At 44.8% G+C, this 72089-nt stretch overlaps 1 protein-coding gene and 1 pseudogene across 2 annotated transcripts in view; one reads left to right on the forward strand and one right to left on the reverse strand.

Moving 5' to 3' along the window:
- Positions 1 to 14074: 14074 nt before the first annotated feature.
- Positions 14075 to 47088, forward strand: RAB5IF (RAB5 interacting factor). The gene is made up of 4 exons (XM_082271690.1): positions 14075 to 14283; positions 21632 to 21735; positions 29506 to 29635; positions 46321 to 47088. Exons 1-4 carry the CDS (start codon positions 14173 to 14175, stop codon positions 46360 to 46362), a joined length of 387 nt encoding a protein of 128 aa, XP_082127816.1. The 5' UTR covers positions 14075 to 14172; the 3' UTR covers positions 46363 to 47088.
- Positions 47089 to 69851: 22763 nt separating this feature from the next.
- LOC309566715 (ubiquitin carboxyl-terminal hydrolase CYLD-like) overlaps positions 69852 to 72089 on the reverse strand; it is a 51183-nt pseudogene continuing 48945 nt past the window's right edge. Inside the window, exon 12 of the transcript XR_014226115.1 lies at positions 69852 to 70381. The product of XR_014226115.1 is annotated as a ubiquitin carboxyl-terminal hydrolase CYLD-like (transcript). The remainder of the gene's footprint in view (positions 70382 to 72089) is intronic.

Raw genomic sequence — 72089 nt, forward strand, 5'->3', positions numbered from 1 at the left:
CTAATTTCAGGGAGGTGGCAAAGTCATTTCAGGGAGGTGAGCCCCCCCCCCACACGCCGACGCCCCCCCCCACGCACGCCTGCGCCGCACCCCCCCCCCCCCCTTTCCAATTTAACACTACCAGAGAATAATGAAATGAAATGTAATCAGTATACCTGGTCACTGGTGCTGGTCACTGATGCTGGTACTGGACACTGATGCTGGTACTGGACACTGATGCTAGTACTGGTCACTGGTGCTGGTACCGGTCACTGGTGCTGGTACCGGTCACTGGTGCTGGTACCGGTCACTGGTGCTGGTACTGGCCTGGTCACTGGTGCTGGTACTGCTCTCTGGTACTGCCCTGGTCACTGATGCTGGTATTGGCCTGGTCACTGGTGCTGGTCACTGGTGCTGGTACTGGCCTGGTCACTGGTGCTTGTCACTGGTGCTGGTACTGGCCTGGTCACTGGTGCTGGTACTGGCCTGGTCACTGGTGCTGGTACTGGCCTGGTCACTGGTGCTTGTCACTGGTGCTGGTACTGGCCTGGTCACTGGTGCTGGTACTGGCCTGGTCACTGGTGCTGGTACTGGCCTGGTCACTGGTGCTGGTACTGGCCTGGTCACTGGTGCTGGCCTGGTCACTGGTGCTGGTACTGGCCTGGTCACTGGTGCTGGCCTGGTCATGGGGGTGGTACTGGCCTGGTCATTGGTGCTGGTGCTGGCCTGGTCACTGGTGCTGGTACTGGCCTGGTCACTGGTGCTGGCCTGGTCACTGGTGCTGGCCTGGTAACTGGTGCTGGTACTGGCCTGGTCACTGGTACTGGCCTGGTCACTGGTGCTGGTACTGGCCTGGTCACTGGTGCTGGTGCTGGCCTGGTCACTGGTGCTGGTACTGGCCTGGTCACTGGTGCTGGTACTGGCCTTGTCACTTGCTGGTACTGGCCTGGTCACTTGCTGGTACTGGCCTGGTCACTGGTGCTGGTACTGGCCTGGTCACTTGCTGGTACTGGCCTGGTCACTTGCTGGTACTGGCCTGGTCACTGGTGCTGGTACTGGCCTGGTCACTGGTGCTGGCCTGGTCACTGGTGCTGGTGCTGGCCTGGTCACTGGTGCTGGTGCTGGCCTGGTCACTGGTGCTGGTACTGGCCTGGTCACTGGTGCTGGCCTGGTCACTGGAGCTGGTGCTGGCCTGGTCACTGGTGCTGGCCTGGTCACTGGTGCTGGTACTGGCCTGGTCACTTGCTGGTACTGGCCTGGTCACTTGCTGGTACTGGCCTGGTCACTTGCTGGTACTGGCCTGGTCACTTGCTGGTACTACTACTGGCACAGAGTGGGGTGTCACAGTGTCACGGTCCCGCGCGCGCCAAAATGCCTCCTGGAGTAGAATGTGGCTGTAGTAGAGAGCAAAGCCGCTGCTTGCTCTCTGCAGCTCCTCCCACAGGCGGAGTGCATGACTCATATCACTCCGCCTGTGAGCCGGATCTACTTCGGCTCCGACGTGATTTCTCTGAGTGTGCAGGCTCAGCTTGCTGACAGCTGACACACTCCTGCCTGCATCGATGAGTCATCTCATCTGAGTGACTCACTCTGTGACTGACTCACAGCCGGGATATTGCCCTGAGCTCGCGGGTGTCCGTGAGCTCAGGGCGGATAGCGGGAGTCTCCCGCGACTTGCGGGAGACTTGAGATGTCTGCAGTGCAGAAATAAATGCAACATGTTCTACTTTTTTTTCTGGAACTGGAATGCACTGGAACTGACCACACTGCCGTGAACTATGCCATTAAAAATTATATAGCCTACTATCCATGTGTTTTTGATGCAGAAAAAAAACACACTGGACTGCATGTGATGTGAACTGTGAATAAGGACATGTGTGTTCCAGTGCATTTTGGTGCATTCCAGTGCGTTTTTGATGCGTTTTTCTACGTTCTTGTACAGTTCAGTGCAGAAAAAAATGCAGCATGTTCTACTTTTTTTAAGTAGCAGAGGAGGTTGTTAATCAGTTTCAGCTGCTTTGGTGTTAATGAAATTAACAACAGGTGCACTAGATGGGCAACAATGAGACTAACTCCCAAACATGAATGGTTTTACAGGTGGAGGCCACTGACATTTTATTCTCTACTATTCTTTTCTGACTGTTTTTCACTAGTTTTGCATTTGGCTAGGGTCAGTGTCACTACTGGTAGCATGAGGCAATACCTGGACCCTATAGGGCAGGGATCATCAAACTATGGCCCTTCAGCGGTTGCAGAACTACACATCCCATGAGGCATTGTAAAACTCAGACATTCACAGACATGACTAGGCATGATGGGAATTGTAGTTCCTGAACAACTGGAGGGCCATAGTTTGAAGACCCCTGCTATAGAGGTTGCACAGGCAGTTCAACTCCTCCAGGATGGCACATCAATACGTGTCATTGCCAGAAGGTTCCCTGTGTCTCCCAGCAGTCTCAAGAGCATGGAGGAGATTCCAGGAGACAGGCAGTTACTCTAGGAGAGCTGGACAGGGGCGTAGAAAGCCCTTAACTCATCAGCAGGACCGGTATCTGTTTCTTTGTGCAAGGAGGAACAAGATGGGCACTGCCAGAGCCCTACAAAATTACCTTCAGCAGGCCACTGGTGTGAATGTCTCTGACCAAACAATCAGAAACAGATTTCATGGAGGTGGCCTGAGGGCCCAACGTCCTCTAGTGGGCCCTGTGCTCACTGCCTGGCACGGTGGAGCTTAATTGGCATTTGCCATTGAACACCAGAATTTGCAGGTCTGCTACTGGCACCCTGTGCTTTTCACAGATGAGAGCAGGTTCACCCAGAGCACATGTGATAGACATGAAAGGGTCTGGAGAAGCCATGGAGAACATTATGCTACCTGTAACATCCTTCAGCGTGACCAGTTTGGTGGTGGGTCAGTAATGGTCTGGGTAGGCATATCCATGGAGGGACACACAGACCTCTACAGGCTAGACATTGGCACCCTGACTGCCATTAGGTATTGGGATGAAGTCCTTGGACCCATTGTCAGACCCTACGCTGGTGCAGTGGGTCCTGGGTTCCTCCTGGTGCATGACAATGCCTGGCCTCATGTGGTGAGAGTATGCAACAAGTTCCTGGAGGATAAAGGATTTGATACCATTGAATGCCCCCCACACTCGCCTGACCTAAATCCAATAGAACACCTCTGGGACATTATGCTTTGGTCTATCCGAGGCAGCCAGGTTGTATTTCAGTCTCAGAAATTTCAGAAAAATGGACTAACCTGCTGCATAATTTTGCAATGATTTTTGGGGGGTCTTTGAATTCAGCCCTCTGTAGTTTGATCATTTTAATTTCCATCAAACCACGTGGCATGCAGTTGTTCCTTACACATTACCCAGTCCATAACAGTATAGATATCCAGCATGATATTTTTCCCCATTGAGATCTGATGTGTTTTCAAAGCGTTCCGCTAATTTTTTGAGCAGTGTATATCACTTCCACACCAAAATGGCTGCCAAATTTGTATCTATAATAGATATAGGCTTCCCCAAGATGGCCAACTGAAGCCCACAGCAGAGGACAAACGTTTTCTCTGCAAGGCCCCCTCTGTGCCCAGAGCACAGCAATGATTGTGTGACCACACTGCATACCAAGCGATTGGCAGGACACAGTCCCACCAGGTGTCACTCGGCGGTGCACCTGCAGCTAAACATGGCGCGCTTTACCCATTCCCATAACTCCATGATACATGTGGGTAGTGTGCATGGGCCCCTAAAGCAGAACTAAACCCATGAAGGGCTCGTTCACACTATCTGCAGAGACCTGTGGTTTTCTGTGTAGAAAACCGCAGGTCTCTGCAAGACAAACAAATTGTGTCTTTTCACACTAAAACGTAGCTGGTATGTCCGGTGCGGAGCTGTGCAGAATTATATAGCATGTCTGCAGTTTCCCTGACAGCTCTGCACTAGAATGCAGGCAAAATGGACATTGGCGCTCTGTGAGTCTACAGCCCACCTTCTCCTCCTCATGTTGGCTGCCCGCAGGAAGTTCGGGTAGGTGTGTGATTTTGAAAGGGCAGGGGGACAGAAATGGGGCAGAGGTGCTGCTGGTATGTGAGGAGGGGGACAAATGATGGGGCAGAGATGTTGGTATGTGAGGAGGGGGACAAATGATGGGGCAGAGATGCTGATATGTGAAGAGGGGGACAAAGATGGGGCAGAAATGCTGGTATGTGAATAGGGGGACAAAGATGGGACAGAGATGCTAGTATGTAAAGAGGGGGACAAAGATGGGGCAGAGATGCTGGTACGTCAAGAGGGGGACAATGATGGGGCAGAGATGCTGGAAAGTGAAGAGGGGGACAAATGATGGAGCAGAGATGCTGGTATGTGAAGAGGGGGACAAATGATGGGCAGAGATGCTGGTATGTGAAGAGGGGGACAAATGATGGAGCAGAGATGCTGGTATGTGAAGAGGGGGACAAATGATGGAGCAGAGATGCTGGTATGTGAAGAGGGAGACAAATGATGGAGCAGAGATGCTGGAATGTGAAGAGGGGGACAAATGATGGAGCAGATATGCTGCTATGTGAAGAGGGGGACAATGATGGGGCAGATATGCTGGTATGTAAAGAGGGAGACAAATGATGGAGCAGATATGCTGGTATGTAAAGAGGGAGACAAAGATGGGGTAGAGATGCTGGTATGTGAAGAGGGGGACAAATGATGGGGCAGAGATGCTGGTATGTGAAGAGGGGGACAATGATGGGGCAGAGATGCTGGTATGTGAAGAGGGGGACAAATGATGGGGCAGAGATGCTGGTATGTGAAGAGGGGGACAATGATGAGGCAGAGATGCTGGTATGTGAAGAGGGGAACAAATGATGGAGCAGAGATGCTGGTATGTGAAGAGGGGGGCAAATGATGGGACAGATATGCTGGTATGTGAAGAGGGGAACAAATGATGGAGCAGAGATGCTGGTATGTGAAGAGGGGGACAAATGATGGGCAGAGATGCTGGTATGTGAAGAGGGGAACAAATGATGGAGCAGAAATGCTGGTATGTGAAGAGGGGGACAATGATGGGGCAGAGATGCTGGTATGTGAAGAGGGGGACAATGATGAGGCAGAGATGCTGGTATGTGAAGAGGGGAACAAATGATGGAGCAGAGATGCTGGTATGTGAAGAGGGGAACAAATGATGGGACAGAGATGCTGGTATGTGAAGAGGGGAACAAATGATGGAGCAGAGATGCTGGTATGTGAAGAGGGGAACAAATGATGGGACAGAGATGCTGGTATGTGAAGAGGGGGACAAATGATGGGGCAGAGATGCTGGTATGTGAAGAGGGGAACAAATGATGGGGCAGAGAAGCTGGTATGTGAAGAGGGGGGACAAATGATGGGGCAGAGAAGCTGGTATGTGAAGAGGGGGACAATGATGGGGCAGAGATGCTGGAATGTGAAGAGGGGAACAAATGATGGAGCAGAAATGCTGGTATGTGAAGAGGGGGACAATGATGGGGCAGAGATGCTGGTATGTGAAGAGGGGGACAAATGATGGGGCAGAGAAGCTGGTATGTGAAGAGGGGAACAAATGATGGAGCAGAGATGCTGGTATGTGAAGAGGGGAACAAATGATGGGGCAGAGATGCTGGTATGTGAAGAGGGGGACAAATGATGGAGCAGATATGCTGGTATGTGAAGAGGGGGACAAATGATGGAGCAGATATGCTGGTATGTGAAGAGGGGGACAAATGATGGAGCAGATATGCTGGTATGTGAAGAGGGGGACAAATGATGGAGCAGATATGCTGGTATGTGAAGAGGGGGACAATGATGGGGCAGAGATGCTGGTATGTGAAGAGGGGGACAAATGATGGGGCAGAGATGCTGGTATGTGAAGAGGGGGACAAATGATGGGGCAGAGATGCTGGTATGTGAAGAGGGGGACAAATGATGGAGCAGATATGCTGGTATGTGAAGAGGGGAACAAATGATGGGGCAGAGATGCTGGTATGTGAAGAGGGGGACAAATGATGGAGCAGATGTGCTGGTATGTGAAGAGGGGAACAAATGATGGGGCAGAGATGCTGGTATGTGAAGAGGGGGACAAATGATGGGGCAGAGATGCTGGTATGTGAAGAGGGGAACAAATGATGGGCAGCGATGCTGGTATGTGAAGAGGGGAACAAATGATGGGACAGAGATGCTGGTATGTGAAGAGGGGGACAAATGATGGAGCAGATATGCTGGTATGTGAAGAGGGGGACAAATGATGGAGCAGATATGCTGGTATGTGAAGAGGGGGACAATGATGGGGCAGAGATGCTGGTATGTGAAGAGGGGGACAAATGATGGGGCAGAGATGCTGGTATGTGAAGAGGGGGACAAATGATGGGGCAGAGATGCTGGTATGTGAAGAGGGGGACAATGATGGGGCAGAGATGCTGGTATGTAAAGAGGGGGACAAATGATGGGGCAGATATGCTGGTATGTGAAGAGGGGGACAAATGATGGAGCAGAGATGCTGGTATGTGAAGAGGGGGACAAATGATGGGGCAGAGATGCTGGTATGTGAAGAGGGGGACAATGATGGGGCAGAGATGCTGGTATGTGAAGAGGGGAACAAATGATGGAGCAGATATGCTGGTATGTGAGGAGGGGAACAAATGATGGAGCAGAGATGCTGGTATGTGAAGAGGGGAACAAATGATGGAGCAGAGATGCTGGTATGTGAAGAGGGGGACAAATGATGGAGCAGAGATGCTGGTATGTGAAGAGGGGGACAAATGATGGGGCAGAGATGCTGGTATGTGAAGAGGGGGACAAATGATGGAGCAGAGATGCTGGTATGTGAAGAGGGGGACAATGATGGGGCAGAGACGCTGGTATGTGAAGAGGGGAACAAATGATGGGGCAGAGACGCTGGTATGTGAAGAGGGGGACAATGATGGGGCAGAGACGCTGGTATGTGAAGAGGGGAACAAATGATGGGGCAGAGACGCTGGTATGTGAAGAGGGGGACAAATGATGGGGCAGAGATGCTGGTATGTGAAGAGGGGGAAAAATGATGGGGCAGAGATGCTGGTATGTGAAGAGGGGAACAAATGATGGGGCAGAGATGCTGGTATGTGAAGAGGGGGACAATGATGGGGCAGAGACGCTGGTATGTGAAGAGGGGAACAAATGATGGGGCAGAGACGCTGGTATGTGAAGAGGGGGACAAATGATGGGGCAGAGATGCTGGTATGTGAAGAGGGGGAAAAATGATGGGGCAGAGATGCTGGTATGTGAAGAGGGGGAAAAATGATGGGGCAGAGATGCTGGTATGTGAAGAGGGGGACAAATGATGGGGCAGAGATGCTGGTATGTGAAGAGGGGGACAAATGATGGGGCAGAGATGCTGGTATGTGAAGAGGGGGAAAAATGATGGGGCAGAGATGCTGGTATGTGAAGAGGGGGACAAATGATGGGGCAGAGATGCTGGTATGTGAAGAGGGGGACAATGATGGGGCAGAGATGCTGGTATGTGAAGAGGGGAACAAATGATGGAGCAGAGATGCTGGTATGTGAAGAGGGGGACAAATGATGGGGCAGAGATGCTGGTATGTGAAGAGGGGGACAAATGATGGGGCAGATATGCTGGTATGTGAAGAGGGGGACAAATGATGGAGCAGAGATGCTGGTATGTGAAGAGGGCAACAAATGATGGAGCAGAGATGCTGGTATGTGAAGAGGCGGACAAATGATGGGGCAGAGATGCTGGTATGTGAAGAGGGGGACAAATGATGGGGCAGATATGCTGGTATGTGAAGAGGGGGACAAATGATGGAGCAGAGATGCTGGTATGTGAAGAGGGGGACAAATGATGGGGCAGAGATGCTGGTATGTGAAGAGGGGGACAAATGATGGGGCAGAGATGCTGGTATGTGACGAGGGTGACAATGATGGGGCAGAGATGCTGGTATGTGAAAAGGGGGACAAAGTAGGGGTTGAGATGCTGGTATGTAAGGAGGGGGACAAAGATGGGGCAGAGATGCTGGTATGTGAAGAGGGAGACAAAGATGGGGCAGAGACGCCAGAATGTGAAGAGGGGGACAAAGTGAAATCTGTAAAGTTTTCCCATGAGTTTCCATGCATGTATGGGGTGACCGAGCCCTTAATAAAGCGCAAGTAAACTGAGCGAATTTTTATTTTGTTAAAAATAACCTTCATCGCACACTAGCACATTATAAAATACTTACCTTAGAACGAAGCCCTGCACCGCCGCGCTGTGAGCTCTGACAGACACTTCTATCTTCACCTGGTCTTCCTTCCAAATTTGCGTCCTCTAGCCGTCTGATTGCCCACACCATAAGGACGTCACTCTAAGGCTCGGTTCACACTACGGCGCTCCGACTTAGGGGGCGACCTGTGAAGTCGCGTGCAGCGCGACTTCGGCACGACTTGCACGGACTTCATAAAATGAATGTCTATGCAAGTTGCTCCAGGTCGCCCCGAAGTAGTATAGGACCCTTTTTCTACGTCGGAGCGACTTGTGTCGCTCCTATTAGAACCGGTCCTGTACTACACAATGGACCGCAACGGTGCGCGACTTGCCAGGCTGACCAAGTCGCCTGTCAAGTCGTATTAGTGTGAACCGGCACTAATGCATGAGAGTCACAGACCGCGCCATGGAGCTCTGAAGGGAGGGCACTGGTATACTGTCCCTTCAGAGTGCATGTGCCGGTGACATCACCGGCTGCATGAGGATTAGGAGATATTTAACGTACCTACAGGTAAGCCTTATTATAGCCTTACCTGTAGGTGCAAGCCTACAGAATGGGTTTACATAATTTTTTCATATTTCTTTAGCCCCCTCTTTCCTCTGGGACTAGCAGCTACAGCCTCGGATTGTAAGGCCTCTTCTCCCCATGGTGCAGAGACATCAGTTTTTCTGCATGCATTTTGCAAGGGCCCAAAGAAAACAATGGTTGTCTATGTGCCCTGTTCACACCACAATGTGCAGATTTTTTCTGCGCAGGAATCTGCAACATGTATGCAGTTTTCTGCACAGGAAAAAAAACTGACATGAAATCAACATTGGTTTGAATAGGGAACATAACTGACGCACATGAAAACTGATGTCAATGTGCATTAAAAACTCAAAATGCGCTTGAAAACTGATGTCTCTGCAAGTGAAATCTGTGCAGTTTTCCCATCGGTTTTTAAGCACATATGGTGTGAACAAGCCCCAACCGTTTCAAGAAACAGTTACATTCCGGCATGTGCTGGGAACAGTGGTGTATTTTGGTTTTGTGCTGCCCTAGGCAAAACTAAAATTGGGCACCCCCCTCCTATATAAATTTGCTCCACTTATTCCTTTTAAACGAATGTGACTCCCTCCAAAATTGAAGGACTACAAGTCCCAGCATGAACCCCTGAGATTTCACGAGAGGGTGGGAGAGAGAGAGGGGGGTGAAGAGTGGGGATGGAGAGGGAAAGAGGGAGAATGAGAGAGAGGAAAAGAGGGGGGGTGAGAGAGAGGGAAAGAGGGGGGGTGAGAGAGAGGGAAAGAGAGGGGTTGAGAGAGAGAGGGGACGGGGTGTGAGAGAGAGAGAGAGAGAGAGAGAGGGGGGTGAGAGAGAGGAGGGGGGTGAGAGAGAGAGGGGGGGTGAGAGAGAGAGAGAGGGGGGGTGAGGGAGAGAGAGGGGGGTGAGAGAGAGAGAGAGGAGGGTGAGAGAGGCGGCTCTAGCAACCAGTTGGCAATAGAGTCTCAGGTGGAGGAGGGGTGGCTATTTGACGCCCCCCTGCAAAGTGCCGCCCTAGGCCTGCGCCTTGTTGGCCTAGGCCAAAATACAGCACTGGCTGGGAATGTAACTGTCCCATTTGCTTGTGCTGTCAACCAAACTGTCAAACCATCCAATGGTTGGTGTCATAACTGTTCACAAGTGGAGCATCATGGCAGTTGAAGTTCAAACATAGGCTAAGGTGGCAGCTTCCTTGGCTCAAAAGGATAGGACAGTTTAGGTTCCCTTTTAAGGGTGGCTCATTGACTTGAAGGATCCTATGGAGCTCCACCATAGTCATGCTGTCTTGTGCATTCCCGGGAAAGAACTTCATGCAGACGTGAGAATGCTGCCTGCACCAACAGGCACAGGCATCCCTCTGGTTCTAGGAATGATGGGACATGTAGTCTTAAAGGGAAGGAAATATATATGACCTGTGATGACAACATGGGTGTGCGCTCCCCGACGGGAAGTTCAGGGAAGCGTTGCAGAGACATTTAGATGAATAAAGTAATGTGTCTCAGCCATTTTGTTTTAAATAGTAAACTTTTTTCTACCTTTTTTCATCCTTTGTTCAGTCTCAGGGCTGCTGATCTCCTACAGGCTCTTCCAGTCTATAGGCACCCCATCTGCAGCAGACAAGGTTTTTCAACTTAAAGTACAACTAAAGGTAAAACTTTTTTTGTAGTTTTGGATAGTGGAGAGGGATTAGACCGCCTTTCAGTTTTTATTGCTGTCAGTGCCCCTGTAAAGGAGATTCACCCTCTCTGTTAGTATTGTTTACCCCTATCATTGAAAGTGAAATTTAAAAAAATCCTACATTTTGGGTTGTCCCCAGAAAGTACTAGTAAGGAAATCTTCCAACGGGACATTAGTTCAGGTGACCCTGGGGGTCCCCAAGGGATTCCCTAAATTTGCCGGAATTTTCTCTCACTTCCAGTTTTAGCTATAGGACAGCAAGTGAAGGAAAATCTCCCCAATGGGACACAGATAGCAAAAAATAAAAAGACAGGGACTATAACCCTCCCATACTCTATCCAAAAAAGGTGAAAAACCTTAACACTACACAACCACTTTAATGTCATACCTGTGCATGGTCCTGTGCAGTGGTGTATTTAGGTTTTGTGCTGCCCTACAGTAGGCCTGACTAAACTTGTGCACCCCCTAATTTACATATGACCCACCCCTTCCTGTAAAGGCCACGCCCTTTACTGTTTACGACCCACCCTGTCATTTGTGGACCACAAGTCTATCAGTGCCCATCAGCGTAGCCTCATCAGTTCCCACACATTCAGCCTCATCAGTGCCCATCTGTGCAGCCTTTTCAGTGCCGCCTCATTACTGCCCATCAGTGCAGCCTCATCACTGACTGCTTTATGGGGGTGCCAGACCGATTTGCCTCCTGGACTCTGCCCTCTGGCCCAATTCACCCCATAAGACTGGCACTATATTAAAAGTGTAGCGCAAGGCGGCGGAGACCCTTTTCGTGCGTTAACCGGAAGGAGGCTGTTTTTTTTTTGTGCAGGGTGCAGATTTTTTGCTGTCCCCCTGCAAAATGCCTCCTCGATTGTCCCTCATTTTGGTCTGATCTAGATAGCTGTATATAAAATTATAAAATGCACTTTTTTATCTTTCAAAAATGTTTTCCCAGTGCTAAACCTTTCATCCAATTTCTAAATTGTTGCATCTGTACATTTCAAAAGCCAATATAAAGGAAAAATTGTGGTAAAAAAGCACTTGTGAGTTTAACTAATATGTTTTTTGTATAATTGTCTGTTAAGGGTGTGTGACAGGGGGGTGTGACCTATGCCTACATACTTTTACTAATAGGTATCCCTCGTTCATCACAAAAAGTTGGGAGGTATGTGATAGGCAGGGAGGGGAGGGGTAGGAGTTGAGAGGGAGACAGAAGAGAGCTGCAGATAGCAGCGGATGACAGAGGCATGTACACTGACCACGGAGTCAGGGTTCAACAGCCATAATAAACCGTGGTCAGTTTACAGGGGGGAGGGCAGAACCAGGCAGTATCAGCCAAGTATTGCAGGTGATAGAAGGAGCTTAATGACAGCACAAGCACTGTGCTGTATAATATGCTTTAAGGGAACAGGATCCATTTTTTTTTAAGGGTAACAGACACTTTAAAGCGGAACTCCACTCACAAGTTTAAGTTCTGCTTTAAGGACTTGTCCCCTGCTCCTCTTGCACAATTGGCACTTTTGAGGAGCTGGGGGGAGCAGGTACCCAATTTTGACAAGTACCTGCTCCTACTTCCATTCCGAGCGCCTCCTTCCTCCCCCTGCAGTCTTCTGGGGCACTGACAGGTCCCAGAAGACTGCATCCTCTATTCACAATGTGCCACGCAACCTGCCCATGCGCAGTGGCGCAAACTGTCACAGCCAAGTGTCCATAGTGAAGATGCCAGCGAGAGAGAACAGAGGATGAAGACAGCTGGGGTAAGTGCACCGATGAACTGTGGGACAGCATATTGCCAACTGTCCCATTTTTGCCAGGACAGTCCCAGAAAATGGAAGCCTGTCCCGGGTAATCTACATTGTCCTGGCAAGCGCCCGTTAATCGGGCTGCCTGTAAATGCCCGTTATGGGCAGCTGGTGCCTGTAAAAAAATGGTTGCGTGCCAATATCGTAACTGCGCATGCGATGCTCGTACAAGCATGTGCAGTTATGTAATAGTGCCGCCTGGCGCCATTTTTAAATCAAAGGAACTTGTTTTCAGCAGTGCCTCGCTGGCGCCGGGAGCCACAACAGAGCAGAGAAGGACCCCTGGAGAGTGAAGACACATTCACAGACATGAAGGTAGGTAGGATGAAAGCAACAATCTTACGTGCAAGAATATCTGGTAACATGACATGTGAATAAAGTGTCAAATGTGCTCAGGTGTCACCATACAACAAAATGTAATATGTAAATATAAATAAAGTGCAAGGTGTAAATAAGTAAGATAAAACCTAATTATACCAGATAGTATAATTAGGTTTTATCGTACTTATTTACACCTTGCGCTTTATTTATATTTACATATTACGTTTTTTTGTACGGTTACACCTGAGCACATTTGACACTTTAGAATTGCAGGGAATTGTGATGAGAATTTTAAACTTTAGGCAGAAGTAGTGCAGCTGAATGGGAGAATTATTCCAACTCTGCTACTTTGGCCTTAAGTTTGAAATTCCCTTTTCAATTTCCTGTAATTCTCTCTTTATTGAGTAGATCCTATGATCTGATGATAAGTAGGCGGAGATTAATTATGTGGAGCTTCAGGGAAGTGGGTGTGGTAAGTAGTGATATCGTTTTTTTTAGTGCTGATACCGATATTTTGGTCATCGGTCATCGGATATCGGTATCGGCCGATATTGGCCTATATTTTCAGACATTTAAAGAAAAAATTATTTTTTTATTTGTCACAGGTACTGTTGTGGAGGGATCTGGGGGAGACCCCAAACCCCTCATCTGCATTTAAAAGCATTCAAAACAGCCAGGTTTGGCTGTTTTGAATGCTGTCATTTTTTTTTAATCTAATCTGGCGCCGATTACCCGGGAAGTGATGTCATGACATCACTTCCGGGTTTTTACATGGAGACCTGATCAGAGCCGAATGCGGCTTTGATCGGGTCTTCTCTTCGGCGGCCGTGGAAGTAGGATGCCCGGGTCTCGCGGTGGGACGGGAGAACCCGGCGAGCCTTGGAAGGCGGCGGGAGGGGGGGGACGTCCCCTCCCGCTCCTTGTAATGACAGCAGAGCGGCTTCTCGTGTTGTCAGTACAAGACAGCCGGCCGTCCTCTATGGAAGCCGGTACTGGGGTGATGCCTCTAGCTGCAGACATCACTCCAGGACATGCACTTTCCTGGAATATCGGCAATATCGGTAACCTCAGGGGCTGATTCTGATATATCGGGGGAAGTGCATATCGGCCCTCGATATATCGGCTTTGCTGATAATCGGTCAATCCCTAGTGGTAAGTAATTGATAGCTGTGCTGCAAAGCGTCCATATAAATTTTGGCAACTATTGGACAGATGAGTGGCTGTTTTTTAAAAGTCAGCAGCTACACTTTTTGTAGCTGCTGACTTTTATTTTTTTGACCGATGGCTGGAACTCTGTTTAAATAGTTTTATTATTTATTTTTCAGTGTTACATACAAATGCACAAAAATACATTTGCCAAAAAACTTTGCAGGTTCTATATCTACCTCTGTGCTAGCCCCCACCACTTCTCACTATCACCTTTTTGCACCCTCCCCATAGACTTCTTTGTGGTCTTCACAAAAATGGCGTCCCGGGTGCAGACATCTTCCACAGCGTGTAGCCTGGAAACCGGACATGGACGTCACTTCCGGGGCTGGATTGAGGACGGGCTCGTCATCCTAGGAGACCTGCGATCCTGGGATCTTCCAGCACGGGGCTCCCCCCTCCGCCAGTGCCCGGAGAATGAGCCAAGCCAAACGGAAAGAGGAGCCGGCCGTGTCCAATGGAGGGGTGAAGGTGAAAGTGTCCCCCTGGAGCAAAGCGCTACGAGGAGACGCCTCCTGGGAGGACAAGGTACTCTGCCGGACACATGGCCAGGATAATGTCACTGCCTGTCTGGGAGGACACAGGATCACCATTGATGAATGCATACAGCCACAACCAATGGGCTGCTGTCATGTGCTGATCCATAGGAGGCATTGTCTGCAGCACTGGGGTCACCGCAGGGGTCAACGTTCCTAATTACAGAACGCTTGGACCGGGGATAGAGCGACTCCGCTGCATCCTGCGCCTGCTAGAGGATGGCCAAACACCTTCCAATCAGTGCAGCCATACACTATACAATCTGATTGTACAACCTCATTCAGATCTACCAACCACTATAACCTTTAGGCTCCGTTCACATGTCAGCGTCTGGATCGCGGCGCGATTCCGCCCGCGATCCGGAGATTATTTCAAATCGCGGGACGCCTGTGCGTTGCCTGTGATTTGCAATAGCCCCCCAAACGCTGAGCGATGTTGCAGCGATTTCCGCCTGCCGAATCGCGGTAATATCGCGCAAAAAAAATCGCGGGACGCATTACGCCCAAAAAAGTACAAGAGCTTCTTTGGAGCGTATTGCGTCCCGCAATTTTTTTTTTTTTGCGCGATATTACCGCGATTTGGCAGGCGGAAATCGTGGCAACATCACTCAGCGTTTGGGGGGGGCTATTGCAAATCATGGGCAACGCACAGGCGTCCCGCGATTTGCAACGATCTCCGGATCGCGGGCGGAATCGCGCCGCGATCCATACGCTGACATGTGAACGGAGCCTTAGGCTGCATTCACACTTGAGCGTAGCGTCTTCGTGCGTTTTTTACCGCGATTTTCAGGAGGCAGGCATTGACATCTATCAAAAACGCTGGTAATCAGCCCAAAAAGAAGCTCATGTACTTTTTTCAGCTACAGGCGTTTTGCTTCAGGCGTTAAAACGCTCAGATGTGAACAGGGGCCATTTAAATGAATGGGGTTTTACTTGTTGGGTGTTTGGAACGTTTGTTTGAACATTTTTGGAGCTGAAAAACGCTCAAAAACGCCCAGGTGTGAATTGAGCCTTAGGCTGCATTCACATGTCAGCGTAGCGATCGAGGGCAGAATCACCGCGATTCTGCCCGCGATCCGGAAATCATTGCAAATCGCGGGACGCCTGTGCGTTGCCCGTGATTTGCAATAGCCCCCCAAACGCTGAGCGATGTTATCGCGATTTCTGCCTGCCGAATCGCGGTAACGGTACGCAAAAAAAATTGTGGGATGCATGACGCCCCAAAGAAGCTCTTGTACCTTTTTTGGGCGTCATGCAACCCGCTATTTTTTTGCGCGATGTTACCGCGATTCGGCAGGCGCAAATCGCGGCAACATCGCACAGCGTTTGGGGGGCTATTGCAAATCACGGGCAACGCACAGGCGTCCCGCGATTTGCAATTTTCGGATCGCAGGCAGAAGCACGGTGATTGGACCCGCGATCGCTACGCTGACATATGAATGAAGCCTTAGGGCCATTCACATATTTCTCAGTAGGAATGCGGGTTCTCGCTAGAGATTTAAGAATTTGCGGAAAGCCAGGTGTGATCTTGCATACAGATTTTCCTGCGATTCCCACGCGGCAATCCCGACAAATGTGCTTCGTCTGGAGTTCCATTCAGAAATCTACCCAGATAATCATTCCCCGTGATTTGAAATCTTTATTAGAATCTCTGCGATTTCCAAATCGCTGATATGTTAACAGGACCTTAAAGCCTGTGCCATTGGATACACATTGAGTGGATTCTACAGGTTTGTCCTCCTATTATCTAGTTTTGGTAGATTTTACATGAGATTGTACAATCAGATTGTAGTGTGCATGGCCACCCTTAGGGTCCTTTCACACGGGCGCTCCGTATGTCCGTTTTTTTATCCCGTTTTTTTGCGGGTGATATATGGACATAATGCATGTCAATGGGATTGCGGATGTCAGCGGATGACCATCCGCTGACATCCGGTTTGCGTCCTTTCCGATCAGTTCCGTACCCTATTTTTCTTCCTTTTAAAAAAACGGAACGAACGCAAAATCGGATGGCAGCGGTGTCATCCGCTGAAATCAGCAATCCCATTGACATACATTATGTCCGTATATCATCCGCAAACAGATGGGATGATATGCGAACATACGGACTGGATGACACAAGTGTCATTCGTGTCCGTAAAAAAAAAAAAAAATAAATAAATAAAAAAAATAAGTCCGGAGCGGATCAAAAAAACGGTCCGCCCCGTGTGAAAGGACCCTTAGGTCTCGTTAACACGTGTGGCCAGGAGGTTGAATGCTGTCACGTGCCCGGACTGCAATGCTCTGCTTTGTGGGTGCAGCAAAAATAAAAACACATGTCTCATTTAAAGCCTAAGTGCAGTCAAAATTAAAAAAAAAAAAAAAAAACAGCACAAGGGAGATAACTTGCAGTCAGGAGACTGTGTCCCATGTGCTGATTCCTCTGTTGGAGGTAATTTTTTTTCTTTCTATGCACCCCAATCCCACACTAGAAAATCCCCCACCCGCTGTCACACTAGGGGATTTTCTAGGGTGGGATTGGGGTGCATAGACAGGAAAATTACCTCTAACAACAGAGGAATCAGCACATGGGACACAGTCTCCTGACTGCAAGTTATCTCCCTTGTGCTGATTTTTTTTTTTTTTTTTTTTATTGCACTTAGGCTTTAAGCTACACTATATTACCAAAAGTATTGGGACGCCTGCCTTTACACGCACATGAACTTTAATGGCATCCCAGTCTTAGTCCGTAGGGTTTAACCACTTCTATACTGGGCACTTTCACCCCCTTCCTGCCCAGGCCAATTTTCAGCTTTGAGCGCTGTCGCACTTTGAATGGCATTTGCGGGGTCATGCAACGCTGTACCCAAATTCAATTTTTAGCATTTTTTTTTCACACAAATAGAGCTTTCTTTTGGTGGTGTTTAATCATCACTGTTTTTTTTCTTTTTTTACTAAACAAAAAACGACAGAATATTTTGAAAAAAAAGTTTTTTTTAGTTTTTGTCAGTAAATAAGTAATTTTTCTCCTTCACTGATGTGTGCTTATGAGGAGGCACTAATATGCCGCATTGATGGGCACTGATAGGTGGCACTGATGAGCAAGCACTGACTGGCGTCACTGAGGTGCATTGATTGGTGTCAATGATGGGCACTGTTTTTGCTTTACTGTAATCAGTGCCCTGATTACTTGTCCTGGATTCCCCTTTGAGAAGGAACCGCTGATCGGCTCTCCTCGCCTCACACTGAGATAAAGCCCTGGTTCACACCGGTGCGGCTTTGAAATTGCGCAATTTCAAAGCTGAACATCAGTGCGATTTGCACCTTCCGATTTCATTGTGGCTTCTATGCAAGTCGCAATGAAATAATGAAAAAGTAGTTCAGTTACATTTTTTAAAGTCGCTGCATCATGAGTCATGGCGATGTGAACCGTTGCATTGCCGGCAATGTGGTGCAACTTGTCATGAGATTTGGAACTTTCAAATCGCACTACAAATCGCATTACAAATCGCACCAGTGTGAACCAGGACAAAAAGTCTAATCTGGCAACTATAAAACATGAATAAAAGCTTAATTTCCATGGTGATCATTCTACAAAATTAGAGTGTTTGTAGGTGCAAATCTCCCAGGGGTGTGTGATATAATCAGGGAATGATTGTGCACGTTGCCACCAATAATTCAGTATGGAAATGTCTTAATATAGATTTATGAATATTTCCTAAATTCTTGTGTATGTAACAAAGCTAACACATGTAGTCTTAAAGCTGTAAGTGTAACATTTACCAATCACTGCAGGCAAATCAGTCGCTTTATAAGGCCTCTTGCACACTGCAGCTTAAAAATGCTCAGTACAGCATTTTTTTTTTTTCTGTGCTAAAATAGAGCCCATTCATTCTTATGTGCCTATGCACACAGCCGCGTAATTGAGCGCCGCTTATTCTTCAGTAAGAACAAAATAGAAAAATCTGCATTTTTGGTCAGTAATTTACGCCTGATGTGCGCAAGAACGCGCGAATGCGCTCGAATGCGCGCAAATGACCCAAAAATGTCAATTGAATATCCAGAACGCTAGAATAAATTTATGCGCAATTGCGCACATTTACGCGAATTTGCGTGAGCGCGTAAGCGTGAAAATGCGCGCATTACAATTACGCCACAAAACGTAGATGCTCTAACGGGAGTATCATGTGCAAGGTGCCTTAATTAAAATGATAGTAAAGCTAATTTTCTTAAAATATATAGAGGTGCACCGAATGGAAATTTTGGTGCCGAAACAGAAAATTCAGGCTGCGCTTGGCCAAAAACGAAAATGTCAGTTTCAAAAAATATATGTATATATCATTTATATTCAACTTTTCAATTAATATCATGAATTTAAATGAATATGAATTTGTCGGCCATTAGTGGCACCTTTAGCGCAAGCTTAAGTAAAATGCACTCCTTTACATTCTATGTATGTTTTCACCCTGGTCCGTTGCGCTTCCGTTGTGGTGTTTAAAATCTTGCTTTTTGCATTTCTAAGATTGTAAGCTCTAACGAGCAGGGCCCTCTGATTCCTACTGTATTAAAGTATATTGTATTTGTACTGTCTACCCTCAAGCTGTAAAGCGCTGCGTAAACTGTCGGCTGTATATAATAATAATATAATTTCTGGTCAGTAAAAAAAAAAAAATGCACTTCCCCATTGAAATGCATTGAAAATGCAGCAAGAATGCATCAATAATGCACCTGGTACATTTTTAATGCAGTTTTTGAGTCACATGACTCTTTGAAAAACACTGTAAAATCGAGTGCATTTTTGGCACCATTATCTGCACCTTTTTCTCTATCTGTAACATGCCAAAAACACCATTTTGGGCCTCCGAAATTTCAGTGCGTTTCCAAAAATAATAACCATATAACTTACCTGCTCTGTGCAATTGAGATCCTTCTGGGGTCCCCCACTGGTGCTGCAGGTTCCTTCTCCGAGTGCCCCCCATAACAAGCCCTCTGCTATGGGGGGCACTCATGTGAGTTAAAGAGGAAGTAAACCCTCCTCAGGAAGTTGTACCTATAGGTAAGCCTATGTTAAGGCTTACCTATAGGTACTGTAAATATCTCCTAAACATGTACCGTTTAGGAGATATTTACATTTGATGCAGCCAGTGACGTCACTGGCGCATGCGCTCTGAAGGAACTGCAGATCGTGCCGTTCCTTCAGAGCCCTGTGCCGTGACCGTCGGCTCCTGCGCGCATGCGCGGGAGTGACGTCACCGCGGCTCCGGCCAATCAGATGGCCGGATGCCGCGATCCCGGAAGACGGGCGACTGTACATGTCGCCCGTCATAGAGGTAAGAGAGCGGCGCGGCGAGGGCTCGTTCTAAGGTAAGTATTTGATAATGAGCTAGTATGCGATGCATACTAGCTCATTATGTCTTTATCTTTCAGGATGTAAAGAAAAGAAAAAAAAAAATTATCGGTTTACAACCTCTTTAACTGCTGAGCTGGGCTGTGTGCATTCATAGACACACACAGTGCAGCTTGCCCCCCCCCCCCCCTTCCCCACTCCCTCAGTTGATAAATCTGCCATTGGCTCCCACTGCTCTCAGTAAAGCCAGTGAGCGCTGGAGGGATTGCACTGGATCGGGAGTGGTGTCAAGTGTTTAGAGGGGGGGTAGGTGATTACAGACGGGGGAATTATTTTTATTTTTTTAACCACTTTCCGACGCAGGTGGAGGGGCACAGACAGTGGATTTTTTATTTATTTTTTTTTTTACCACTTACCGACCAGCCGCCGCAGATATACTGCGGCAGGCTGGCTCTCCTGCACAAACCACCGTTGTACAGCGGCTCGCCGGAGCATTTCTCGGGATATCTTCAGCACTGGTGACTGGAATCGACCCGATCACTTTAGGAGCAATACTTTGCACTTTATGTACATTATCTATTCAGCATTTTATTTTATTAAGATTTTATATAGCATGGTCACATTACATGTGGATGTGGCTATTTTAATATTCACATATGAATATATTTTTGGATTGTTTGATGCACTATTATTTAATTATATTTTATGATTTTAATTGTGACATTAGCGTAGTCGCATAAGAAGACACTATTTATTATTTAAATATCCACATCATATTATAAACAAATATTTCATCAATAATACAAATATTGCACATACTTATTATTTAATCATTAGCGATTTCTTAAGTTTTGCGCAGCACACCGCAATCACATACTCACCTCAAGGGTAGTGACCAGTGCTAGCAGCATTACTATTCATCACACCCAAAATTAGAATACTGTACTATGATATAACTTGTCACAGTTGCCAGCCCTTGGGGCACCTTGGTGGTTGTTGTTCAGATGTGAACAGGGGCTATTGAAATGAATGGGATTTTGCTTGTTGGGCATTTTGAGACGTCAGAGATGAGCGTTTTACTAGCTAAAAAACGCTCAGGTGTGAACAGGGCCTAGGGCTCCATTCACATATAGGGGTCTCAGATTGCCTGCAATCCTAAAGCATTGCAAATCAAGGGACGCCCATGCGATGCCCGTGACTTGCAGTGGAACCCCAAATGCGGCAATAGTGGTAAAATCACGTAAACAGAATCCCGGGACGCCTGCCGCCCAAAAAAAGTACAAGAACTTCTTTTGGGGGACAGGCGTCCCATGATTCGTCAGGCGACGATCGCAGCAAAATCGCTCTGTGTTTGTGATGCCATTGCAAGTCACGGGAATTGCATGGGCGTCCGAATCATTGCAAATCGTGGGACACCCATGCAATTCCCGTGACTTGCAATGGCACCACAAATGCAGCACGATTTTCGCCTGACGAATCATGGGACGCCTGTCCCCCAAAAGAAGTTCTTGTACTTTTTTCGGGCGACAGGCGTCCCAGGATTCTGTTTCCATGATTTTACCACGATTGCCGCATTTGGGGTGCCACTACATGTCACGGGAATCGCATGGGCATCCCATGATTTGCAATGACTTAGGATTGCAGGCAGATTCGCAGCAATTCTGCCCTCGATCTGAGACGCCTATATGTGAATGGAGCCTAAGTGCATTACAAATACTCCCGATTATTAAAAAATGTAGAGGGGGGGAAAAAAAAATGACCTTTTCCATGTGAGAAGTAATTGAACATTTCTTCAGTAAGATTTGAGTTCATTGGTCTTGTGCATCCCATAAATAGGATTATATGTACACACTGGGGATTACTGACAGAGGTGCTGACTCGGCATGTCTAATCTGCAGCTGTTGCACCAGAATTACACCAAGCCGTGACAACTGTGTCTTGCATAACTGATCACATAAACAGACAAACCTTTCATGCAATACATTAACTTCCTTTCCCTTCCTCTCTCTTACAGGATGAATTCCTCGATGTCATCTACTGGATCCGGCAGATCCTGGCCATTGTATTGGGAGTGATATGGGGGATCGCTCCTCTCAAGGGATTTGTGGGAATAGCTATGTAAGTATTTTTCAGACTGTGGGCTGACAATCTGATGAATGTATGACAGTCTACAGACTGGCTGAGTGAGCAACTGTTTGCATAGATAGAGCCAAGTGACAGGTTCACTGTAGCCCTTGCTCACACTTAAAGCGGAGTTCCGGCCTCGGAAATTATTTTTTACTAAAAATACCCCCGGGACAGTCAGGGCTAGTGCATTCCGCAATGGATAGCCTCTGATCTGTCCCGGGTCGCACTTACCTTTTTAGAAGAAATACCTACCTTGAAAATTTCTTCTCCAGCGCTGCCATCTCAGGTGTGGGCAGCTGAAGCCAGCGCGATCCTCTTCTGCGTCCTCTTCGGTCCCACAATGCACTGCACCGGCCCCACCGTCACTTCCGGTGCAGGCGCGTCATCCCATGCCCAGAAGCTGTTTAGCAGGGAATGACATGCCTGCACCGGAAGTGAAGAGCGGCACCAGTGCAGGTGCATTGATTCCTGGGAGTGATGACGTTCATCTCCCAGGAATCAATGCGAGGAGGAAGTGACGGCGCAGGCCGCGGCCGAAGAGGGAGGAAGAGGAAGAAAGGTAAGTATATTTTCTTCAATAACCAAGGTATTTGCACAGGTGATCAAATACCACCAAAAGAAAGCTCTGTTTGTGGGAAAAAAAGGACGTCCATTTCATTTAGGTACAGCGTCGCACGACCGCGCAATTGTCCGTTAAAGTCACGCAGTGCCAAATCGCAAAATAGGGCCTGGTCAGGAAGGGGGTAAAATCTTCCGGGGCTTAAGTAGTTAATACCGCTTTAAAATCGTGCAACTTCATCTGAAATCGCACGATTTCAAAGCCGCAACTTTGGAAGACATCTGTGTAGCTTCATGCACAGATGTCTATTGAAGTGGCATCTGAAATCGGCAAAAGTAGTGCAGGAACTACTTTTGCAAATCGGTGTGGTGCTGCAAAGTTGGCGTTGCATCGATTGGAATGGTGCCATTGCCGGATATAGGCTGCGACTTGTCATGCGATTTGATCTGATTTGACCAGGCAATGTTTCATGGTTGACTGTCAACACAGAACTCTGTACATTGCCGGATATGGGCTGCGACTTGTCATGCGATTTGGTCTGATTTGACCAGGCAATGTTTCATGGTTGACTGTCAACACAGAACTCCGTACAGAGCGAAGATCTCTGTGTTTCTTATCTCTGCAGAGCAGAGATAAGAAACAGAGATCTGTAGTAAAAAGCAGCACATAATACACACATTACAACATTGTTAGGCTCACATTTAACCCCCACTGATCGCACTAAATGATAACCCCTTCCCTCCTAGTACAGTGACAGTGTAAAGTATTAGCACTGATCACTATTTTAGTGTCACTGGCTATGTCAGTGGCAGTTAATCAGTAACCTCCTCCCCCCTTTAGCATCAGGGCCATTTCACACTTATGCGATTTTACCATGATTTTTGATTGGACTTGAACCAATGCCTATGTCAATGGACCTCAAAACACATTAATCGTCCAAAGCAGGGACTACGTTGAAGTCATTGTGACTTAAAGTCGTACGGATATGAACCGTACTACTTGGAAATCATGGAGAACGACTTGTCATGCGACTTTGCAGTCCCAAGTCGCACAAGTGTGAAAGGGGCCTTAGTGTTTTTGCATTTTATATCGCAAGAAATAAAAAAAACCAGCGGCGATCAAATAGAAAAAAAGAAGCTCTTATTTGTGTGAAAAAAAAATGGTATAAATGTTATTTGGTTACAGCGCTGCATGACTGTGCAATCGCCAGTTAAAATAGCGCAGAGCTATATAGCAAAAAAATGGCCTGGTCATGAAGGGGGTAAAATTTTCCTGAGCTAAAGTAGTTAAAAACGCTTGTTAAAGATTAATGGGGATAATAAACATACACGCTCCTCTCCATGCTTTTGCTTTAGGCTAACACTGCAGCTGTCCCATTGAGACTCTAAGACCATTGATGGTCATCTCTGGATCCCTGCATCCCATCCTACTCCTCTAGTGCTTACCAGAGTGGATGGCTGGGGGGAGGGGAGGGGGGTGGTGGCATGGGAAAAGTCACAAGACAGAGGGTGAATATACAGTACTAATATGTAGTGAAGGGTTGGGGGACCCCAGTTCAGGTTTTATTTAGCACTGTGTCCTGAATGGGCATAAAGAGCAGTAAAGGTCATAAGCCCACATCCCTAATTAAACTAAACTCAGTTCTCATGGGACTTTTAAGGTATTCTCTGTTCAGGGTGGATAAAGTTGTTTTTTTAAAAAAAAAAAAAAAAAAAGGATTTGCCCCCTTAATGACCAGGCCCTATTTTGCGATTCGGCACTGCGTTATTTTAATGGACAGTTGCGCGGTCGTACAATGCTGTATCCAAATAAAATTGACATCCTTTTGTTTCCCACAAATAGAGCTTTCTTTTGGTGGTATTTGATCACCTGTGCGATTTTTATTTTTTCGCTATAAACAAAAAAAGAGCGACAATTCTGAAAAAAAAAAAACAATATTTTTCACATTCTGCTATAAAAACATTCTCAAAAAAAAAATGTAAAAATCTAAATTTTTTAACACTTATCTCCAATTTGTTTTCTGCTACATATTTTTGGTAAAAAAAAATCACAGTAAGCGTATTTTGATTGGTTTGCGCAAAAGTTATTGCGTCTACTAACTACGGGAAAGATTTGTCATTTTTAATGTTTGTTTTTATTTATTTATTTTTTTTTACTAGTAACGGCGGTGATCTGCGTTTTTTTGCGGCGGACAGATCGGGCACCTAACTGACATTTTTTACACTTTTGGGGGGGACCAGTGACATTACTACAGTAATCAGTGCGCACTGTTACTGTAATGATGACACTGGCAGGGAAGGGGTTAACACTGTGGGTGATCAAGGGGTTAAATGTGAGCCTAGGGGAGTGATTCTAACTATGGGGGGGTTGGGATTCTGAAATGATCAGACACATGTGATCCTATATAGAAGGATCACATGAGCTTTGTGATCATTCCAGGGAGAAGAACGGTCAGCCGTGTTTACAACAGCCGACCCTTCTTCTCTCTCAGCGGGGAGCGATCGCGGGTGTCAGTCCGCAATCGGAGCCGCCTGACAAACGCTGACGATCGAGGGCGGGAGCGAGGCGCCGCGCACTCGCCCACTAGCCTTTCTGAGAGCGAGCGACATAGAGCTATGTCGATTTGCCCAGGAGCGTCTGCCTGCCGCCGTAAATCTGCGGTGCGCGGTCATCAAGTGGTTAAAAAAAAGAATTTTTCATTTAAATCCTGATTTTTTTTTTTTTTTTTTTCAAATTTTGTTTTAATAAAATGCTTTTGGAGTAAAAATGTATAGATAGATTTCTATTTAAAATGAATTATTGATTTAGTTTATTCAGCATGAAATGGAGCTTAGTTATGTAGCATGAGGCTGTATATTCTGCAATATTTACATTTTTGGTGAACTCATTCAATGAATCCAAGCTCTGCTAGCTGAGATAACATGCACTGCATTGATGCATTCACACAATTTCACACTAACTACCAGCAAGAATGAGACCTTGCATTTAAAGAGTACCTGTCATTTCAGATCCATAATGGCAGCGCCTGTTAGCAGGCATACATTCACCTGCTGCCGCCACATCCCTCACCTCGTTGTGTCACTGCCGCATCATCAACCGTCCCATTAAAGTGAATGGGACTGTTGGGGAGTCAACAGCGGGTTAGAGGAGGATCCGCTGAGGGAAAGAGATGACAGTTGCTCTTGATGAGTTTAAGTTGATTCAAACCAAGCCTTTTTACTAATGATTGAAATCAAATTGACCCTGTCTCTTTTCCATTATTAAAAAAAAAAAAAAGAAAATCACCTTATTAATATCCAGTTAAAAAAAAAAAAATCGTAAAATTATACACAATAGCGTCTGATACAAAAGCATTTGCTTGTACAATCAACATAACTTCCCATATATCCCTGCAGGGGAATTTGTATTATTTTATGTCCATATATTCACTCCATCCCCTAATGCAAGGGATAAATTCAAAGTGTTTCACCTGTTGATGGGTAGAAGATCTAGTATTTATTGCAAACCATACAAAGAGAAAGGATCAGCCAATTAGTTAAAAACAAGGTGCAAGACAACCAATTAGATGTCTCTTAACTAAGTGATCTCTTGAGAGTCCACTGTCTTGGGAAACGCCATCTGACATTTGGCGGCTGCTACCGGAGTTGGAATAATGAACTCTGCGATAATTGAGGCCATTTTGTTCCGGGGTCTCGTGTACACATTTTCTTTGCTTGGGTGGGTTCCCTCGACTGGTTGGTGGTGTTGGAGGAGGGGCTGTCTCACTTCTTTTTAACTAATCGACTGATCCCTTCTCTTTTTATAGTTTGAATTTTATACTAGATGTTCTTCCTAATAACCCATGAAGAAGAACCACGTCAGGTTTATCCCTTGCATTAGGAGATGGATTGAATACAGCTTAATGGGATACTAATACAAATTCCCCCTGCAGGGATATATGAACAGTGTTGATTGTACCAGCAAATGTTTTTAAATTTTCATGATTTTTTTTTTTTTTTTTTTTTTTATTTGAATATTAACCACTTTACCACCGGAGGATTTTGCTGTCTTACGTCTGGGCCACTTTTTGCGATTCGGCACTGTGCGACTTTAACTGACAATTGCTCGGTCGTGCGACGCCGTACCCAAACGAAATTTACATCCTTTTTTTCCCACAAACAGAGCTTTCTTTTGGTGGTATTTGATCACCTGTGCGATTTTTACTTTTTGCGCTATAAACAAAAAAAAGAGCGTACATTTTGAAAAAAATAACAATATTTTTCAAATTTTTTTTATATGAAATTCCCCCCAAAAAAATGTAAAAATCAAAATTTTTTTAAATTTTTGGCTAATTTGTTTTCTGCTTCCTATGTTTGGTAAAAAAAAAATCACAATAAGCGTTTTACTAACTAAGGGAAAGATTTCTGTAATTTTTGGTGTTTTTATTTTAACGAGTAATGGCGGCGATTTTTGCGGGACTGCGACATTGCGGCGGACAGATCGGACCCTTGACTGACATTTTTGACACTTTCGGGGGTACCAGTGACATTACTACAGTAATCAGTGCTATAGATATGCACTGTTACTGTAAAACTGACACTGGCAGGGAAGGGGTTAATTTTATTGGAGAGGGAGGGGTTAATGTATGCCTGGTGCTTACTGACGTGTGTGGGGGGAGGTGACTGAGTGACACAGGGACAGATCGCAGGTTCAGCTATGCTGAACACTGTAATCTGACCCTGCCTGTTTACACAAGCGGCGGATCTACAGACTCGATTCCCCGATGATCGGGGAAGAGCGGCAGTGATCACCGCCGCTCCTCCCCTGGCCCGACTCCAGCTGTGACTGAATACGGCGAGAGCAAGCCTCCGGCGGCGGGCGCGCGCCGCTCACAGGGGGAGGAGTCGGGACGGGAACGAGCCACTGATTTTTAAAAATGCGGTTGTAAGAGAGACGACCTGATAAGTCCTATGGGAATTGAGTTGGTCTGTGCGGAGTGGCTGCCCTGCTGCATTCTTAGGTCAGCCATTCAGAAAATGATTTACTTTTTCTCAATGAATGCAAGGCATTATCTGATTGGACGAGGGTAAGCCAGTGACGCCATGCCACACTCTCCACACAAATTGAAGCTAAACTCCAGCTAAGGCCCCTGAATCTGCTGATCCCCGCTGAGCAGGTGGATGGCTGGTCCGTGTCCACTATGCTTATGCAGAGCAGACACAAACATAGCCCACTCTCCTCTATGGGGGGTCAGGTGTAAATGGACCACCTGTCCATTTACCTCTGATTGCCATCTGATATGTTGGATGGATTGAGAATGGATCCCTATCCGTCTATTTTTAGCGGATCAGATTGGATGTCGGTGGGTGTAAACAGATTTATTTATTTATTTAAACAGATTATTTACATCCGTCGCTCCATAGAGAATAATTGAAGGTCTGCCCGTGTGAAAGGGGCCTAACACTTTATAAGCAGTTACAGCAAACTGTTTTTTTTTTTTTTTGGAATAAAGGTTTTACTAAATAAATTGACCATTGTAAGCACTGCTGCCAGTGTTGAGTGGTTTGTCTTATCCCTATAACTGATACATCTGCAAAAGAGCTTGTTCTTTTGAAAAACAGATGTGCTGGCCAGATGATGAAAATAGAAAGCAAGCCTAAAAAATAAAACTAATGCAGCTATCGCATCTAAGAATTGGTAAGCTATATTAATATTAAAAGTGTGCTTTTAAAGTGGAGTTCCACCCATTTTTAATAAATTGGATTACATAGATGTATGTAATCCCCTTTAAAACGACTTTTACCAATGGAAAGTTTTTTTTTTGTTTTTGTTTTTTTGCTAGTAAATACCTTTTATTTTCTGCTTTATTTATCCTCCTCTCACTTCCGGGTCCAGTCGGCGATTACGTCATTCGGCGATTCGCAGTGTGTGCTGGGATGTATCTCAGGGCATGGAATCTCGCATTATTACACAGAAGATGAGCTGTACTGAGTGCTCTGCCCCGCCTCCTCTCAGTGAGATCAGTGAGGATATAATGCTTTCAGTCCTCGCTCACTGAGAGGAGGCGGGGCGGAGCATGGCCTCAATACAATACATACAGTACAGCTCACTGAGAGGAGGCGGGGCAGAGCACGCAGTACGGCTCATCTCCTGTCTTAATAATGCGAGATTTCATGCCCTGAGATACATCCCAGCACACACTGCGAATCGCCGAATGACGTAATCGCTGACCGGACCCGGAAGTGAGAAGAGGATAAATAAAGCAGAAAATAAGCTATTTACTAGCAAAAAAAAAAAAAAAAACTTTCCATTGGTAAAAGTCGTTTTAAAGGGGATTACATACATCTAAAGTCACTAAAATGGGTAGAACTCCACTTTAAGTTTAATCCCCGCTTTAAGACTCCATTCACATTTGGCATTTTGGGATCAGCAGCGACTATGCTCATGATCTCAAATTGCACTGCAATCGCGAAATGCATGTTCGAGTGGCATTCATTTTCAGTGATCTCTAAAACGCAGTGAGGTTTTGCCGTGATTATCGCTCCAAACCACAACGCATGAAGCATGTCCTCCAAAAAGGAGCACAAGCTTCTTTTGAGCAACATGCCCTGTGTTGTGGTTTGCAGCGATTGCCACGTGATTTATTGAAAATAAAAAAATGTAATTGACAATGAATGGCACCCAAACATGCGTTTTGTGATTGCAGTGCAATTTGAAATTATGGGCAGAATCGCAGCGAATCTGCCAGAGATCCCAAAATACCAAATGTGAATGGAGTTTAAAGCCAAACTCCATTGCATGGGTAACAGCTCGGTTTTGTCTAGGGGAAAGGAAAGCAGAGATATAGTTACCTGATCCTCTCAGCACAAAACAGATCCGGCACCCCCATGCTCCAGTAGTCTTGAATAGTGGACTGTTCCTGACAGCGCACCCAGAGCAGGCTGCATAGACCAGGATCTGTCCACTGCTGGACCATGGGGAGAACCATTTTCCAAAGGATTGGGCGAGTATACATTTTCTGCTCAGCCCCTTGACCAAAAGAACAGTTGACCCGTGCAATGCAGGCACAGCCCCTCTGCATAGGAAATGTAATTTTATTGCCTGCAGATGGGCTTTAAGGATATGCATCACTAGGAAAGGTCCTCTTTGATATAAAAGAAATTTGTGAATTAAGAAAGTGTACAGTTTCTTGGGTTTAATCAATTTTCCTTTTTTTCATGCAGTTTCTGCCTAATAAACGCGGGACTACTGTACCTATATTTTAGCAGCTTCCAACATGTTGACGAAGAAGAGTATGGAGGGACCTGGGAGCTAACAAAGGAGGGATTTATGACGTCGTTTGCTCTATTTTTGGTATGTGTCATTGTTTTCTGTATTTGCCAATGAGCCTTCAGACCTCTGGTTATGCTATATTTCTTGCTAAAGTGAAAATCTGCAAGGTAAAAAAAAATCCACAAGAGTATATAATTTACAAAAACATACTTGAACTATATTCTAAAAGATATTTTCACTTTTTTTGTTTTTTAACCGCTTGCTGACTGCATATCTTAATTATACAGCAGCAAAGCGGCTCTCCTGCGCCGGATCATGTATATAGTACATGATCTGGCACTTCCAGATAGGGGGCATGCGCTGCCGGCACCGTGGCTGTGCTGTGATTAAACACAGCAGAAGCCGATCAGCGGGTACCGGCCTATGGATGTCAGCTGGCACTCGCTGATCGGTGAAGAGAGGCGCAGAACAGAGCTTTGCTTGTGTAAACAAGGCAGAGCTCTGTTTTTTCAGCAGGGATGAGATGGATTTTCTTTACCTGCAATGCAGGGAATTAAGTCGATCTGAGACCTTGGTAAAAACAGCACATTTGGTACCCAATGACACTGGTTAAGCACACGTTTAACCCCTTTCCCAGCCAGTGTCATTAGTACAGTGACCGTGCATATTTTTAGCACTGATCACTGTTTTAGTGTCACTGGTTCCCACAAAATATTAAGTGTCAGTATGGTGTTTTTACTAAAGCTAGAGAGTGTTTGGATCCCAAATTAGTTTTTTCGGACATTGATAGGTGTGTGGGTTCATTCATTTGGAATGGTGCGACTCCCTGGTTGACAAAAACCATGCTCTGGCTCCCCACTAATCTAGGAGGATTAGCCCTTCCTAATTTTCAAATATATTTCTGGGTGGCAGTTTTAGTGTTGATCCATTGGCGGTTTCTAGGATCTAAATTTAATGTGGCGACATGCCTGGAGGCGGCCTTCCTGGGATCCTTATTTGACTTATGCAACCTGGTATTTAGAGGACCAAAGGTCTATGAGGTGGTACCAGGTCAAACACGTGCTACATGGCAAGTTTGGATGGCCACTCAATGTCCTTTTCAGCACCCCAACCAATGGTCGCCAGCACAGCCCCCTATGGGGTAACCAGCTTCTATCGCATTTCTGCACTGTTCCAGACCCTCAGGTCTGGGCACGGTATGGAATAAAGACCTTAAAGGACATTATGTCCCCAGAGACCCTTATGTCATCTCAGCTCTCTAGCAAGTTTCGCTTGCCTTGGTTATAGTTTCGCTATTTCCAATTACAACATGCTGCGAGGGGTCAGTTTTCCTAGTTGCCTCTCCTACAGGCTGATCCTATAGAGGAGCTGCTGGCCCCAGGTGACCTTGTAAAGCTTTCAAAAAACAACAATATCTCTCCTGCGCTCAAGTATCTTCCTCAGAGCCAATATCGCCCCTCCCTCGAAACGCGTAAGCCACATCAGGTTTTGAGGACGCCATCACGCTATCCAGCAGTAGAGAAGTGTCCTGGAAGCGAGCGGTGCCCATTTCCTATATGCTTGTTCATATGCTACGTTTGTGAGTATATTGTACGCTACCCTTCTTTTATTTTAATAAACTTTTAAGTGGTAATGCACAAGGTCGGTGCGCCCTTCTCTTGTTGTTTTCTTGTGACCTTGTAAAGCCCCTGTTGTTCTTATATGGAGCACTCTTGGGGGTCAACTCCTCTAAGATTGACCATCTATGGAAACTGGATCTCCCATCCCTGGATAGGGAAGACTGGGAGGAGTGTCTGGAGCAAAGTCCCAGGCTTGTCATCTCTTCTAGGGACAAACTAATTCACGTGAATTTCCTGCATATGGTTTATTATACTCCTATGAGACTGCACCGAATCTACCCAGATCATGACCCTAGTTGGCCCTGATGTTGGATACTCCCGGGTTCATATCTTTATATGTTCTGGGATTGCCCGATAATGGCGTCCTATTGGTCTAGTGTTTTTGCTGGGATTAGTACATGCCTGCAGCTCTCCCTTTCTGCCTGCCAAGAACTGGCATTATTAGACATTCAGGAAGATAGCCAGTGCTCCCACCATTCCAAGTTACTGATTTCCTATTTATTGTACTACGCTAAAAAAGAAATCCTATTCAAGTGGTCTTCACCGACCCCATCCGGGACTATCCTACTGGGAAAATATGATGGATGCGACGTTGCCCATGTACAAAATCACATATAGAAATAGGGGTTGCTCCTGTAAATACGATAAGGTATGGTCTCTCTGGAGCTCTGACTGAAAGATCAATTGATATAATCAGTAGATGTGTGTGTCAGATGGAAGGACCTGGCAATCCCATCTGTTCTCCAGCGCCCCCCCCCCTTTCCCATGCTTCCCCTTGTCTACCCCTCTTCCCCCTCCTTCTCTCCTTCTTTGGTACACCTTAACCTTGTTGTCGAATATGAAACAAAATGTTTTATTATTGCAATATCTATACTGTCTATACCCTTGGTGATTTACATAGTTACATAGTAGTTGAGGTTGAATAAAGACAATAGCCCATCCAGTTCAACCTGTGTAGGTGTGTGCGGCTGTAATCATCTCACATAGCCCTGAATGTTCTGATCCTTGAGATGTACGTCTAAGTCTTTTGAAAGCCACCATACTTCCCACAGAAACCACCTCTTGTGGTAGAGAATTCCACAATCTTGTAGCCCTAACAGTAAAGAACCCCCCACGTTGCCTGAGGTTAAAACGCTTCTCCTCTAATCGCATTGTATGCCCTCGAGTCCTCATGCAATCCCTTCGACTGAACAGCTTTTTTTCTAAGCTGAGATCCCCATTGAGATATTTATAAATTGCTATCATGTCCCCCCTCAGACGTCTCTTCTCCAGGGAGAATAAATCAAGCGATTGCAGACGCTCTTCATAATCAAGGTCCTCCAATCCCCTAATCAGTTTAGTTGCCCTTCTCTGGACTCTCTCCAGCTCCAACACATCCCTCCTGAGGACTGGCGACCAGAACTGGACAGAATACTCCAGATGTGGTCGGACCAGAGTTTTATAAAGTGGAAGGATTATAGACTTATCTCTGGAATACATCCCTTTCTTTGATGTCATTGTGTTCTCATTCAACTGTACTCTTCTATGTGTTTCATTTGCTGAATATGTCGGGCATTGTAACATGTCACTGTGTATGACTGTATATGGCATCTCTATTGTCTCAAAGCACTCCCTTTTTTTTATAAAAAAAAAAAAAAAAGCTAGAAATGGCAAAATTAGTTTCAATGCTGCAGAGAAACCAATCTGCTTCTAACCTCAGCTTGTTTACTTGAGCTTTAGCAATAAAACCTGGAAGCTGATTGGTTTCTCTAATTTTGCCCTCTAGCTTTAGTAAATTAAACCCCTTAGTGTCAGATTGTCTGCCACAATATCGCAGTCCCACTATAAGTCGCTGATCCTCGCCGTTACTACTATAAAATAATAAATTCCAGTATATATTCCATAGTTTGTAGATGCTATAACTTTGGGCAAATCAATCAATATATGCTTTTTGGGTGTTTTTTTTTTACCAAAAATATGTAGCAGAATACATGTTGGCTTAAATTTTATGAAGAAATTAGATTTTATTTTTTCGATGTGTTTTTATAGCAGTAAGCCCGGGTTAACATTTGTGTGATTGCGGAGATCGCATGTAATTCGGAGCGCACTGCTCCTAAATTACATGCGATCTCATGTGCGGTGCGAATTTCAGCCATACACTTTGTATGGCTGAATTCGCAAGGCATCCGCACTAAACTTGCACATGAGGCTTTTTTTATTCGCAGCAGAATCGGATCGCAAAGTGGTTCACACTAGTGCGATCCGATTCTGTGCGAACTTCCAGATCGCACTGCGATATGCCACTGCAACTGGGGGTGTCGTTAATTTTTAATTGACACCCCCTGCGTATCGCATATGGCAGTGTGAACTGCCAGAGGTGCGGATGCGATGCGGGATCACACTGCATATTCGCAGCGTTCCCACATCGCACAAATGGGAACCGGCACTAAGTAAAAAAATATTGTGTTTTGTTGGTATTGTTTTTGTTTATAGCACACATAAAAACAACAAACCCAAAGGTGATCAAATACCACCAAAAGAAAGCTCTATTTTGTAGGGAAAAACAGGACATACATTTAATTTGGCTACATCGTCGCACGACTGCGCAATTGTCAATTAAATTAACACGGTGCTCTATCGCATAAAATGGCCTGGTCATGAAGGGGGTAAATCTTCTGGAGGTAAGCCAGCCTGCCAAGGCATCAGAGCTATGAACAAGTGTGTTGCGCTGCCCCTTTAAAACAAAGTGAGTAAAAGTACCAATACACCTAAACATCGAAAATCTAAAAATGAGTATTGAAGTGCATACAAGACCAAAGTGCAAGTGAAGAATATCATAAAACTGCAATAAAGAAAATAACATCTAGTAGGTATCTCCTCAAATCTGTATGTGCCATCAGTATCACAGACTTTGTGTAGCACCACCAATTGCTCACAATCACAGTTTACCCGAGGTTAGGACCCCAGATGATAGGAGGTCTTAAAAAGCTCAATTGCACCAAGGTTATCCAGGGGTAATACAGCCAACATCACAGCTCATCCAGACTCCATACAAGTTAAGCCAGGGGGTAATCTCTAGGTGTAAAAAGTAGATGAACTGCATACTGTAGTATAATTTGACAATCGGTTTATTAAAACAATATATAACGCATATAAGACAATGAACAGCTTAACTCTGCCATTCCTGGGGCAGACGTGATTACATCGCAGCTAAGCACAGTCTAATGTGTTTCGTCACCACAGACGTCAAGGGGCCCAGTATTGTGCACATACCTTCATGGGTGAATAGCTGTCACTGCCCATGCAGTAGGTACAACAGTTTGTGGATTTGAAGGCCCTGCTCTTCTTTCCCCTCCTTTCTTTATTGCTTCTAGGATGGATCAGAGTGATTCTGATTTGTCATTTGCTGGCACCTGACCATTTTGATCAATCAGAATAGATCTGATCCTTTCTAGAAGCCCTAAGGAAAGACTGGGACGAAGAGCAGGGCTTTCAAATCCCAGATCACTACATCAGCTGTGTGGGCAGTGATAGCTAATCACCCATTGAGTGGGGGTAAGTACAACAACTTACTGAAGGCAGGCTGGGGGTGAGCGCAAAGACTGGGGTCTCACCCAGCGCGCGCTCCCAAAACAAAGACCGGGGTCTCGCCGAGAGCCCCGTTCGAACGATCAGGTTTTGAAACTGCTGGTTCCGGGTCACCTGATTGCTGTGATAGCCTATGATTGGCTATTACAGTGATCAGGCACTATGAAGCCTCCCCCCCCCGTGGTTTCTGTCAATTGGAATGGATCTGAGAGAGACATTGTATCGCTCTCTGTCCTTGCAGAGACAGATGGGAAAAAAAAAAAGTGTGTATGGGCTCTTTCACACGGTCCGCCTCCGTAGGCGGATCCGTGTTGCTCAGCAGGGATCGATCCGCGATCCCCGCTGAGCCGGCGGATGACAGCTCCGTCTCCGCTTGCAGAGCGGAGAGGAAGGTGTCTCAGCCCCCGCTGCCCTCTATGGGGGATCGGATGAGAGCGGACCGCCTGTCCGCTCTCATCAGATCCGATCCGATTACTGAACGGATGGAAAAATAGGGTTTCCATCTGTCCAGATTTCACGGACAGGATCGGATGCGGATGGCAGCGGGTGTCAGCGGAGGTGTCTCCGCTGACATCCGCTGCCCCATAGGGCTGAATGGGGCATCCGATCAGATCCGCCTAAAAAACTGACAGGCGGATCTGATCGGATCGGCCTTGTGAAAGGGCCCTAAAGAAGAAAAAACAAAATAAAAATAAAATATCTAAATCAAGGTTTGATCTACGTCAGTGCTAGGGTTAGTATTTGGGTCAGGGTCAGTATTTTTTGGCTAGGATTTTTTTTTTTTTTTTTTTTTTAAATTGGTTTCAGTTTTAGTTAGTATCGGTGTCGTGTTTTAGGTAGGATTTAAAAAAAAAAAAAATAAAAAAAAAAAAAGCAAAATGCACACTATTGATTCTGGGCTGTACTATGGGTACAAACTATTAATATAAACATATGTGGTATTGCTGCGATCATCAGGAGCAGGAGAATATATTTTGGGTTGTTCTTTGGTAGTAGGTTATGGTAATAGCAAGAAATATACAGTTCAATTTAAAAAAAATATTATTTTTTTTTTTCTATTTTGGGCCTGTTCTTTAATAATAAAAAAAAAAAGAAAAATCGGGAGATAGCCTTTACCATTTACCACTAAATGAAAGCCCAATTTGTCATGGGAAAAAAAAGGCATAATCTACCTGGATGGACAAGAAATGACAGTTTTCAGCTAGATCCATAGAGATTTGAAAATTATACTTGCATTGCTCAATTAGAGAGGCTTATCCTTGTTTTAAAGTGGACCTGTATGACACCCACCTCAATTGGCTGGTGTCATAGCTTGTCACATGCACCATCATGGTAACTGCAACTCTAGAGGCTAGAGCTAAGTTCACATCTAGGCGTTTTTGGGGAGTTTTTCTGCTCTAGGATCAGCTCAAAAAACGCCCAACAAGACAAATCCTATTCATTTCAATGGCCCCTGTTCACATTTGACTGTTTTGACGTTTTAAACAAAACGCCCAACGCTCAAAAAAGTACACGAGCTTCTTTTTGGGCAGATTACAGACATTTTTTATTTTTTTTCCATTGGTCACTAGTCAACCTAAAAACGCCCATAAAAACGCCTAAAAAACGCCTGTAAATAGCAACACCAAGATGTGAACTTAGCCTAAGATGGTGTTTATGACTGTAACGTATAGGAGGTTTCAGAGCTTTGCAAACTGAGCCTGTTGTCTTAAAGTGTATTTCCACTTTTGCAGCCAAACTGGGAGAACGCCTACTTCATAATTGTTACATGTTCGCATTCACATAGCATAACTTTAAACAAATAGTTAAAAAAATTGAACCTTACCTATTTTATGCTCTTTTCTAGAAACTCCAGCTCTAAAAATACTTTTTGTTTGAGGGGTCTGGCGAGCTGTTTGCCATTATTAATGGAGAAGTGTACTGCCATGCTGTCGCATTGGTGTGATGCTACAGCTGTCTCATGTTGGCTGTAACTTTGAGAACTGAGCGATCACATGACCACTGATCGCTCAATTCTTTTGTCAGCTGGGAAAGGAGAGCAGGGATTGTTAGTCACCGCTCTCAGCTTTGCTCCTCCAGCACCTTGGAGCTTTGGGGGGCAGAAGCAGTAGCCTGCTCTCAGCACAGGAGAGCAAAAGTAAATGTATTCCTGTGACCCACAAGAGAAATATTGCCAAAAAAAGATCTTTGACCATATTTCGCTTTTAACCGTGTCCTGAGCTGGCAGATTTCATAACATGAATCTAAACTAGGATTGAATACTGATGTCCTAAGAAAGGTCTAAATATTTAAAAGCTGGGCTTCTCCATTGTATGCTATTGAGAGGGAGCTCACCCTGTCCGTAAGCCTTTCTTTTGGGAGAGATCACACAGAACTTGTGCTTGTAATCATCCATGACCATTTCCTAAGAAACCTCTAAAAGGTAAGGCCTTTAAAAAAAAAAAAAAAAAATAGCATTTTACGTATGCTGTGTGAATGGGAGCCCATACCAAACATATTTTGGTGTTTTCTCAAATATGACTTCGAAGTACTCTTTAAAGTCCATTTGAATATGACTACAAAAGGGTACTTTAGTGCAAATTGAGATACTTTCCCAAAGCGGGCCTATGGTAATGCAGAACTATAAGCAAAACTTTTTTTTTTTTTTTGTTTCCATGTTGGATAGAATAAAGGAGGGTTATAACACAGGTCAGATTTTTGTTTCGCCATCTTTCTCATTGCAGAGATTTCCCTTCACTTCCTGTCCCATAGCAAAACAGGAAGTGAGAGGAAATCCCTTCAAATTAAGGGAATTCCTTGGGGACCCCCAGCTCACCAGAACAAATAGAGAGGATTATTCTCCATAACAGGGACACAGATGGCAATATAAACACAAGCATTCTAATCCCTCTGCACCCTATCCAAAACGTAACTTTTTTTTTTTTTTTTCTATGCCTTTAGTTGTACTTTAATGTTAGAGCAACCGCCAGCCAACCTGTGATTATGACATAGGGGTGCGGTTGAACTTTAACCAGCAACTTTATTGAATGTAATAGCATTCCAGATAAACTTTCCTAGATCATCCCCCATTGCCTGTTAAAGTGGTTTTAAAGCCTTAAAGGATAAGTTCACCTTTACAAAAAAAAAAAAAAAATAAATGCACGTTTTTTGCTTTTTTATGCATGTAAAAAAAATATGCATTTATTTAAATTTTTTTGTAGTGGACCTGTAAAGCATTGCCCCTATGATCAGCAGATCGTGGGTGTAATGCCACCATCCTGCAGACTCTGTGTATCTGTCTGCCGTACCTCCGATACTGCCAGGCTGGTACTGTGATGGGAAGACTTAAAGCAGTTGTAAAGTCACTGTTGAGAAATCCTGTATCCCCCTTCTTTTACAGGAAGATACAATTGTGCAGTATATGTGTTTTTTAAAAATGAATCCTTCAAAATACCTTATTTTACAGCGTCGCTGGGCGCTCACGTGACCTGCCGTCCCTCTCCTTCCCTGATCTGAGCACTACAGCAGGAGAGGCTGAGATTCCCCGCTTATGTCAGCTGGGTGGAGGGGAGGAGAGCAGCAGGAGGTCACCTGAGTGCCCAGCGGCACTGTAAGTAAGGTATTTTGCGGGATAATTTTTAAAAAACACAGATGCTGAACATTGTCTTCCTGTAAGAAAGGGGATTACAGGATTTCTCAGTAATTTTACAGCTATAGCGGCAGGAGGGGGGCGGGAAGGAGGTGGATCACATACAGACTCCCGAGCTGACAGGGAGAGAGGAGAGACTGCAGGAGTCACGTAAACTGACCACAGTATCCGGGATCAGCAGCCATGATTTCTGTGGTCAGTATACATAGGGGGGACGCAGGAACAGGCAGGATCAACCAGGTTTTTTAGTACATAGAGAGGGATTAATGACACAGCACAAGCACTATGGTGTGTATCTTGCTTTAAAGGATCATGATCTTTTTTGTTTATTTTAGGGTTACACCCACTTTAATGAACCACCACGGCGCTCAACAGCGCAGTGGTAGTTCATTAGGGGGTTGTAACCCTAAAAAAAGGGGAAAAAAATATCCTGATCCTTTTTAAAGCAAGATACACAGCCACAAAGGCAGTCGGACCTTGTAGTTTTCCCATTCACAGAACACTGTAACTGGACGGGGGGAGAGAGAGCATGTGCGAAGATCCCCACGCTAGCTGTCAGAATGGGGAGCAGGGGCCTGTGCAACTAACGTTTAAATATGGGTGTAACATGTTAGAAAAGGTGAACTTCTCCTTTAAGGTTTCTTACCTTTAATGCATTCTCTGCATTAATGTAAAAAACCTTCTTTGCAGCTCCCCAGCATCCCTTATACTTACCTGAGCTTGGTCTCGATCTGTTGCAGTGCCCAAGAGCAGCGGCTCTCCCTCCTCACATGGCAAAGTGATAGCAGCGGGAGTCATTTGGTTCCTGCAGCTATCAATCAAATTCTGTGACGAGAGAGCAGGGCCAAGCCATGCTGTCTTGTGTCTATAGGCGCAGACAGGTCAGCTCGGGAACAAGCCTATATTAAGCCGCTTCTTTATAGGGGCACTCAAAGAAGAGAAGCCAGGAACGCTGGTGTTTGTGTAGTATTACATGTTTGTGTAGTCCAGCAGGCATTTTTCGGTGGTTTGCCATTCAAAATAGCGGCGGCCATGACAGTGGAGCCCTCTGGGCGGCGATTTTGAGGATGGTCACCCCTCCTCATCCCCTGGTGCTGACACCTGGGTCTTTTTGTTTCCTGATCGTCCGTGCAGTGCAGATTCTCCTGGTAGCTGCGGTACCTGGTTTCTGCAGCGTGGTGAGTCTGGTGGGGTCCTCTCCCTCTCTACTGAGGATCGATTGGTGCTCTGTGGCTGGCAACCGGATGGGCTGCCAGAGCAGTGGGGGTTGTCCCTTAGCAGTGTTTTAAACTTTTTTGTGGGGTGCCCCTATTGACTCATGGAGTCTTTGAAGCTCATCTCCTCACTAGATCCCCTCTGAGGATGTGGGGCCCTCCGGGTCCTATCCATTCATCAATGCACAGACGGCGGTCCTGGAGTCCTTTGTGTCCCGGGTAGAGGTGGCTTTTGGGTGACGGGCTGGCAAAAAGCGCCCCCCCCCCACCTTCCTTCCCCTGCCTCATCTGTCTCCCTAGATCCCGAATCTGATTCAGCTGCCACGGACATGGATCACCCTGTGACCACGCGGCGTAAATCCTCAAAGTGAGGAGGATTCCTCCACTTCTGCAACCGCGCACAAAAAGGCGCTGGTGGACGCACTGATTGTAGCTGTGCGTGAGACCTTAAAGATAGAGGACGCACCTAAAGCTGTGGCAGAGGTGCAGGTTCCCTTTTGGCATTTACAAGCAATCCAGACCTGAAAAGGTGTTTCCTTTCCCCTCCTATTTGGACAGAATTGTCACTAAATATTGGGGACGACCAAAGCTTCTTCCTGGGGTCCCTAAGTGATTTTTGCTAGGCGATACCCCTATGAGGAGTCCCTTCTTAAGAAGTGGACTGTTCCACCGGTTGTGGACCCTCTGGTTTCCAGATTGAACAAGGCAACCATGATTCCGGTTGAAGAGTCCTTGGCTGACAGGAAGGTGGAGGCTGTGGCCCGCAATATGTTCGGCACTGAGGCCGATATTCACCATTGCCCTGGTGTTGCATACTCTGACCGAATGGGCTAGGCTTTTGTGCCGTGACCTGGAGGGGGATTAGCTCCCCCCTGCCTTTGCTGAGCTGGTGGACCAGCTGGTCCAGGGGCTGCAGTTTATCTGTGCTGTCTCTTTGGATGCAGCTCCCCTAGTGGCTCAGCTCTCTGTTTCGGCAGTGGTCCTTTTGGCTTGTCTTGTCTGCGGACCAGACTTCTAAAAAGGCCTTGACTTATCTTCCCTTTTTAAGGAGATCGCCGGTTTGCTGCTACTCTGGATGACATCATTAAAGGTTTTCAAGAAAGTGTTGGCCCCGGTGCTAGCATTAATACGCCAATGGGGGATCACGGTACTGGGCTACTTGGACGACCTCCTTCTGTGAGTGCAGTCTCCTACTGCTCTGGTGGAAAACCTGGATATCACCATACGAGCTTCAGGTTGTTTGACTGGATTCTGAATTTTCAGAAGTCTGCTCTGGTTCCGTCCACAAAGCTGGACTATCTGGGTCTGGCTATGGACTCGGCCTTAGCCAGAGTGCTGCTCCTCTGCACAAACTCCAGAAATTGCAGGCTGTAATTTGTCTCCTGCTGTCCAGCAGATGGCAATCCCTCCGGACTGTTCCGTCTGCACAGTTCCATATGAGATCCCTGCAAGGGAGATTCTGGCCAAATGGAACAAGACTCCGCAGTCTCTGGACAATCCGATCCAGCTCAGCTGGGAAACAAAAGAGTTACTGATATTGTGGCTTCGTTCTTTAGCTGGGCAAATCTTCCTCCCCTTGTATTATGCCAGCCTGTCTGGCTGCGGAGGCATCCTCAGCAAAATTTCTGCTCAGGGGGTCTGGACACTGGAAGAGTCCAGACTACTGATCAATGTCTTGGTACTCCGAGCGATCAGACTGTGCCTGGAACATTGGACAGCTCGTCTTCAGGGATGTCCAGTGCGCATTCAGTTGGACAACGCCACGGCTGTGGCTTATGTCAATCACCAGGGGGGCACAAGAAGTGTCCTCGCGGCTCTGGAGGTAGCCGGCATTCTAAGGTGGTTCCAGCCCTCTCCCCTGTACACCTTCCCGGGGTGGAAATCTGGCAGGCGAATTACCTCAGATTACCTCAGTCGGCAGGCGTTGGAGCAAGGGGAGTGGTCCCTTCATCTGGAGGTGTTGTATTAGTTGTGTCTCCGGTGGGGTATCCTGGAAATGGATCTGTTAGGGTCCCGCCTCAACAGAAAGGTGCAGAGGTTTGTGGCTCGGTCACTGGATTCTCTGGCGGACGCCACGGATGCGCTGGTGGCCTCGTGGGGTCAGTATCATCTGAGTTACGCCTTCCCTCCTCTCAAGCTTCTGCTAAGGATTGAGGCAGAAGGGATTCTGGTCATCTTAGTGGCTTCAGGCTTGGTACGCCGATTTAGTGCGACTGGTCGCCAACGTTCCTTGGGAGCTTCCTCTCAGGTAGGATCTGCTGTCCCAAGGACCAATTTTCCATTCTGGCTTTGAAGGCTTGGCTGTTGAACACCAGGTTCTGATAGAGGTTTGTATGAGTCGTGATTCCAATGCTGTTAAAAGCTAGGAAATGTACTTCTAGGAAGATCTACCATCCATCTACCATACCGTACATTGCGTGGTGTGAGTCTTTTCGGGTTCAGCCTCGCTCTTTTTTGGTGGCTTGGATCTTAACCTTTCCTTCAATGGCCGGTTGAGCAGAACCTGGCCTTGAGTACTATCAAGGGTCAGGTGTCGGCCTTAGTGGTCGTCTTTCCATGGCCCTTGGCCACATACTCCTCCGGTGCGTACTTGTCTTCAGGGAGTTAGGCACTTGACCCCTCCAGTGTGGTCTCTTTTGCCGCCTTGGGACCTTTTTAATTTTGATGCTCTCGGTCCTCCAGAAGCCTCCTTTTTTGAGAATATTTGGGAGATTCCCCTGCTTACTCTGTCTCAGAAGGTGGCCTTTTTTGGTGGCTTTCACCTCTGCGCGCAGGGTATCGTAATTGTCAGTGTTACCCTGTCGTTCACCTTACTTGGAGGTTCACAGTGATAAGGTGGTTCTTCACTCCTGTCCGTCGTTCCTTCCTCAGGTTGTCTCCGATTTTCATTTGAATGAAGACATTGTGTTGCCTTCCCTGTGTCCCAGGCCAAAACATTTGAAGGAAATTGCTTGGATGTGGTCCGGGCAGTTAGGGTGTACATGGCAGCTACAGAGTTTTTTTTAGGAAATCAGACTCCCTATTTGTGCTTACGGATGGACCTCAGAAAGGGTTGTCCGCTTCCTCTGTGACCATTTGCAGATGAATCATACTGATGGTGATTCAGGCCTATTCCATCAAGGGTCAGATTCCTCCACTTGGTCGTCGGTGCACACTTTCACAAAATTTTATAAAGTGGGTGTGTTGGCATCTGCAGATGCTTCCTTTGGCCGCAAGGTTTTGCAGGCTGGTGTTTAGAGGACCTGGTCCTCTTTGAGGGTGTATTATTTTTTTCAGGTGGGCCCCAGTTATTCTTTGAGCTCCTATTTACCTGGTTGGCTATAGTTTAGCCTTGGGAATTTTTTTCCCTGTTCCCACCCCTCATGTTTAGCAATGCTTTGGGAAGTCCCAATGATTAAGAAGATCAGGAGCTGTGTCCGTCAATGAACGAAAGAGAAAATGGGATTTTTGACTTTCCGTAAAATCCATTTCTCTGATGTCCATTGACGGACATAGTACCCACCCCTCTGTGGAGTTGTAATTCTTCTGACACTGCTTGTATCAAAACTGAGTACATATAACAGAGAGGGGGAATATACCCCCTGGGACTGGCCATAGGCGTCGCCAGACTTTTTCTGCCCAGTGTTCTACTCTTGTAGGGGGCAGTATAACTCAATGGTTAAGAAGATCAGGAGCTGTTTCTGTCAATGAACTTGCTATAAAACATACCCAATAAAAAATGTAATTTCTTTATCAATTTAAACCAATATGTATTCTGCTACATTATTTTTGGGAAAAAAATCCCAATAAGCGTATATTGATTGGTTTGCACAAAAGTTAATACTGTCTACAAACTATGGGATATTTTTTATGGATTTTTATTTTTTTCTTGCTAGTAATGGCGGCGATTTTTAGTGGGACTGCGACATTGCAGCAGATAAATCGAACACTAACTTACATTTTTGACACTAGAAACTGATCAGTTCTAAAAACCATGCACTGTCACTATACTAATGACACTGGCAGGGAGGGGGGAAGGAACCAGATGGGCGAAATTTCCACTTTTGGGTGGAACTCCGCTTTAACAAAAACTGGCTTCAATTGTCTATGGTGGAATACTGTATATTAGGAAAAATAATTGTTGTGACCACAAGATGGTGCTATGCTACAGACTTTGTTCACACTGGTAATCATTACTTACGTGTCAGTTTAGCCACTCTGCTGCAAATGCTTATACATCTATCTGTGTATCTATCTCTTCTGTAAGGCATGAAGTTAAAAAATATTTTTTACATTTGCAGTTTGGTGGTGATAAAAAAATAAGCAGTCAAGCTGCCCCCCCCCCCCCCATTCTTTGCAATGTGTCAAAAAACATTACCCCATTACCCTGTCATGTTTGGTGGCCAATTTCATGGACCCGACCCACTCAGCTGAATGGGGGTGCAACTGTGAGCCAAATGCTATGTTCACAGTTGTGGCTTGTTATAACCTGTTGAAAAACCCAGTCAAAAAAACTGTAAAAAAAAAAAACAGGCATTCAGATGTGTTGGTATCGCCTCCTGAACGCCTGTCAGCCACACCTGTACCATAGCCATTTTAGAGAGCTACACAGATGTAAACTAAGCCTTAAAGGCTAAGTTCACCTATTGGGGAAGAAATAATAAATGTACATATTTTTGTAGGAAAATGTGCATTTATTTTTCCCTCCAGAGTCTAAAAAGCATTGCACCCGTGATCAGTGGCTCAGGGGTGCAATGTCACGTTTCGCAGACAATCCCTGCAGCTTTCAGCTCGTACCTCCGATACAGGCTGGCTGTTTACAAGCTGCTGGGTTTCAAATGATTTTACGAGAGCGCTCCTCAGCACCCTCGCAATCCATTGAGGACTACAAGCAATCAGCCGCAATGTATGACTGTACTTGTAGTTCTCTCATTTAAAATATTGCTGTGAACAAATGATGTGGCCATTGAAAATGGCCACATCACCGGAGGGAGGGGGTGTCCTCTCCCGCCGCCTGTAAAAGCAATTAAGTGGTTAAAGAGCCGCTATGAGGGCTTTTACATTGCTAGGAAATGCCTGCTGCAAGAAGAAAAAAAAAAAAGATATCTGATGCCTGCAGCTGCAGGTATCATTTAGAGCTATCCACTCAAAATCCAGGATGTCATATGACGTCTTAAGGGTGGGAAGTAGTAATAGCGCTGTACAAACACTCAGTCCGGGGGAATGCGGATTCCTGGATTGAAGTACACAATGACATCACAGGCACCAACCGACGCGTTTCGTCATAACTGCCATAGTTTTGGGGTTGATGACACAAGCACATTTGACTGTCCTCATTCTGGTAAGTGCATACCATTTAAATATGTTTGTGGAACACTTAATGAGGTCACTACTTACGGATCATCTTTTGCTCAACACAGACTTACTTTTGGGTAGGGCTTGGCGATAAATCGATTTAATCGATTTATCGATTTTTTAGTTTGAAACTATTTTTTTTTTTAAAACTCGAGTTTTTATACAATTGTTTTTTTCCGCCTGCCCCCGCGTAACTACACGCACACCTGGGCTCAGCCAGCTACTAGTCCGCCGCACAGGAACCGAACTCTCCCCAGTAACGGACCGCCGCGCCTGGATGTGACGTCCGCTGCGGGCGGTGCGTCTGTACAGGGGCTGCGGCGCGCTGTGATAGGTACACAGAGAACTCCCCGGCCTGGCTGCCGGGAGAGGAAGGGGGCGGTGCGTCTATACAGGCCAGGGGCTGTGATAGTACCGCGCCATGGTATAACACCATTCAGTCCATCATGGCCATCATCAAAGCCATGGGCAACCTGAAGATCGACTTCGGAGAGTCGGCCCGAGCGGTAAGTGATCGCACCACTACATACCTTTATCATTGACAACCTGTGGCTGCCGAACTACAGATCCCAGCACTCCTATCTAGTGCTGTTGAACTACTGGTCCCAGCATGCCCTGCTAGCTCTTTAGTTGCTCTTGTATTTCAGACTCCAACTGCTGTGGAACTGCAGATCCCAGCATGCCCCACCAGCTCCTCTACTACCGTTCCCAGCATGCCCCACCAGCTCCTCTACTACCGTTCCCAGCATGCCCCACCAGCTCCTCTACTACAGATCCCAGCATGCCCCACCAGCTGTTGTGGAACTACAGATTCCAGCATGTCCTGCCCGCTCTTCAAAGTCAAACTAAAAAAGGTGGCCGGTTACTGTGGACTCGTTCTCTGGACTGTACCTATCACAGCGCAGCCCCTGTACAGACGCACCGCCCGCAGCTGACGTCACATCCAGGCGCGGCGGTGGTCCGTCAGAGTCGGACACACATATACAGCGCTTCTCCTTCTCCTCAGTCCTCCCTCCAGACTCTGCAGTCATTTTTTAAGTGCATTAGAAAAAAAATCGAAAATCAAATCGAAACTCAAATTTTTCTTTAAAAATCGAAGATTTTTTTTTTTAGGCAAAATCGCCCAGCCCTACTTTTGGGTGATCTCTTGATTTAAGTTTGGGACTTGTTCAGTTTAATTTCTCCACGTTATCACTGTTTGCCATCTTATTGTTGTTGTATCACTTCTGTTTTGTTAATATCTTCTATATAGCACTGCGTGTACTTTTTATGTTGTGTCTTTGAGCAACTTTTGTCAGTTGGTGGTGTGTCAGCAGCTTCATTTCCAATTGCAATTTATTTTCTGTATAATATTGTTTTATAGTGACTGGATTGTTAACTTATTTTTTTTTCCTTCTCTTATAGGTTGTCTGGGTAATTTTTTACACAGCTATTCATTTTGATTGACAATAATTTTCTAACATCCCTTTTGCCAAATTCTCTTATTTCATCAATGGGAAAAAAAAGATTCATCATATTTTTTAATACAAAACAATAAAAACCTACAGAGAACATTGACAGCGAAGGGAAATGGGCAAAGATTTTTTTTTTGAATACCAGTGAATTGTACCCTAGACCTTTGCGGATCAGTTTGCAGGTGTGGACCATCGCCAAATGTACGTGAAGTAGTTTTCCTGCATCCTCTGGCTAGAGCTGGCACACGCCGTTTTTATTCATCTCAAAGGAAAAGATGACATTTTCTACTGTGACATCATAAGCGTGTCCATGGTTTTCCTACGACGGCAGCCTGGGATGTGGAATGGACTCCATAAGTGTACATGCTCCAGCATCTAGATCAGAACTCTGAATATTTTAATTATGGGTTGACCAGGCTTTCAGTTCTAAAAGCATCTGCTCATTTTTTGTATGAACCATGTGCAGCTGAAAGATTGTCTAACTTCCGTATAACTGAATAAGCCTGCCCAAGATTTTTTTTTTGTACGGTTTTATGACATGACATTTTCATATAATACTGCCCCTTTGCATCCACAGTACTGCTATTCCAGTAACGGTGGAAGGATTGGAAAAATATGGATGAGGTTTTGCTCTCCGGTAAACCTACACAGTATTGAAACAAGACTTAATTTAACCTGGAATGAATGCGTTTTACAATTAAAGATCTGATTTGTTGAACTCTGGTTTCATTTTCTTGTTATTTGTATAGGTCCAGGCATATGGCAAAGTCACAAGGCATGGATTCTTTAGTTTAGTAGTAAATGATTGGTAGGTTTTGACTCTATCGTGTCTCTACTTAGCCCATGACAATTGCTGTACATTGAAAAAGCAAAATGCAGCAATCTGCCTCTGCTAGGCATCGACGCCCCTTTTGTAAAAACCAGTATTTCTCAACTGGGGTTCTGCGAGAGGTACCAGGGGGTTCCCAGCGATCTACCTGTCAGTCGCAGGCAGCTAACGGGTAAATCGCATGGACACATGCAGAGATAGACAGGTAAGCGTCTGGCATGCTATTGCCTGTAGCGTACTGGCCCCTCCTGTCCATCGAATGCTTGTATGTGACATCATCTGGGATGGGCAAGATGGGAAGAGGGGCCGGTGGGGAACAGAGCGCCACTAGAGGACTGAGACTAGCTGCCTCAAGTCAGTAGAAGAAAAAGAAAGCTAGTACTGTAATGCGCCCCACAATGTGCCCAACAGTCTGTCCCATGCAATGCACCCTGCCCTCATGCAATGGACTCTACTTCCCCCTCATGTAGTGTGCCCTCCTGAGCCCTTATACCCTGCTCTGATGCCTCCCCACACGCTGGATCTTAAGTTGGAACCAAAATGGAGCATCTCTGCAAAAAAAAAAGCCCATGTTTCATAATAAATAGGTACATTTTTATTGGTCTTTAATGCTATTTCTGAAAATAATTATTTTCAACAGCTCTCAGATCACACCAATGCTCTGTGAACTGTAGATCTGAACATTATTTTAGGGGTTCCACGAGATCTCAACTTTTTGCCAGGGGTTCCTCGAAGGTAAAAAGGTTGAGAAACACTGGTATAAACTGCTGTCACCGCAGCCGCTAAAACATTGCCTGCATATGTGTAAAGGGAATGTTGCGGTTTGCTTGCAGTAAAAGACATTTTAGTAATTGGTTACCTTTTGCAGATCAAGAAAATGTATTTTAAAGCCTGGCTACAGCCAAATGGTTAGAACAGAGAATGGTTAGAGCTTCTGTCATATTTTTTTTTTTTTTATTGCCATCTGCGTCCCCATTGGGTACATTTTTCCTTCTCGTCAAGACAAGGACTAATGAGAAATCTCCCTACAGTGCCCACCACCCCCATACTGGTTTGGGTGAGACCTTGACAAGAACTGAGGTGTGGGGGTCACAGACAGAAAAAGAAGACAGAACCCTCCCGAAAAAAAGATCCTCTCCCCGTCCTTTTTAAAATATAATCTATAGACTGGAGTTAGGCTTTTGAAAACTGATGAAGCTTCCTGATGCCCTGCCCCTTTTCCACCACTAGTTTCCATTGGTGGCAAGAAAGGCTGGTCAAGCTTTGCAACTATTGGGAAGTTCCTAAACTTTGCCTACCTGAATGGCCCAATGTATGGTCGTATGAGCAGTTCGGTAGAGCCTGCAGCAAGTAGGTGCTACCTGCAGTTTATACCTGCAACAGTTCTCCGAGTTCCAGCAGTGGGATAGAGACTTCCTTTTCCTGAACAAAATCAAGTTGAGCTGAGCGCTGCTCAGCCATTAAGAGCTAGACTTTTATTTTATGAATAAATACAAGGCTTCCTCTTCTAGCTCAGCCATTTAACTTTACCTTTTTATCCACTACTATTTTTCAAAATGTATTGTGCTTCATTTTTGTTGCAACCAGATATCATTGAAAGCTTAGAAACCCAAGCCAAATTTATCATCATTGTTATGCAATAACTACCTAAATAATTATATATAATCCAAAAGTTAAGGAGACACTCGGGGGGCTAGAAAGGTGAACGCAAAGTTACGAGGTTTAAATCAATGAGGCAAAAACTCCTCCTCCTTAGCACAGTCCTGAGGAAGACAAGTTTGTGCCTCATCGACATAAACCTTATCAACAAGTGTATACCTTTTAAGCCCCGTGCGTTATCTTTTGGATTATATATACTTCATGCTTTGCACTCAGGCTTGTTTTCTCATGGATGTGTGTATGTATGTATATCCACTTGCAGACAGCCAACCCGCATTGTACTGCAGAAATGTGGGCCCGCACAGGCAATGTGACCTGCTGGTACGTCGCTGTGTAGTACGGGTTTAGGGCATGTGTGCTCTCCCCGACATCCGCAGTGATTGTACACAGTGGGAGTCTGTCAACGGGTCCTGGCCAATGATTCATGCCTGGGGGCAATAAACACAGGGCCCTGTGCAGAGGTAATGATCTCTGTTTCTTATCCCTGCATCCAGTGAGTTTCCTTGCTGAAATGGTCTACATTACTTTGAGTTTAAATAAAATAGAGATAGCCACGCTCAAATAATTAGAATAAGAAAGCAGCCACTTATAAAACTGTGATACCAGTCACGTAATTAGGTAAAACAAAATAAAGCAGCGCTAACGCGCTCATTGATAACTAATGTGCAAACACTGAAAAATGGAAAAAGCAAATATCAAAACTGTAATACTAATCAAATAGTTGGGTGAAACAAAACAAAGCAGCACTAACACGCTCACAATGTGCTAATTATTGACTAAAAATAATGTGCAAAACACTGCAAAATAAATCTATAAAAAGTGCAAATCCATATAAAGTCCAATGAGTTGGTGAAATTCAATAATAACGATGTGAAATGATTGAAGATCAAGAGTGAAAATCACCATCATTAGCCACCACCAACATGCGCCTCTTACCGAATTCCAAGACAATAAATTATAATGGTCAGATACGCTCAGAACGGGCAGATGGATGCCATGGATGGAAAGGCAAACTGCAGGTGTGGGAATCCATATACTCAAAAATCGATAAACAAAATCCCATAGTGCAAGAAATGTTTATTTAAAACAATAGTGCAATTACCCCAAGCTGTCGGCCAAGACGAAACACCGCTCAGTGTTCGAGGCTGTGCATACGTGATTACGTCACCTCCAGGCCACTCCCAATGTGTTTTGTCACCAATGACGTCTTTTAGGGACAGGCCAGATGATCATCACCACGCATGCAAATGAATATAAAGTGGCAAGTGCTGCCGGAATCCAATTGTAACTAATTAGAGAGCGGCGCATATGAATGCAGCTCATCTACTCACCCTCACCTCAACCAAATAGTGAATACAAGGAAACCACGCCATATAGTGGATAAATACTAGATATAATACCAATAGTGGACCGACAGCTTGCAGTTTACAAAGAATAAATAAATAGATACAAAATCTATACAATGAATAATAAAAAGTAAGAAATGTAAACTAAGAGTAAGAAGAGGTTTTTATAAGTGGCTGCTTTCTTATTCAATTTTTTGAGCGCAGATATCTCTATTTTATTTGGTCTATTGGTTTGATACATTTCATTTGCTGCACAATTTAATTCAGCAATGGGTTTTTTTGATTATAGGTGTACACACACTATTAACTTAGAGGGTGTATTTGATGGCAAAGCCTCAGCCCAAGATGACCTGGGGGGGTTGTTTATGAGACTTAAAAATGTAATTGTGTCTGAAATTCACACTAATTGGGACATAGCCTTCTTGGAGCAGTATATTACTTACAAGGCTGGGATTATTGGTATACCTGTTTTAACTATACATGTCTTACATTTTTGCAATTTTTAATTAGGAAGAGGTCTAAACTTTCAAGATTAGATACTGAGATAGGAACTATTAAGGAACAATTGCTTCCCTTCAAAGATCTAGAGGAATATAAAAAATCGGTCTTGAACCCCTAAAAACTATTAGAGAAAGAGGACATTGAACAAAAAAAAAAAATAAGAAAAAAAGAAAATATAATAGAGATATACAGGATTATACCTCTCAGTTGGTCTTCAAGTGGCAAATAAAATAAACTGTCCAACTGGACACAGGCAATACCACTGGTAATAGTGCACCTAACGTTGCCCATCTAGAGGAGGTCCCTGGTCAGAATGGTAACAATACACGTCAGGAAGCCTCTTATGATTACCACCCTAATCAACCTATGGGCGCAAAAGTTTTTATCATGGCCCTCGAATTGATAGAAGGGATTATAGAAATGGACCGAGTAATTTCACTAACTACTCCCAAGGCAATATTGGGAGTAACCCGCCAGGTACTTTTAAACAATTTGCTTATCCTAATAGATATAAGGAATTAAGTGGTAATGACTGGGATCCATACGAGGATGAGAGAATCATCACTCAACATCCCTTACATACGGTTAGAGATAATTATACTCCTAATCAAGTACCTTTTAGGTTCTAACAGGGGAGATTATCACCCCCATTTTTTTTCAGTCCCCTTTGCAACTTCAAAAGAAAAGAGGGAGGAGAGATACCAGAGGAGGAGGAAACAGACGAGGGAAAATATAAATAATTCAGGTATTTTTAATCTGAGTGGGATCTAACTCACTAAAGAGGAGAAATTGGTACTTGGCAAAGGTTTGAAATATGCTCCCCCCAAAAAGCTGGACAAATTACAGACGTTTATAGACGTACAGAAATTTATTAGGGAGGTCAATATACAGTGGGGATCGAAAGTTAGGGCACCCCAGGTAAAAATTTGTATTAATGTACATAAAGAAGCCAAGGGAAGATGGAAAAATCTCCAAAAGGCATCAAATTACAGATTAGACATTATTATAATATGTTAAAAAAAGTTAGATTTTATTTCCATCATTTACACTTTCAAAATAACAAAAAACAAAAAAAATGGCATCTGCAAAAGTTTGGGCACCCTGCAGAGTTAATATCGTGTACTGCCCCCTTTGCAAGGCTGAGACCTGCCAGTGTCATGGATTGTTCTCAATCATCGTCTGGGAAGACCAGGTGATGTCAATCTCAAAGGTTTTAAATGCCCAGACTCATCTGACCTTGCCCCAACAATCAGCACCATGGGATCTTCTAAGCAGTTGTCTAGAAAACTGAAACTGAAAATAGTTGACGCTCACAAAGCTGGAGAAGGCTATAAGAAGATAGCAAAGCGTTTTCAGATATCAATACCCTCTGTTCGGAATGTAATTAAGAAACGGCAGTCATCAGGAACAGTGGAAGTTAAAGCAAGATCTGGAAGACCAAGACAAATATCAGACAGAACAGCTCGCAGGATTGTGAGAATAACAATTCAAAACCCACGTTTGACTGCACGATCCCTCCAGAAAGATCTGGCAGACACTGGAGTTGTGGTACACTATAAAGAGATACTTGTACAAATATGGTCTTTATGGAAGAGTCATCAGAAGAAAACCTCTTCTACGTCCTCACCACAAAAATCAGCGTTTGAACTTTGCAAATGAACATATAGACAAGCCTGATGCATTTTGGAAACAAGTTCTGTGGACCGATGAGGTTAAAATTTAACTTTTTGGCCGGAATGAGCAAAGATACGTTTGGAGAAGAAGGGGCACAGAATTTAATGAAAAGAACCTCTGTCCAACTGTTAAGCATGGGGGTGGATCAATCATGCTTTGGGGTTGTATTGCAGCCAGTGGCACAGGGAACATCTCACGAGTAGAAGGAAAAATGGATTCAATAAAATTTCAGCAAATTTTGGATTGTAACTTGATGCCATCTGTGAAAAAGCTGAAGTTAAAGAGAGGATGGCTTCTACAAATGGATAATGATCCTAAACACACCTCAAAATCCACGGGGGATTACATCAAGAGGCGTAAACTGAAGGTTTTGCCATGGCCTTCACAATCTCCTGACCTCAACATAATTGAAAATCTATGGATAGACCTTAAAAGAGCAGTGCGTGACAGACAGCCCATAAATCTCAAAGAACTGGAAGACTTTTGTAAGGAAGAATGGGCAAAGATACCGCAAACAAGAATTTAAAGACTCTTGGCTGGCTACAAAAAGCGTTTACAAGCTGTGATACTTGCCAAAGGGGGCAGTACAAGATATTAACTCTGCAGGGTGCCCAAACTTTTGCAGACGCTATATTTTTGTTTTCTGTTATTTTGAAAGTGTAAATGATGGAAATAAAATCTAACGTTTGTTGACATATTATAAGAATGTCTAAACTGTAATTTGATGCCTTTTGGAGATTTTTCCATCTTTGGTCCCCGAGGTGGATCTGTTGGCATCTCAGCTCAACAGAAAGGTGCAGAGGTTTGTGGCATGGTCACGGGATCCTCTGGCTGATGCCACAGACGCGCTGGTGGCCCCGTAGGGTCAGTATCTTCTGATTTACACTTTCCCTCCTCTCAAGCTTCTGCCAAGACTTTGTTGCAGGATCGAACGAGAAGGGATTCCAGGTCATCTTGGTGGCCCTGGACTGGCCTCGCTGGACTTGGTACGCCGATCTGGTGCGGCTGATCGCCGACATTCCTTGGAAGCTTGCTCTCAGGAAGGATCTGCTGTCTCAAGGACCAATCTTCCATCCTGCTTTACGCTGGCTTTGACGGCTTGGCTATTGAATGCCAGGTGCTGAAGGAAAGAGGTTTGTCAATGATTCCAACGCTGTTAAATGTTAGGAAATCTACTTCTAGGAAGAGCTACTATCGTACGTGGAAGACGTACATGGCGTGGTGTGAGTCTCTTGGGGTTCATCCTCGCTCCTTTTGGTGGCTCAGATCTTGACCTTCCTTCAATGGGGGGTTGAGCAGAAACTGGCCTTGAGTACTATCAAGGGCCAGGTCAGCCACAACATAGCCCCACTGGACGGGGACTGACCTGCGAGGGCGCATACGAAATGGTTTCGGCCTGAGTCACAGCGATTCCTCCTGGCCAAAAGCACCCACATTACGATAGAGTTGTGTCCTGTCCTTAGCAATGCCCCCCTGTTCCTGGTGTGGTAAGTAGCTGTCCCCCCTCTACCCCTGGAGGGTTTTGGGGTGGACGTGGGCCCCTCCCTGGGATGGTCGGACCCCCGGGCTCCACTCCTTCCCAGTTCGCGTCTTCCCTCTACCCAGCTTGGCGGTCTATTGCAGCCTGTGCCCTCCGTCTGCTCACCCCCCCACCCCCTGAGTGGACATACCTTTTTAGGTGAAATGGGTGCTGTACTGGCGATGGGGGAGGGGGGGTGCGCTGCCGGCGACCGAATGATCGCTTCTTGAGCGGGATGGGCCTGGTGGGGGTGCCTATCAGGGCCCCCCTCCCTGTTGGGATAGTTTTTTCAGGCCCTGGAAACCCTGGGAGCAGCGTGAGGATGCCATTTTCTTGTAGCCTGGTTCGCTACAGATCGGCGGCCATGTTTGTGTAGCCTCAGCGGCCATTTTCCTATGGTTTCCCATTGAAAAATAGCAGCGGCCATGTTTTTGGAGCTCAGATGGGCGGTGATTCGGTGGTGGGAAGTCCTCGGCCTTTAGTGCTGATGTACAGATATGCCCTATACTGATTGCCGTGCAGATAAGCTTACTGTGTGCTGACCGGTCATGGTAAATGCCTGGTGGGGTTTCCTCTCCCTCTTGCTGCTATACAGTGGTACTGCTGTGTTGGGCCTTGTGGTGCAGACAACGCGGTGTCCCTTGCAGTGTTTTTTACACTTTGTGGTGCAGGTTCCCCTCTCCTTTCATGAAGTCACTGAAACATGTTTCACCACCTGATCCCCTCTCAGATGCTGTCCGGCCCTCCAGGGCCCCACAACTGGCTGCACTGACGGTGGTCCTTAAGTCCTTGATGTCCAAAGTCAATTTGGTCCTGGGCAAATGGGCTACCAAAAAGCACCCCCCGCCTTCGCCTGCCTCCTCTGTCTCCTCAGATCTAGTTACCCTTCGGGGTCTGCGTCCACCCACCTTGCGTGCTCTGAAAGTGAGGATGACTCTTCTAGCCGCACATAAAAAAGCGCTAGTGGATGCACTGATTGTATCAGTGCGGTAAACCTTACATATGGAAGATGTGACTAACGCAGCATTATCCCAAGCGGCAAGGGTGTTCCCCTTCCCCTCTTTCTTTGACAATATTGTCTCAAAACAGTGGGGGTCCCCAAAACGCACCTTTGCAATCCATAAGTGTTTTGCAATGCGGTACTCTTACGAGGAGTCCTTCCTTAAAAAATGGACGGTACCTCCTGTAGTGGACTCCCTGGTTTCCAGGTTGAACAAAGCCACTGTAATACCAGTTGAGAAGTCCGTGGCCTTCTCTGATCCGGCTGATAGGAGGTCGGAAGGCCTTGACTCGCCATATGTTCATTGTGGTTGGGTCGGCGCTTAGGCCGGTGTTTATCATCACCCTGGTGTCACAAGCTGTGACTGAATGGGCAAAAGTTTTACCCCGGGACCTGGAGAAGAAACAGCTACCTTCTGCGATGGTGGAGCTGGCGGATCAGTTGGTCCAAGGGCTATAGTTCGTCTGTGACGCCTCTTTGGATGACACTCCCTTGCTTTCTAGGCTTTCTAGCAGTGGTCCTGCGGCTCATTATCTGGCTGAAGTGCTGGACTGTGGACCAGGCTTCTAAGAAGGCCTTGTCCAATTTCTATTTGTGGGTATCGTCTATTTGGAGCTTCCTTGGATGACATCATCAAAGGCCTTCCAAGAGTAAGGAGTCCCGTCACCGACGGGGACCTTCCTTTTCTGCTCACAAGTGGCCTTTTCATCCCTCAGGATCTCAAGACAGGGATCCAAACCCTTCAAGGCCTCCACTGGGGGTTCCAAGAGTCTTGGTCAGGCATACCAAGAGCTGTGTCTGCCAGGCCTGCGGGCAAAAACTTCTTCACATGAAGGGGCGCCTCACTCGTATCTGGGATGATGGGACTTCTTTGCTGTTTTCTGGATCCGTAGACCTTCCTAATTCAGGACAAGTGGGTCCACAAAGTCATCCAGCTACAAGATAGAGTTTTGATCTTATCCACTGGAAAGGTTCTTCCCTTCCAGCCTGAACTTACCCCCAAATCGCTTAACAGATCTCTATGGGGCAGTGCAAGACTTGTTACTTCAAGGACTGATTGTTCTGGTTATGATGTCGGAATGTTTTCAAGGTTTCTGTTCAAACCTGTCTACAGTTCCCAGGAAGGAGGGCAAGGTGTTTACAGGGTCTTTTTGGGGTGGTGCAAGACCTGTTACTTCAAGGGGTGATTGTCCCGGTTCCGACATCGGAATGTTTTTAGGGGTTTTACTCAAACCTGTTTACGGTTCCCAGGAAGGAAGGCAAGGTGCGTCTAATTCTGGACCTCAAGGCACTGAACTGCTTTGTGCGGGTACAGAAGTTCTGAATGAAATCCATTCACACGGTGGTGGCGTCAGGGGGACTTTCTCGCATCCATCGACATCAAGGACGCTTACCTTCATATTCCCATTTGTATCGTCCATTAGTGCTTCCTCCACTTTGCCGTGGAACGAGGAGCATTATCAATTTGTGGCATTACCTTTTGGTCTCGTCTCCACTCCTCGAGTCTTCACAAAAGTGTTGGCCCCGGTTCTAGCATTACTGCGTCAGTGGGGGATCGCGATACTGGGGTACCTGGACGATCTGCTTTTGCAAGCAGAGTCTTCTTCTGCCCTGTTGGCCAACTTGGAGATCACTCTGCAAACGCTAGGGGAGTTCGGTTGGGTTCTGAATCTTCAGAAGTCTGCTCTGGTCCCGTCCACCAGCCTGGAATATCGGGACTGACTATGGACTCGGCCTTGGCCAGGATGTTTCTCCCTCTGGCAAAACTTCAGAAGTTGCAGGAGGCGATTCGGTTTCTGCTGTCTAGCAGACAGTCATCTCTTCGAACTTGCATGGGGGTGCTGGATCTGATGGTGTCTACCTTCAAGGTGGTTCCATTTGCACAGTTCCACACAAGATCTCTGCAAAAGGGGATTCTGGTGAAATAGAACAAGGATCCTCAGTTTCTGGACAATCTAATCGTATTGAGGCAGGGCACGAGGGGGTCCCTGGTTGGGTGGCTTTGCTCTCTGGCACTTCTTCAGGGAAAATACTTTCTTCCCCTGTACTGGACGGTTGTCACAACGGATGTCTGCCTATCCTGGTGGGGAGGCGTCCTCGGCATGGATTAAGCGCAAGGGGTCTGGGCTCTGGCTACTGATCTATGTAGGTTAATATCAATGAAAAAATGGGCGCTGGCAATGGTATGGGTTAATGGGAATTAATGGGTTAATGGGAATTAGTTCATTAAGGCTAAAGATGTGTTTGGAAATCTGGATGGTTTAAAATGTGTTCTGGTAGTTATGTTAGTGTTCTTTATCCAATTTAAAGTGCAACCAGTGTGTAACTCAAATAAAATTATGATAATGCCATTAAATGAACATTTTTGGTAAAATTCAAATAATTTAAAATATTTGGACACAAACAGTGTGCATAATTGGTGACTTGTTGTGAAAACAAAAAGGTGACACTGGTGATGGTGATGTGAATTATTAATAATAATGCTATTAATAAAAATTCATAAAATATTTATAAAACATATGCAATAAAAAGATTTATCCACAACGTTAATTGTGCAACAAGTGAGAATAATCCGTGAAAATAAATAAGTTCTTCAAGGTGATTTTGTGCTCCAAATGTGCTCTTGATAAAATAAGCAATCTCTGCCTCTTACCAGATACTTAGCGTAAAATCCATTTCTCTTATGTTCATTGACAGACACAGTTCTTCATCTTCATGACTGTAGGGTTATGCTGCCCCTTACAGGAATAGGGCACTAGGCAGAGAAAAGCTTGAGCATGCCTATGGGGCAGTCCCTGGGGGTATACGCTAAGTCAAAAATCCAATTTTTTCCAAAAGACAAAAAAACATGGCAATTGGTAATGGAAATATTTTAACAAACTAAAATGCATTTAGAGTTTACATCTATATTAGTTATTATAGCATGTTTACATATTTCTTCAGCTTACTAATAGATTGGTTAAGTCCTATACACTTCCACTTGCCATACCATTGAAACCTTTCTCTGTATCTTAATGTTGAAGCTACAAATAGGTTAAATATTCCAAGTGAGGCTTGTAATTTGGATATTTCCTCATGGGAACCAAGGTCAGCTAAGGGAAAAAAAAAAACACAGTACAAAAATGTGGTTTTGGGTGAGTCCTCTAATTACGGCAGGGTGTGGTGATAAAATTAGGAAACTTTCCTGTTTGGGTTTTCAATGGAGAAAAGATTATAGCCTTGCTATTTACCTAACATTGGAAAATAATTGGGGACAACTGATCATGGTGTTTGTTGATTAATACGTAAACATAGGAGTGTTGACTAATGTAACTAATTTGAATCTATAGGTCTTTTACCTTTTTCATGGCAGGTTGTCATACACTAAATGATATTTAATTATAGGTGGAATCACCCGTTAGTTTCTTGTATCTCTTTGGGACTTCAGTGATGAGGTTTCCGTTCCATAGTTGCCAGATTTTGTTTCACCAAAAAAGTATTGCTTCCGCCGCAGTATTTTTTTTCACTGCTTTGGTTTTATTAAGGGCATACTCACACTAGGCATAGTTGTCTTGTACCATGCCTGAGCCCCGGTGTCCCCACAGCCCACTGGCGTGCGCTTACCTTGAGCCGGTCCCAAGCACGCTCATGTCATCACCACTGCAAGTCCAGGCCACAGTGATCAGTGCTTTCTTGAGTTCCCAGTGATCTGTGATGGTCACGTTCTTGGGCATGGTTAACAATCACACAGACACATACTGTACCTGAGTCCAACTGAACTGTGCTCAAGCCTGCCTCTTTAAGCTGATCAGGGCTCAGTATAATGGACTGAACCCGAGTGATCACATTAGGCAACCCAACTTGACTTGGGGAGCCAAACATACTTGCTTACGGTACGAGTTGTCATGTGTGAGTTTGCCATTATCCCGTTCTCATAATACTGTTCTTTACATTAGTAGTTTGCATAGGTGATGTGATGTTTGGACATATTTATTTCCAAATTTGCCAACAGATTCCCAGCAATCCATACCAGAATATTTCCATTTAATCTTTGCTCACTGATTCCCAGCAGTCCATAGCACAACCTTTCTAATACACTCAAAACTATCCAAGCAGATTATTAACTGATAATTTTCCACCTAAATTAAATGTTATTTTCTATTGTCTGACGCTTTCCCTCCACCCTTCTTCCAATTGATAGTTTATAGACCAGCTGCCATCCTTCTAAATACTGATCAATGTACCATTCATATCTTTGCAACTTCAAATCGCAACGACTTCAAAGTAGTCCATGCACTACTTTGGTCCGACTTTGATGAGTTTTGAGGTCCATAGACCTCAAGATTACACAGGCATTGCTTCAAGTCCTGTAAAAATCATGCGGCTTTTAGGTCACACAAGTATGAAATGGGCCTAAACCCAGTACACACAGGCCGAATGCCGGCCGACATCAGCCGGTCTAATAAAAACCATCCGACATTCGGCCTGTGTGTAAGGCACTCAGTACAACAGAACCAGCAGCTGACCGGTTCCCAATCAGTGCTCTCAGCCAATGGCAGAGAGAGATGATCGAAGTGCTCTTGCGGGGGGGCGCCCCCCTGTCAGAACACAACAGCTCAGCGGGGAAGATCGCTGTACTAATGTCGGATCGATAGTACAGCGGCTCCGACCGGAGCTGACAGTTTTTTTTCATTCAACCTGCTTATAGTGTGTTCCAGGCTATACTTCTAAATTAAAACAGTTTTTCTGGTATTGTTCTACTGGCCAAATATTGAGGCTTACCTCATTGTCAACTGCATTCTTGCATCAAATATAATAATAATAATGATAAAAAGAAAATTTCAATTCTATGTTGATTTAGCCCTGCTGCACAGTGCAGCCAAGTTGATAAATATGTGTTCTCTGATTAAGTTAAGTATTACAAATTGGTCACCTGCCCCCCCCCCCCCAACCTGTGACTGGATAGTAAAGCAGTAGTAGACTAATAAGATCAACCTTCTTTTTAGGATGTTCTCTCTCAGAATCAAGGGAGGACTGGGCAGGGGGGGCAATTACCCCACGGGCCGCTCTGATGCCTCGTAAAAAGGCCGCAACACTTCCATCGCAGACATGCCTTAAGGATTCTTGGTGAAGAGAAGTAAAAGGTCCCTGCTGGTTTGCTACCGAGTGTGGGATAAGGACGAAGACAGAGCGCAGACTACCCCCTGGATTAGATGGTGTGAGCCATGTCTGAGCAGGGGCTGGATCCATGTCCCACCAGAGGATCTCCTCCCATGACAATTGCCCTGACTGAGCCGCCTTGTCTCCCTCCGACCACCCGCTGCCTGCCAGTTTGGGAACCCTGAGTCGTTGCAGCAGGTGCTGTCCAGCCAGGCCCACTTGACGAGAAGAAAGTACCTAGAGCAGAGCTTCAACCTGGGATGGAGTTCGGGAGGAGGAAAGGAAGAGGGAGAGGGAGTGGGTCGAGTTGCTGCACCATGGGCCTCTGGGTTGTACTTGCCCCCTGGGCCAAAGGTTGCTAGTCAGCCCCTGCTCAGAATGTTCCTCAACATGTGCATTCTGCACACCTTATTGACCCCTACTGCTGCACACCTCCACTGGTCTAAACTTGGCTATAAATAGGAACATAGGAGCCTGATACCAAGTGAAATGCAGATACTTCCATTATTTATGTGTTATATGTGATGATTTTTTTATGGAAACACAACAGCGTACAGTGTTTTTACTGTATATCTCCCTGGAGTTTAGCTTTGGTGTAATAATGCCGGTTAGCTGCTGAAACATAAAACATTGGATGTTAAGAGCAACAGTGTATTTTTCCATTGCTCCAGTTTTTTTGTAGTGGAAACTGCTATATAGGTATAATTAAACAAGTCTGATAATCAACATGACTGGAGATGCAAAACAGCAATTATCTCCTTTGATATGCAATGCATTTTAACTGCTATTTATATTCTCTGTTCTTTTACAATGACTAACTATAAAAGAACCTCCTACGTTAAAGAGACTATGTCCAAATATCAAAATTGACATTTATGTTGCAGTCTGTCAATAACAGGTTTATTACTTGTTGATCTTGCCAGTAAGCCTGTTAGTTTTAACTTCATTCAACCCTTTCATGCTAGAAGGTAAAACAAATCTTAAAGCGGAGTTCCACCCTAAAAAAAATTTGCAGCATCTGGTGGAGTAAACAAACCTGAAAAAGAATTGGATAGTTAATATATTTTTTTTTTCCTTACCTTGTTTTTAATAAAATTTAACTTACCTTCCTTCCTCTTCCTCCTTGTGCGGCTTCGGCCCCCGACGTCACTTCCTCCTTTACATTGTGTCCTGGGAGATGAGCGTCATCAATCCCAGGATGCATTGCGATTGGCCGGCCGTTACTCTGATTGCCGATTGCAATCTACTGCTCATGTGCGAGATTGCGATCGGCATTCTAGGTAGCTGAAACCAGGAAGAAGGACACAGCGGCTTCAGACGCCCACACCGGAGATGACTGTAATGTGGGGTTAGTGTTAGTGTAATTGGGGTTAGCTTGGGATTAGGGGGGTATATTTAGGTAAAGAATGTGTATGTGGCCGGAACTCCGCTTTAAAATGGAAGAAAAGCCTAACTATAACTATTCGTAAACATGTTCCCTCCCCCTCCTCCTACTTAACCTATATAAAAAAATAAGTATGTACAGAACATACCTATTTTAAATCTGCTACGGTCCGGTCACATGATCCCTCAGCTCCAGCTCCCCTATGTCAGTGAGCGGCCGCTGCAGGGGAGAAGAGGGAGTGCCGACAATGGCTGGGCCATGGGAGCTTATGGGTGATGTCACAACTCTGGGAATTCACAGCCCTTGACAAGTGCTGCCTTACACAGAGCTGCAGAGACACGTGACCAAACCAGAGCTGAGTGAAAATAGAAAAGTACACTTTTTTTTAATGCAGGATATGTAGGAGGGTGGAGGGAACATTTCTAAGACTATTTAAATTAATTAGGGGTATATAAAGTACCAAACATCTAAATGTAACCCTATGTAACCCTATGCTGTAGTATAAGTCTGATGCTGCAGCTGTCACACGTCCGCTCTCAGCAAGAAAACATGATTACTGATTGCTCAGTTCTCGGAGGGCTCAGAGTGGAGAGCAGTGACTATCAGTCACTGCTCTCCTCTCTGCTCTTCCAATGTTTACTGGAGCCCTGGGCTGGGGAGGGGATGGGAGCAACTGGCTTCGGCTCTCTAATGCAAGAGCCAGAGCCAGCTGTCAATCAGGCAGCTGGCCGAATCCCGACAATATGATTGGGATCCTTCCAGAGCCTGGAGCAGCTCTGCCACGTCAGTGCACAGCAGGCAATAACCTGCTAAAGACAGACTCTGGGTCACAGGAGACAGCAAACGTAAGTGCACCTGGGACTAAGAAGAGAATTATGGCGAAAAAGCTTTCTTCCTCTTAGGTTTACAGGAATTTCTTCCACTTTAATGCCTGAAAACCAGTTTTGCAATTTTGCTGTCTTAGTCCCAGGTGCACTTAGGTCCACCCTAACACTAAAATCCCTCCATCTATAGACCTCCACGATCTAACAATAACCTACTGTATCTAGCCCTGTAAAGAAGAAATCAGTATACTTACCTTTTTTAAAGCCGATCCGACCCAATCCCTTTGCTTCGCTGTGGAGGCGGGTGCAGAGGACACAGCTGACAACGGAAGCCCCATAGTAAGTCTATGGGTGACGTCACTTCCCATTCATTTCACAGCCGTTGTCCGCTGTATCCTCTGCAGAGCTTTCGCCGCTAGAGACTGGATCGGGTCGGCTTCAAAAAGACAAGTATACTCATTTTTTCTTTACAGGACTGGATAGGTTAGTGTTATATCGTGGAGATGTATAGATGCAGGGATTTGGGTTTTAGGGTGGACTTATCCTTTAAAGCTACATATCATCGCAACAATTTAGTATATCCAGGTGAAATATACCTTGTTTTTTAAGGGACAAATTGGTCCTTCCTTTGGTGGTAAGTGGTAATAAACATCTACTGATTATTTTATTTTATTTTTACATTTTTTTTATTCACAAAGAAAGACTGGCCCAAATTAGTAACAAAAATATTTTTTTGACAATTACAGCGATTGCACGTGTTTTGTATTTTATTTGTTCTTTGTACTGTAGTGGGGACCAGAAAAAATATAATAAATGATCAAACTCTGAAATAGTTATTACATCTTCATTTATTTTATTATATCTTCATTTATTTTATGCAGACCTTTTAGTCTTCTTCTCTAGCAAGGAGAAAAAAAAAATACAAGGAAGAAAATGTAAAAAATTGTGACAGCCAGAATCTGGAGAAAATGTGCATGGCAACCAATCAGCTTCTATCCTTCATGTTCAATGTGTAAGTGGACAAGCTGAATATAGCAGCAGTATTGTTTGCCATGCACAACTGCTCCAGTTTTCATAAATTCTCCCCAATGTGCCTTTTTCTCCATTTAAGAGGAGTGACAGGGGTGGGCTGTAGTGAATGTTTACTTTGATAGCCAATCACAGGCTATTACAGCAATCATGGGATTGACAGCCAGTTCTCCCGGCTGCGATCATTAGTACAAGAGCTTGAGCTGACGGTGACAGCTTGGTAGCATAACACAAACACAGTTAGGAATATATGCAGCCTCATTGAAGAAGACCCAGTTCAGGGAGTTCAGATTTGTGGGTACGCCTGGCAGTAAGGGGTCAACAGACCAAGCACTCCAGCAAAAGTGGCAGTTAGAAGGTTGAGACAAAACATTTAACACTGTTAGGCCCTTTTCACACTGTAGAGTCCGTTGGCGGACTCCGTTTATCTCAGCGGGGGGATTGATCCGCCGATCCCCCGCTGAGCAGGCGGATGGCAGCTCTGTCTCTGCTCTGTGTGCAGAGACAGAGCTGTCAGGTCCCCGCTGTTCTCTATGGTGGAATCGGATGGGAACGGACCGCCTCTCTGTTCTCATCCGATCCACTGGACGGATGGAAAATAGGGCTTCCCTCCGTCCAGATTTGACGGACTGGATCGGATCGGATGTCAGTGGACATGTCTCTGCTGACATTCGATGCCCCATAGAGATGCATGGGGCATCCGTTCAGATGCGCCTGAAAAACTGACAGGCAGAAATGAACGGTCCGCTAGTGTGAAAGGAGCCTTAGGGGTGCTTACAATTGTCAGCTTTTATTCATTTATGTAAAACCTTTAATCCAAAAGAAAAAAAAACTGTAACTACCTAAAATTGTGTTATCTGGAGTTTGGATTCAATTTGTTTGTCAATTATGTAAAGTTGATCTAAATCTACTAGTCTTCCTAACACTATCCCTCCACAGATGACCATGCTGCTGTCCCATAGTGGCTACATTGCTCCTCGATAGATACAGTGGAGGTGTGAGTGTAGCGACCACATCGAAGGATCGATAAGATGCAATATATTATATTTCTTTTTTTTGGTTTTCGATGCCCCTAAAGTGTAACTAAACTTACCTTCTTCTCTAACAGTCTGGGTCCTTCACAGGTCGACATCTTCTCCCCAGGTGCCGGTTTTTTGGCATCTCCGTTGACTGTTGCGGGATGGCATCACTCATGTCCTGGGGTCAGTCATCCCAGCACACAGGGATAGTGCAGGGGATGTAAGACACATTGCAGACATTGCATGACTGCTATATTAGCCTGACTGCTTCCAGTCTGTTCTAAAAAGTCTTTAGTTACGTTTTAAGGGAAATTGAGCACGTGCAAAACAGCAGGGTGCCCTTACTGACTTCTTGTGAGTATACTAGTTGCTTGGTTGTCATGCTCATCCAATTGCTTTTATACTTTAAAGCTCACCACACACGTTACAATCTCACTATACAATCTCCTTTGGATCTACCAACAATTATGTTGGATACAAATTGATTGTAATGTTTATGTACTGTAGCTCACATACTTTCTAAGATTGGTTTTGAACTTTATTACTGCTAGCTTGCGTTCACATCCCTGCATTCTTGATCTTGGCTTCATATTAAATAATAAGCTATGATAATGTTATTATTGCTTTAATAACCTTTAATCTGTTTATTATGTTAAACTAATCTTACAAGGTTAAGTTTAACACCTTATTTATCCTTAGGTAACCTAGTTAATCCTAATTAATTCCTCCCTCCCCTTCTTCCCTTAGCTATTTTTTTGCTGCTGAATTTTTTAATATATATTTAAACACTTGCCGACCCGCTCACAGTAAATATAATGCAAGTGGGCGGCAGGTAAAGGCACAGCAACATACAAGCATACTCCCAGCTTTCTTCCAGGTTTGGGCCATGCATGTGCACTCCCTCTGCTGTGATTAGACAAAGCAGGAGTTTATCAGCAGGTTTCAGCCAATGAATTTGGCTAAAACCTGCTGATCATCTGTGTCCAATTACAGCAGTAGATTACAAATACACAGAACAGCAAACTGGGTGTTTCTTCTCCCTGAAGAGCAGGCAGAAAAAAACGGCAAGATCTGTGAGTAAAAGCAGCACACATTACAAATAATACACTTGTTAGGCACACAGTTAACCCCTTAATGTTAGCCCCCTTACCAGTAAGTGTCATTAGTACAGCACTGAGTACTGTATTAGTGTCACTAGTGACATTGGTGTCAATTAGTCAGTGACCCTCCTAGCCAGTGTCTGTTAGCACCAGATTTACCGCCACACTATCACAGTCACACTATGGGGTTTATTTACTAAAGCTAGAGAGGGCAAAATTAGTCACAATTCTGCCGAGAAACCAATCAGCTTCCAGGTTTCATTGCTAAAGCTTAATTAAACAAGCTGAGGTTAGAAGCTGACTGGTTTCTGTGCAGAATTGTGACAAAATGTTGCCCTCTCTTTAGCTTTAGTAAATAAATCCCTATAAGTAGCTGATCACCGCCATTACTAGTATAGCGCCTATAGCTGCGTAAATTCCATTATTTATACCATAGTTTTTAGACGCTATACCTTCCGCACAAACCAAAAATATACACTTTTTGGGAATATCTTTTTACCAAAGATATATAGCAGAATACATTTTGGCCTAGGAAGAAATTAGACTTTTTTTTTATTGGATATAATTTATAACATAAAGTAGAAAATATTGTTTCTTTTTAAAAAATGTTAGTCTTTTTTAATTTATAAAATAGAAAAATACCACCATAAGAAAGCAGTGGCGGCTGGTGCTCCATGGGCCTGGGGGGGGGGGGGGGGTGGCAGACAGACCGCACCATACCCCCCCCAGACCACACCAGGCCACACACCCCTGGACCACAGCAGGACAGGACAGGACCCCCAGGACAGGACAGGACAGGATCACTCACCCTGCCAGGACATCAGCGACGGCGACAGCGATGGCAGTAGCGGCTTCTTCCCCCTGTCTTCTGCGTCTCCTCCCTCCTCCTCCTCCATGCCCCATGGTATGGCTTCTCCTTTCGGCCAATCGGGAAACGGGTCTCAGAACCCACTTCCTGATTGGCCAGGAGGAGGATCCGTGTGACAATAGCCAATTTTCATTCGCTATTGTCACACAACTGGGTGCACTGCGCCCCGAGCCCACCCTTTTTTTTAGCCTGTGAGAGCCTCTGGCTCTAATCACATGGTTAAAAAAAAAAAAAAAAAGCCCCATTAAACTCCATGCATGGATAGGGTGGCGGCGCCCCTGCGCCCCATTTGCACCAGCCGCCACTGTAAGAAAGCTCTAGTTGTGTGACAGAAGTTGCCAGTAAAAGTAGCACAGTGCTAAATAGCGAAAAAAGGTCTGGTCATGAAGGGGGTAAAACCTATGGGTGATCAAGTGGTTATTATTTTAAACTTTTTAACGGATAAATTCATCTTTGTAAAGAAAAAAAAAATAATAATAAATGCACATCTTTTTTGGCAGGTAAAAAAAAGGTGCATTTAATATTTTTTTTTTACAAGAACCCTGGAAAGAATTGCTGACTGTCAGTGTAAGGTGTCTGCTCGTACCTCGTACGGGCAGGCAGGTACACATTGACAGGAAGAGGAAATGAACTACTAGTGCCCTGGTAGTTTATTGAGAACTACAAGCCGACAGCCGCAAAGGCTGTCGTTGGTTGTAGTTCTCCCATTCACAGAAGCCTGTGTCTTTAATTTGTCAATAATGTTTACATGCTTTGTAATAAAAATGTAATGTTAGTTAGGACAAATCATGAATACCGAATAATTTGATGAATGCACATCAGCCAATGCTTAGTTTCTATATTTATTCATAAAAATTGTTAAACAAACTACATCACGAAAAAAAAATACACATTTCACACGTCACTCATATGATCAAGCACTCTGTGTCATTTTTCCGTCAAGAGCTGGTCTTGCACACTGCTTTCCAACCTTGAGTGCCTTCTGCTTGGTTTATCAAGCACTTTCTCTGTTCACACCATTGCTTTATGTGCATTGGTGTGACACAAAGCCATTCATTCCGAATGGCACCCCAACCCACCTAATCAGAACACTTGCATTGCAGTGCGAAGCTGAAACTGCTGCATGCACAACTTTTGGCTCGTGGTGGTACATTGGGAAGCCCACTCAAAGGAAACAATGCATCCTTTTAACACCTTGCAATGGACCGAGCTGGTGTGGCAAAGCCCTTATCTGATATCACATAATCTAGTTGCTAAAGCGGAATGGCTTTGGTTACATGGCTCTCATATGATTGAGGGCCTCACCAGGCACTCCGGGTAAAGTCCTAATTTAAAAGAAAATAATTATACAGTCACCCCACTGGTCCTTGGCTTCTAAGCTAAAAGTCCTTTAATTTATAAGCAAGATGACTTGGGACGAAACTCCCCAGTGCCTTTTGGGAGTTAAAAGTAATCCTCCATTGGGGCGTAAAGTTCTGTTCTGGGGCCAGAAGAGATTAAAGCAGTATTAAACCCAAAACCAAAAATTTTATTTTCCCATCCTTGTAACTGCTACATCTGCAGGACAGCTTGTTCTTTTGAAAAACTGCAGACTTACTGACAGAATCACCTGGTAAAAACGAATGCAACCATCACATCTAAGAATTGATAAGCTGCAATATATATATACACATATATATATATATATATATATATATATATATATATATATATATATATATATATATATATATATATATATATATACACACACACAGTATATATATATATATATATATATAAATGTTTGCTTTTGGCTTTAATACTGCTTTAACTCACCTAAGATTAACCTTGAATTATTTTATCTTTTGCCAAAGCAGCATTTTAGTTGGGTTTTAGTGATTGTCCAATCAGTGCTACATGAAATGTATTCTTCCATGCACAACATTGTTTGACTAAATAACTTTGAGGTCAACACTTGAATGGCTTGGATACAGATGTACAGCTGTGGCCAAAAGTTTTGAAAATGGCCAAAAGTTTTGAAAATTACACAAATATTACATTTCATAAAGTCTGCTGCCTCAGTTTTCATGATGGCAATACTCCAGAATGTTATAAGGAGTGATCAGATGAATTGCAATTAATTGCAAAGTCCCTCTTTGCCATGAAAATTAACTTAATGCCAAAAAAAAACATTTCCACTGCATTTGCGAAGAAAGCTACAAGGCGCACAAGAAAGTCCAGCAAGTGCCAGGACCTTATCCTACAGTTGACAGTTGCGGGATCGGTGCACCACCCGTGCAGAGCTTGCTCATGAATGGCAGCAGACAGGTATGAGTGCATCTGCAGGCACACTAAGGCGAAGACTTTTGGAGGATGGCCTGGTGTCAAGAAGAGCAGCAAGAAGTCACTTCTCTCCAGGAAAAACATCAGGGAAAGACTGATATTCTGCAATAGGTACAGGGATTGGACTGCTGAGGACTGGGGTAAAGTCATTTTCTCTGATGAATCCCCTTTCCAATTGTTTGGGACATCCGGAAAAAGACTTGTTTGTAGAAGAAAAGGTGAGGCTACCATCAGTCCTGTGTCATGCAAACAGTAAAGCATCCTGAGACCATTCATGTGTGGGGTTGCTTCTCAGCCAAGGGAGTGGGCTCACTCATAATTTTGCCTAAGAACACAGCCATAAATAAGGAATGATACAAAAAAATCCTCCGAGAGCAACTTCTCCCAACCATCCAAGAACAGGTTGGTGAGGAACAATGCCTTTTCCAGCATGATGGAGCACCTTGCCATGAGGCAAAAGTGATAACGAAGTGGCTTGGGGAACAAAACATCAACATTTTGGGTCCATGGCCAGGAAACTCCCCAGACCTTAATCCCATTGAAAACTTATGGTCAATCCTCAAAAGGCGGGTGACCAAAAAAAAAAAAAAAACACCATAAATTCTGACAAACTCCAAGTATTGATTATGTAGGAATGGGCTGCTATCAGTCAGGATGTGACCCAGAAGTTGATTGACAGCACGCCGGAGGTCCTGAAAAAGAAGGGTCACCACTGCAAATATTGACTCTTTGAATAAACTTAATGTAATTGTCAATAAAAGCCTTTGACACTTATTAAATGCTTGTTATTATACTTCAGTATACCATAGTAATATCTGACAAAAAGATCTAAAAATACTAAAGCAGCAGACTTTGTGAAAATTTAAAATTGTGTCATACTCAAAACCTTTGGCCACGGCTGTAGCTGACCATTTGACCAGAGTAAGATCCATGTAAGGGATCACATAGCATATATTGTCTTTTTTATTCAGTTAAGGTATTTAGTAAAATATAATATATAATATAATATATAAATATTATAAAATGTAAATATGGGGTGTTTGTCTGATCAGAAATTACCCTTTACTGAAGTATTAAATTGTTATCGATGTGTATATCCTCTATCAGTATGCAACATTTTTTTTTTGTTTTTCTTTTTAGTTTATTATTATTATTTTTTTTTTTTAGTAAAGAATAACCCAGGATCACTCTTTATATCTTTGAGACTATTGCAGCTAAAGCTATTTTTTTTTTGTACATTTTCTGGGTGGAGGTTTTGATTTAAATGTCCTCCAGGTTATCACGTCTGCTTGCATCACAGAGCGACAAACATTTTGAGCATTGGTAAAAAATATTAATAAAACATAAAAATTCAATGTACAGCAACATACTTTTGTAGAACACAAACCTTTTCTAGGAGGACATATCACTTCATAGTCATCAAATAACTGAAATGTCATTTTTTTTAATGCAAACTCTGCAGTAATCAAAATTGCTGTTCGTCCAGCCTGCAAAGATTTTCGAATGCTACACCTGAAATTTCAGATCAGATATTGTTGTAGCTCTGATGTTCACTAGAATGCAGTGACTTTATTGCTAGACTGTTCTTTATTTCTGAAAATGGAGCATCAGCCACTCTGCCTGCTGCTTTCTGGGCTCTGGTAGATACACATGTATTTATCAGAGAAAAATCTCTTAGATAGGGTGTCCAACTTTGTGAAGTCTAAAGCACTGAATTCCTCCTCTGACATTGACAGATAATTCCCAAGTTGTGGACAGGTTCGAACCATAGGGACATTTGCACCTATTCCATTGCCTGTTTAAAAAAAAAAAAAAAAAACACATTAATAAAATGGTTCCATTACAGTTGCATTTTCAGTGTAAGGAAAACTCTAACAATTGAAAACTTTATAGGGAAATAGTAATAATTTTAGCTCAAATGCATTTGGTTTTTTTTTTTAGTCTGTGTCAATGAAAGAGAAGCGGCTTCCCATGGGGACACTGGATAGACAGAAGGGGCCAGGAGCACTGGCAGGGGACCCAAAAAGAGGAGGTTTGCGGCGCTCTGTGCAATTCTATTGCACAGAGCAGGTAAGTATAGACATGTTTGTTATTATAAAAAAAAATGATCTTTATAATCACTTTAACCACTTGCCGACCGCCGCAAGTAGATATACTGCGGCGGTCAGCCCCTCACAGGCAAAGTGACGTATATAAACGTCACTAGCCTGTGAGGCTCTGGGGAGGGAGCGCGCGCCGCCGGAGGCGCGCTCCCGCGCGGTCACGGACCCCCCGCGCGCGTGTGACTGGCGGACCCGATGTCCGCCGGTCACTCTGCGATCGTCGGGGGAGAGGGAGAAAGTCAGGCGGCTAGTGTAAACAAGCCGCCTGTCATTCTCCCCTGTGTAGCAACACTGATCATACGTTTCTACTATGTAGGACCGTTGATCACTGTTCCTACAGCTCAAGCCACAGCCAATCACAGTTAGAATCACGCCCCTAGGGACACACACAGCCCCTCCCTCTCAAATAAAGTTAACCCCTTCACTGCCAGTGTAATTTTACAGTAACAGTGCATATTTATAGCACTGATTACTGTAGAAATGTCACTGGTAACCCCAAAAGTGTCAAAAATGTCAGTCAAGGGTCCGATCTGTCCGCTGCAATGTCGCAGTACCGCAAATAAAATCGCAGGTCGCCGCCATTACGCGTTAAAAAAAAAACAACAAAAATGACAAAAATCTTTCCCTTTGTTAGTAAACGCGATAACTTTTGCGCAAACCAATCAAAATAGGCTTTTTGCGATTTTTTTTACCAAACATATGTAGCATAAAACAAATTGGCCGAAAATGTTAAAAAATTTTGATTTTTACATTTTTTTGGGGGAATTTCATATAAAAAAAATTTGAAAATTATTGTTATTTTTGCAAAATTGACGCTCTTTTTTTGTTTATAGCGCATGATCAAAAAATCGCACAGGTGATCAAATACCACCAAAAGAAAGCTCTGTTTGTGAGAAAAAAAAAGACGTCAAATTAGTTTAGGTACGGCATCGCACGACCGCGCAATTGTCCGTTAAAGTCACGCAGTGCCGAATCACAAAATACCCCCTGGTCAGGAAGGGGGTAAAATCTTCCGGTGGTTAAAGGCTTAAAACCCATGCATATTTTCCAACAATAGTAATAGTATCATGCAAAAGAAACAGGGTGGTTCCACAATTTTCACTCCTCCCATCTTTGGACAACCTGTATCTACCTTGACATGTTCCATGCTGGTTGGGTTAAAGTGTTTGTTCTACCTATGAGGATATCAATGCATGGGGCATGATCCTGACACCTGTAAGAGCCAAAGAAGTTGATTGGATACGCTACATATTAGTCCAGTTGAATGGGACTATCTACTATTAGCTAACACTTGTATATAGTTTACAGAAGAGGGTTTTAGTAGTTACCTTGTTTCTCAACTTGAATACAAATGCATGCAGCATTTTCACAGCGTTAACAAGCAGGGAGCAAGGAGCTATA

This window comes from Pelophylax lessonae (genome assembly GCF_965119305.1).
Source record: "Pelophylax lessonae genome assembly, chromosome: 11".
NCBI classification, from domain to species: Eukaryota; Metazoa; Chordata; class Amphibia; order Anura; family Ranidae; genus Pelophylax; species Pelophylax lessonae.

Coding starts and splice junctions, on each gene's coding strand:
- RAB5IF (XM_082271690.1), top strand. CDS start 14,173: ATGAGCCAAGCCAAACGGAAAGAGGAGCCGGCCGTGTCCAATGGAGGG. Junction 21,736..29,505: donor GGATTTGTGGGAATAGCTAT/GTAAGTATTTTT, acceptor TTTTTCATGCAG/TTTCTGCCTAATAAACGCGG. Junction 29,636..46,320: donor CGTCGTTTGCTCTATTTTTG/GTATGTGTCATT, acceptor CTTCTCTTATAG/GTTGTCTGGGTAATTTTTTA.